A 54,189-nucleotide genomic window follows, 5' to 3' on the forward strand; every position below is an offset into this window, starting at 1 on the left:
AATTTTCTTTACTATTGTATATACATGTCAATTAAAATAGCGTCTTTACCCATTTGTTCTTGGGCCAATATAGAAAAAGTAAATTACGAATGACTACTGATCTTTAGAATGATGACTAATGTATAAGGAAGATATTTATCTCGACTTCATCTAGATTCAAATCTTATATTTAAAGTTGATAAACACCATATACACTAACCACTAGATCGTCTCGAAAAAACTACTCTTACATATACCCACACTATGCTCGGTTGTCTTTCTCTATTGCTATTGGTCTTTTACTCTATGTCAGAAATGTTTTAGATTCGGATTCTACTATATCAGAATGTTACGGAGGGTTTTTTCTATCGTGATGATATATACTTCTGAGATGTGAAAAAAATATTTTTTAACTAATCAAATTCATCAAAATTTTTAATAAATTAAATATCGAACAAATCAAATCGATAGAGTAAGATTAATTTGATTTTCTATCAAATTAACTGAATTTTAAAGAGAAACAAATAAAATTAAGAAAGAAAAAAACAAAAGGTCCAAAAGGGAATATGAACTCATCGTGCCACTTAGGCCGTGGTGTGGTTTAGTCCGATTTGGTTGCATAATCGATTTATTTGATTTAATTGAATTATTTAAAATAATTTTAAAATTTTAGTCCCACACTATGCTCGATTGTCTTTCTCTATTGCTATTGGTCTTTTACTCTATGTCAGAAATGTTTTAGATTCGGATTCTATTATATTAGAATGTTACGGAGGGTTTTTTCTATCATGATGATATATACTTCTGAGATGTGAGAAAAATATTTTTTAACTAATCAAATCCATCAAAATTTTTAATAAATTAAATATCGAACAAATCAAATCGATAGAGTAAGATTAATTTGATTTTCTATCAAATTAACTGAATTTTAAAGAGAAACAAATAAAATTAAGAAAGAAAAAAACAAAAGGTCCAAAAGGGAATATGAACTCATCGTGCCACTTAGGCCGTGGTGTGGTTTAGTCCGATTTGGTTGCATAATCAATTTATTTGATTTAATTGAATTATTTAAAATAATTTTAAAATTTTAAAATAATAAAATCAAAATTTTAAATTCGGTCGCCTCCCAGGGTTAATTTAATTTAATCCAACCTCACTGACCCTAATGAATTCAAAATAGTTTTATCATAAGTTGTCCATATACTAAAAATATTCTTCCTCGGTTTCATTGCTACCGCGGGTCTTACGCAATCAATCGGATCATATGGATATTCCTTCAACACAACATAGGTCATCAAAAGGATCTTGAACGACTCACCAAAGCACGAAAGTCAGGCTCTTTCAAAAAATGAATTTCTATTTGAAGAGTGTATAACCGTATGGATAAGCTTACACTAATCCGTCAATTTTGGATCCAATTCAGGATTTTCCTTGGGAGGTATCGGGAAGGAATTGAAATGCAAGTAAAGTGAATAATCCAAATGCAAAATAAAGAGTTAAAATATATTTTTTATGTTAATAAAAATACAGAAAGTAAAGTGAAATAAAGAAAAACAAAGTCTAATCCAATATGATTTTCACTAATGTTATAGACGCAGTCCCCGGTAACGGCGCCAAAAACTAGTTACGCTTCCGCAAGTGCACGGATACGTTGTCAGTAATAAAAGATTATCGATCCCACGATGACTGGTTATAAGCACTAGCAATTGTTCATGTAGAATTAGCTAAACTACCGATGGTTGTAAGTTAACTATTTCCTAAGAGGAAAGGGAATGGGGAAGTAGACGTGAGAACTAGCAAAAGAGAGAAAGGTTAACTTGGCTTGGGAAGAGTTCTAGGAGTTTGGTTTCGTTATGGTGGAACCTGATGTATCATGTTCTATCTTTTCCTCATTGTCAATCAACATGCATTCGCCGGAAGTTAAAGACGTTATCCTTAAGCACTAAACAGAGAAGATTTCTGTGAAATCCTGTTACGGTTAACCCTTGTCACTAGGGCGCCTCGGTAGATCACAAGAATACAAATCTAATCGATAACATTAAGGATAGAGATAGGGGTTTGGTTCGGTCTCTTACTTCCTTGTAGAGAAGTTGCCTCTCCTTTTAAGGGAGTATCCTAGATGTCTGTGAACGAGTTACTCCTGTCACTAGGGCCTCTTGGGTATACGATCTAAGATCCTCTCTTTACGAAATTAGCAATTCCTACACAATCGACTAATATGACAAGATAATCTCAGCGAGTCTCATGCATATCAAATAGAAACAAAGCAAGCGAAATCATCCAATAAGTAAAGGCATAAACATGAGTCTTACATCAAACCCTATCCACAACTACTCTCTGATCCTAGAACAAGGGATCTACTCCATAGACGCCGAAGAAAAATCCAAAGACATAATAAAAATAAGCATACAATCCTCAAATGAGAAGAGAGAAAGAGAAAAGATGCTTATCCAATAACGTCAAGTGATCTTCGGGTCCAATCCTTTGCTTCTAGAGTTGATGCAATGATGACAGTGATCTCGGAAGTTCGGGATAGCGTGGAACGACACCAAGGTAAATCCTCTCTGACGGCTCACCTCCTCTCCCTGAGAAAAAGAGCTAAAAGCCTTTATATAGGCTAGGACACGGACGCCAGACGACCCGTGCCACGACCGTGCGAAATCCGCACGGCCAAGCTCTTCTTGTCTTCGAGTAAAGTTGCACGATCGTGCCATGTCTGCACGGTCGTGTCTTGCTTTGGCTCGGGCTGCACTGCACGGTCGTGTGAGGTTCACACGGCCGTGTGGTTCTTGGCTGCTGGTAGTGAGACACGAATGTGCAAGGTTGCACGACCATGCTCTGCTCTCTGTCTGGAATCGCCACACGGCCGTGCAGGGGTGCACGACCGTACTCTGCTTTGCTCGGGTGTATCGACAATCGTCGTTTTCGCTCCAAAAGTTGTCTCTGTCAACACAAAACCAAACAAAGAGCATATCTCCCACAAAAGAGTAATAAATGCTGAATAAACGATAAGAGAGATGATCTTACAAAGAATATATACAAATAAAGCAAGTGAATGTGCGTTAAAGCATGCATAAACGATCATAATATCTACGATATCAAGCAGCTATGGACCTTTAACTTCTACAACATAGAGTCTGTGTTGTAGCAGTTACAAACTCATAGCTGCTGCAATGTGGTCATGATTTGATAAATCATGTTGTAGTAGCATGGACCAGTGGCTGCTACAACACAGTCTTAATTAATTAAATTTCAACAACCCTTCCGGTTGCATTTATTGAGATATAACTCTGGAAATGATGTTTCAACTCTATGAATTAAATTCACTAACTTCTCTCTTGCATTCAATAGGCTATATCTCGGGAATTGATGAAATCACACAATTATAAAGATGATATGATAAACCTTTTACCCTTCATTTATCCTAAACCCTAAACCCTTCAATTTTATATAATGACTTCTTCTCAAATCATGGTGTGTTTGGAAGTCAAGAAAACAACACATTCTCCTGGTCCTGTGATATTAGTTGATGATTTGACATCGTCCTCTTATTTGAGATCTTGGGAGGACTCTTCACCCTCCCTACCTTCTAAACTAGCGAAAATCTTACAACAAAAGTGGGATCAAACGGTGAGCTAGTTGAAGGGAGTCCTTCAGACATTAGAGGTTACCCAGGCAGCTCTGAAAGAAGCCATTAATCTATTGGAAACAAACGATTGCCCATGTTCATTTTATTTTGTTGATCTTCCTTTTGTTTTGTTGATGTTCCTTACATTTTGTTGATGTTCCTTTTGTCTTGTTGATGTCTTATAACGACTATCTTCCTTATTTTGTCTGTCTTTCTGAATTTGTAACTTTTACTTTTAATGTTGAACAGTGAGTTGATCTATCTCAGTTTTGTACAATAATATTATAGCAGCTACGATTCTATAACTGTTACAACACAAGTTTAATGTTGTAGTTGTTGGATCGTGAAACGTCGATAGAGGGGGGGGTGAATATCGATTCGAAAAACAACGAGTATAAACGCAGCGGAATAAGAAAATTGAACACAGTGGATTTACTTCGTTCGGAGCCTGTGACGACTCCTACTCGAAGGCCCGTACTCCGTGAGTACTTTCGTTGGGCAATTCACTAGCAATTCGAAATATAGATTACAAGTTAAGTACAATATTGCTAATAAGGAAAAATTACCGACAATAAAAAGACTTAGAACAGAAAGGAAAAGCTTGTCAGAGATCGTAGCGTAGCAGGAGCACAAGGAAGCAGATTCTTCGTTCTGAGAGTTGTGTCCTTGAAGCTTGCTCACCCCCTCCTTTTATAGCCCTTTGGAGGGGTCTCCAGAGCTTATCAGATCCCAAAAATTTGGATCAGATGAGGAGAGTTCGAATCTGGCTGATCCGAGTTGTCTCCAACTACTTGTTTGACACAGTCATCTTCCGAAGGTCATAACTTTTGACTCCGAACTCAGAATCAAGCTCTGTCAGTTGTTATGCGTGCAGAATTTGAAGCTCTACATTTGTATCTATAAAATAGAGTTAGAAAAATATATGTATAGACATTTTATATAGATTTATGAGTTAGGTCCTGTCTTCCCGAGACCAGAACCTAGTCAGGGGCTCAATTTAGGGATCCAAAATAGACCTAAACTAGACCGACGCCTACTGTCCCTTAACTGTGATGCGTCCTCACAGTCACTCTCCTCCAGTGACTTACCTTTACTTACCTGCCAGACGTTCGGTCAGCCCTTCGACCCGTCTGGACTTTGTGCCAGCTATCCGGTCAGCCCGTCGACCTAGCTGGACTTCGTGCTAAGCGTCCGGTTAGCCCGTCGGCCCGCTTGGACTTCGTGCCAACTATATGGTCAGCCCGTCGACCTAGCTGGACTTTTCACCAAGCGTCCGGTCAGCCCGTCGACCCGCTTGGACTTCGTGCCAGACATCCGGTCAGCCCGTCGACTTGTCTGGACTTAGCCTGCATACTCGATCAAAGCATTAGATAACGACAAGCCTAACTTAACCTATTTGTCATTCATCAAAATGTGGGTTAAATCGTTAGTGCTAACCGCACCAACAATAGTAACTACAGAACCGTAGCTACTACAACGGGTTCGCAGCTTGTGTAAACACGTTGTAGCAGCTACAGTTCTGTAGTTGTTACAACATAAATTTGATGTTGTAGTAGCTATAGAATCATATCTGTTGCAATGTTGTTCGAAGCTTGTCCAAACACATTGTAGCAGCTATGATTCCGTAGCTGCTACAACACAAGTTTGATGTTATAGCAGCTACAGTTCTTGATGTTGTAGTAGCTACGGAAACGTATCTACTACAACGTGTTTGTACAAGCTTTGAATCATGTTGTAGCAGCAAGCTTTGAATCATCATTCTCTATAGTTAGCTCGATGCCTGATGGTGTTTTCGTCTATCAACCTCACCGTGACGCCTGGTTGTCTCCTCTGAAGTTTCGCCTCTATCGTAAGTATTTCGTTAGGATTTGATGTTTTCATTCTTCTCCTCTTGTATAGGATTTTGTTTTTTTTTAAGGATTTTTTAAAGTTTTGATTATTCTCCTAGCTGTTACAACGTGTAGCAACTATTTAGACAGTAGCTTCTACATGTTATAGTCGTTTCTTGGACAGTTAGTTGCTATACATTGTAAAATCTAGTAACCTTAAAAATATTTTTGATATTTTAACCAACTTGGTAAAAAAAATTAAAATCATTTTAAATTAATCAAAATTACTTTAAAATTATTGTACACAGTAGCTATTACATGTTATAGCAGCTATTGTCCAAATAACTGCTGCAATATGTAGTAATTACTGTGCAATAGTGGCTAGTAGCTACTCAATATTCCTAGATTGAATGGTCAATAAAATCAAATAATGAATTTATGATGACTCATCAATTAATTAATTAGGATCTAGTTCATTAATTCATCATTTCTATAGAATGATCACTCATATCAATTATAAATCATGACCATAAAATCTGACTTTATCATAAAGGCATAGATAATAGATGTGAGTCAGGTCATACATACCATGGGCTCGCCGCCTCCAAGACTATGATTTCATCGGGAGATTTAGTTATAGAAGTTCCTTTGGAAGGCTATTATTGTACGACGACGTAAATTTAGTTCCGTGCAAGTTTAAGTGGACAAAGAAATAAAGAAAAAAAATGATTTACAGGTGGATTGCAAATATTCTATGGACCATTTCTAAGTGAAATAAAGGAGGAACTTTATGCTGAAAATACACAAGAATCCGGATTGATAAATGTACAACATAAAAATCATGAGCTCACTCTTATTCACAAGATATGTTACAAGAAGAAGAGTATTAAAAGAGAAATGAAATTTCTGTCGGAAAGATTATCCTCTTGTTTAAGAATAAGGAAACGTAGAGGAAAAACAAAAGAAGTTTTACAAGCTTTCTACCGAAACTGGAAGAGAATTTCTTGATTGATTTAAAGAGGGATAAGATTCCCATCTTTTAGGAGGTGAGATGATGAATAACCGTTGATAAATATGTTGATTAGTCTTAGGAAAATCGTATCGGTTCCATTGTACAAAAATTTTGTATAAGTATCAAACATTTCCTTAAATAACCTATTGTGTTCTTTAGAAGTTAAATTAGGAATCGCAGACAGAACTTAACATCATTGATTCCAAATTTAACTTATCTGTTTTTAATGGTTTAGATTTGAATCGCAAGCGGAACTTAACACTATTGATTCAAATCCACCTATGTTATTAATTCCATTAAATATTAATTTCCAAAATTAGCTTCCAGGACTGCATGGTGAGGCACATGACCTTCTTGGATATGGGAGCAACTACCACCGCCTAGACAAAGCCTTTTAAGGAAAGCTAATATTTAATTTTCTTAAATAACTCTAGGTTAACCAAAAAGAACAATCGAATCACAAATTCAAAAAATGAAGAAAACACAAACTCAAAAAACTAATTCGAAAAACTAGATCTAATGCCTCTTGTGTTTGGAATTCATACTAAGAAAAATAACTAGCATGATGCGGAAAACAATTGCTAATTATACCTTCTCTTTATATGCTAATGACCTCGAGATCTTCTGCTGTATTCCTCGCCTCGCCTTGGACGTCGTGTGGGCGACAATCCTCCAAGATGAACACCACCCAAAAGCTTTCTTCCTCTTCCTCTAAAATCTGGCCACCACCACCACCAAGGAGAAGAGAGCAAAGGGAAAAGAAGAAGGGAGAGGGAGGGTCGGCCACCTAGAGAGACTCCACCAAGAGAATAAGAATTGTATCTCATGAGGCCTCCTCACCCCTTCTTTTATATTACTTGTCCAAGGCAAATAAGGAATTTTTTTTAAAAAAATTAAAATCTTCCTCTTGTTTTTCCTTTTCCCTTTTTATTTTCCTTTTCTTTCCTCTTGATTGAATCAATCACCAAATCATTGGATGATGATTTTAATTTTATTTTTATTTAGCCGGCCACCTTGCTTGGGCACCAAGCAAGGGTGGCCGACCCCCTTAAGAGGAAGGAAATATATATATTTTTTTATAAAATTTTACAAGAAGAAATCCTTTTTTAAAATTTTACAAGCTCTCTTTCAATTTCCTAAAGTAGGAGTTAAAAAATGAAAGTTTCAAAAATTAAAACCATGTTTTAAAATTTAAAGCTTCTCTTATAAAATTTCCTTTTTTAACATGGTGATAGAAAATTTAAATTTTAAAACTTCTCTTCCTTTTTTTTCTAAACCATAAGGATGATTAAAAAGGAAAGTTTTAAAATCTTTTAAACTTTCTTTTAAAACATGTGACCTAATTCAAATAAGGAAAGTTTTTAAATTTAAAATATCTCTTTTAAAACTTGTAGTTTTCTACAAAGAGAAGATTTTAAAAATTCAAAACACCCCTACTTGTTTGAATTATTGTGGCCAGCCCCTACATGCTTGGGCACCAAGTAAAGGGGCGACCCTTTAAGAGGAGATGTGGCCGACCATTGCTTGGTACCAAGCAATGGACCGACCCCTTTCTTGGACACCAAGATGGGTCTTTCTTTGGATGGACTTGAGTCTTTAATGAGGCTACGACAGGGACCTAGAGGAGAAATTAGTTTTGGCCTTCCGATGAGCTTGAGTATCCCGTGTTCGCCCCAAACACACAACTCAAGTTCATCGATAATAACTCATTCCACTAGAGAGTTATTATCGAACTACCGCACCAATCCCAAATTACATTATGGGCTCCTTCTTATCATGAGTGTGTTAGTCTCCCTGTGTTTAAGATTACGAATGCCCACTAATTAAGTAAGTTACTAACAACTCACTTAATTAATATCTAGCTCCAAGAGTAGTACCACTCAACTTCATTGTCATGTCGGACTAAGTCCACCGACAGGGTTTAACATGGCAATCCTTATGAGCTCCTCTTGGGGACATTCTCAACCTAGATAAGTAGGACACAGATTCCTTCTATAATCAACAACACACACTATAAGTAATATCATTTCCCAACTTATCGGGCATATTGATTTATCGAGCTAAACCTCACCCTTTGATAAGTCAAAGAAATAAATATTAAATATATGTGCTTGTTATTATATTAGGATTAAGAGCACGCACTTCCATAATAACTAAGGTCTAGTTCTTTTATTAAGTCAGTACAAAAAGAACTTACCTAAAATGATCCTACTCAATACACTTAGAGTATATCAGTGTAATTTATTAATCAAGATAAACTAATACTTAATTACACTACGACTATTCCGATGGTTTGTTCCTTTCCATCTTAGTCGTGAGCAACTATTTATAATTTATAAAGAACCGATAATATGATCTTCTGTGTGTGATACCACACAGCATGTTGTTTACAATATAAATTAATTGAACAATTATATTTAACAAATAAATGTAGATATTGACCAACATGATTCTTTTATTTTAAAAATAAATGTTTATAAAAGCTAGGCTTTTAGTATACACTCTAACAAAATAATGATAGTTGTATTACAGTTAAAGAATGACAAGTGATACGGTGAGGAAGGTGAGGAAGGTATGATATTTGAAGTTGGGCTCGACATCAAGAAAGTCGCACTACAAAAAAAAATAGGATTTTAGGGACGAATTTCCTAAAAGTTTTCTTTGCAAAATTTTTTGCGATAAAATTTGCGACAAAAAAAAATTCGTCCCAAATCAATCGTTGCTAAATTTTGCAACGAAAAAAAAATAATTCGTCCCAAATTTTACGATGAACTATAATTTTCGTCACAAAATTTGTTGCAAATATACACCATATAGTGTCTTTAAATTTGGGACAAAAATAGATTTTCGTCCCAAATTAGAGACAAATTCTGGTTCGTCCCGAATTTAGGACGAATTTTGGTTCGTCCCAAAATCTGGGTTTACCCAATTCTCAAGGTTCGTCCCGAATTAGGGACGAATATGGTTTGTCTCGAATTCGAGACGAAATAGATTTGTCCCAAATTCGGGAAGAATCAAAATTCATCCCTAATTTAGGACGAACTTTGGGAATTGAAGGCAAACCGAATTTTGGGACGAATCCAAATTTGTCCCAAATTGGAGATGAATTTTGGGACGAATCCAAATTCATCCCAAATTGGAGACGAATTTTGGTTTGTCCTAAATTTGGGACGAATCAATTCGTCCCTAATTTGAGATGAACATGGGTAATTCGATGTGGAATTTTGGGACGAATCCAAATTCGTCTCAAAATTCGTTCCAAAATTCATCCCAAGGTTCATTCCAAATTCGGGATGAACTTGAATTCGATACTAATTAGGGACGAATCCAAATTCGTCTCAAATTTGAGATGAACCCTAGTTCGTCCTAAATTTTGTCCCAAAATAAATAATCAACAATTCTCTACATTTTTATTTTCTTTATCCTATTTACATGTCAAATACATTATTACACATCATATTTATACATACATCCAAACAAACAAAACACATCATCCAAAAAGCAACAAAAACTACACATCCCATATCAACATTCAAATATGTCAAATCAACACACATTATATTTCTCCATATTCCGATGACTGACTTGAGCATCGGAAGGTCAATGTCGGGGACTTCTTTCCTGGCTCAGCACTGACGTCATTTATTTTACAGGGCGGAGCGAAATCCATATCCGATTAGTAAAGCCACCACATCTCAATTTTCTACTTGTCCATTTTCAGACAGGATCATAACTCTATAGTACTTTATACAACCTAATTATCACCAAATAAAATCTACTAGCCATACATCTGTGCAATTCTCCTGCTTAATTATTATTTAAACACTAATTTTGCTCCAATTATATTAACTTGACTATGCTGTTACTGATCTTAAAAAAAACTGAAGTATGCTATTAAAAAAAATTCTATAAATCAATCACAAGATATAAGTATGCAGTAATAATTTACGACCGACAAAACATTGAATTGTCAGGATGACTTCAGAATGACAACTTTAGATAACAAACTCCACACAAAAAAAAGTATTGCCAAAAAAAAACAGGGAAAAGAAAAGTCGACACAAAAATCCAACTTTGAATCATTCTTCCAACTATAAATTATTAATGACTTGTGACAGAAGGATCATTTGACTAATTTCCACCATGACCAATGAGCATGCAGTCTCCTTTCAGACTCATTAACAGCGAAGTGACCCTCCTGCTCATCTTCCACGACTGGGCGAGTAGCCTCTCGCCGACTTTTCCTCCCCATTTTAAAGCCTTTCTAATTAATTGCTTTCAGATATATATACAATATTTATTATTATTATTATTATTATTATTATTTTATACAGTTAGAGTAACTCTGTTTTCCTGAACTGCGCCAGAGAATGAATGAATGTTCAGTGTTCAGTCTCTCCCTTTAACCACGCTTGTTGTCTCGGTAGACACAGTTTGTTATACGTTGGAAAGCTTCCCCGAAAGCATCTTCACACTTCTTTTCATGCCGTGTCCTAACAAGAGGTCTCGAAGAAACAAGCTTCAAACGGATTCCTTGACATCAGGTGAGAACGGCGGTGGGGACCCTGCAAAAAAAATCCAAAGATTGCACCAACACCGCCGTTCAAAGTCGCCAGTCAAAGCTTCCAAGTCAAGCCCCGTAGCGCAAGTTTATTCTTTTACAGGTCCAAGTCGTCGGATCAGTCAACGCTCCCTGGCCCACCGACTCCACTGCGTATCCTCGATCCGCGACGCTGCTCCTCGTGCCTACAAACCGTCGTTCTTTGGAGTCCTCTCTCGTCTTCTATCGCTGAATAATCTCTCTTTTTGTAGGTCTTGTGATCGAAGCAGAGCTGGTGGAAATGGAGAGGGGTGAGGGTAGCTTCTCCTTCTTACTCGGCTTCTTCTTCTTCCTTTGCTTCTCCTTGTGTTGTTTCAGTAGCTTTGCGGACACTTCTCCCCAACTCGACCAAACCCAAGTCCTAATCTTGGTCGCTCTGTCGAATTTCCTCCCAAGCTCCTTCCAATGGAACGCCACGAGCCACCCAAATTCTTGCAATTGGAAAGGAGTGAACTGCTCCACATCTCGAGTCACAGGACTAGACCTCGCCGGCGCCAGCTTATCCTCGGCCGCCGGATTCTTCGAAGAACTCTGCCGCCTAGACTCCTTGCTCTGGCTCGATCTGTCCAATAACACCTTTACTAGCATTCCTGAATCCTTCTTCTCCAACTGCAGCGGCCTCTCGGGACTGCAACACCTCAACATGAGCTATAATGGACTGACCCGGCTGCAGAATTTTTCGAGCTTCGGATCCTTGCAGATACTGGACTTGTCCCGCAATAAGCTCAGCGGAGACATCGATTTGCTGTTCGGTGACCTCGCAGAGCTGCAAAGTTTGAATCTTTCTTTCAATTCGTTTGATGGAAGCATACCTTCTCTTCAGAAAGCTAATGGATTGAGGGAACTGGTGCTGTCTTATAACCATCTTGCTGGAGAAATTCCAACGGAGATTAGCCTTCACAAAAACCTCACTATTTTAGATTTAAACTGGAACCAGATATCAGGAAGGATCCCTGATGAGTTGGGTGAGCTTACCAAGTTGGAGATACTTCTCCTTTCTCGCAATCAAATGAATGGCGAGATTCCAAATACTTTGTCCATGATCAGTAACCTTTACCGGTTTGCTGCCAATCAGAACAACTTCAGCGGCGCCATTCCATCAGGACTTACAAGATTTGTCAAGAACTTGGACCTCAGCTATAATCAACTTAACGGCAGCATTCCATCAGACTTCCTCTCATCTCCTACGCTGTTGTCCCTAGATCTCACCAGCAATCGCCTCGAAGGTGCCATACAGGTGGGTTCAGCTCCGAGACTCTTCCGGTTGCGGCTTGGTCAGAATTCGCTTTCTGGGACAATTCCACAGACAATTGGCAATCTCTCTGGTCTGGAGTACCTGGAGCTCGACGGGAATGATTTGAGTTCCCAGATCCCTCTGCAGATTGGCGATATGAAGAACCTGACGCTGCTGAACCTTGCATCAAATCGAATGGAAGGTGAATTGCCGAAGGAATTGGGCGATCTTCGGCAGTTGGTTGTGCTGCAACTCCAATCAAACAGTTTTACAGGTATGATTCCTGAAGAAGTTTTCAGATTGACAAACTTAATCACATTAAATCTGAGCCAGAACTCGCTCTCTGGAGTGGTTTCTCCTGCAATTGCTAATTTGAGTGAGCTCACAAACTTGGACTTGCATGGAAATGAGTTTGAAGGTCCTATACCTGATTCAATTCGCAGCTTGACTTCTCTGATAGAGCTGGAGCTTGGAGATAACCGATTGAGTGGAACAATTCCAAAAATGCCTGACAGTATAAGGATTGCGCTTAACCTTAGTCATAACCTCTTCAGTGGACCTTTACCCTCGAATCTTGGTGGCTTAGAACAGCTAGAGATTCTTGATCTCTCAAACAATGATTTCACTGGTCAAGTGCCAAATTCTTTCACTAATATGAATAGCTTGACGCTGCTGGATTTGTCAAACAATAATCTTTATGGAACCCTTCCAGATCAACTTACCAAATTTGCTACTGTCATTATATCTGGAACAGAGATCAGGAACTCGACTGACCTCCAAAACACGGTTTCGAAGAAGAAAAAGAATAGTGCTTGGATCATTGTCGTGGCTATTGTTGGAGCTGTAATCGGTTTGAGCGCGGTAGCTATAATCCTTGTGTTAATGTTTCCAAGGCGCTTTTATCGGGTGAAAGATGAACAACCTCAATCAGAAGAGAGCACTCCTCAGATTGTCTCTGGCCATTTGATCACTGCAAATGATTTCCATAGATCGGGCATTGACTTCTCGAAGGTAATGGAAGTGGTTTGTGATCCAAGAAACATAGAACTGAAGACTCGGTTTTCTACATACTACAAGGTTGTCATGCCTAATGGGGTTAGCTATGCTGTCAAGAAACTCAACTGGTCTGACAAAGTGTTCCGAGTAGAAAGCCATGAGAAGATTGGCCAGGAATTGGAGGCCCTAGGAATGCTGAGCAGTTCAAATATAATGGTACCATTGGCATATATGTCAATCGAAGACGATGCTTACCTCTTCTACGAACATGTATACAAGGGGACTGTGTTTGATTTTCTTCACAAGAACTCGGACAATGTATTGGATTGGCCCTCGCGTCACACAATAATGCTAAAGGTAGCTCAAGGTCTGACCTTCCTCCATGGATGCGCACAGCCAATTATTCTGCTTGATCTGACAACAAAGAGCATCAAATTGAAATCACACAAGGAGCCTCAAATAGGGGATTTTGAACTTCTCCGAGTTATCGATGCTACAAAAAGCGCAGGCAGCCTTTCCGCTGTTGCTGGATCAGTTGGATATGTTCCTCCTGGTGAGTGAGAATTCTTATGATCTAATTCTAAATATCTAATCGTATTTAGATTTAATTATCTCTTGTGATATAATTTGCTTGCACTATTTCTTGAAAATGTTTATGAACCTCTTTTTTATTCACTCATGAAATATCATGCTGCATCTACAGTTTTGTGTAGTACAAATAAGTCTGTTGGTAAATTAGAGAATTATTAGAAACAAAATTCTACTATAAAATGTCAGAGAGGAACAAATGTTAAATGTTAAGGTGTATGCTACTTCAACCTCTTCTTTTCTACACAAACAAAGCAGAACATTTCATGAATTCAGAAGTAAAGCATAAGTTTCTGGTAAGTAAAAAGGATAGCAATCAATGTTTTCATAAACTCAAGTCTCTTCCTTTTACAAAAACAAGGAGTCAAAAAAGTATTCTGCTTTGCTTAAGTTTTCTAATACCTTTTGTATTTGTTATGATTTCAGAGTATGCATACACAATGAAAGTTACGATGGCTGGAAATGTGTACAGTTTTGGGGTTATTTTACTTGAGTTGCTGACTGGAAAACCACCAGTAAGCAATGGACTCGAGTTAGCTAGGTGGGCATTGAATTTTTCTACTAAGCCTGCCGAAAGAGAACTGATACTGGATTCTAGGATTTCAAAATCTTCCTTGGTGGTTCGAAGTCAGATGCTTTCAGTTCTGAAGGTTGCACTTGCATGTGTTAGTGTGGCTCCAGAGGGAAGGCCAAAGATGCGACAGGCGTTAAGGATGGTCTGTAATGCAAAGTGATTATGATTGTGAAACAGCAATATGAGATGGAAGGTAGTGTTCATTTTGAAGGAAATAGGTACTGCGGCAGTTATACGTATAGTTGTGGTGTTTTTTTCAAGTCAGCAGACATTCATCTACATTGTTAATATCCACTATTATGATATTATAGCAGTTGTTTTTTTTGAATTGTTTTTTGTTATCTGGAATCTTGATCCTTCCCTCAACAGTCAAATGAAGTCGAGAGGTTATCACATTTCTGTAGTCATAGTAGTTTGCATGCCATTGACGATCAATTTATCAGTCCCTAAACTTGATTCTATTTAGAATTTGGTTCTTCACTACTGTGTTTTCACCTAATGCCTGAGTAGTTCAATATTTGAGATCTCGAATTCCTTTGAGGTGCATCTTCAATTGGTCTTCCTATTTAGCAAATGATTTCCAGGTTATAACTGCATGACGTCACAAGATTATGGACCTATTGAGCTCAAGCTCACAGCTCTCATTTTAGAAATGTGATCAATGTACAACCACGTTTTTAGGATGATGAGAAATATAAATATCATCCACAAAGCCAAATCGACAAAAAACAAAACAATGACGATGAACTTGAACCAGTACACTGAGTCATCGTGAGATTATTGCCAAGAACAAGAAAATTTTATTGTGTCCTGTCAAATGTTTGAATGCACCAACGCAAAAAAATCAAGAACAGGGATCACTGATATTTCAAAATCAGAGCAATTGATGGCCTTTTTAAGACGTAAAAACAATGACAAACCAGCTACTAAATGGTTCTCTCTTTTCCGTGTATCATCCAGGAATTTCCTTGCGTAAAGTTACATGGTGAGGTCTTTGGGGTTCTCTATAATCTGTGATAGAGTTTGCAAGAAAGCAGCGAGATCAGCACCATAAATGACACGGTGATCTGCTGTAACATTCACCTGCAAGTATTTCGTTGAAATTAGCCAAGCTATATAACTTGAAAAAGAACTGATATAATAATTGCTGTCATGAAGTAAGATTTACCTGCATCTGATTCTTTAATCCAATTCTGCCATCCTTGGAAGCAACAACAGTTGGTTGAGATGCACCAACGGCCATGATTGCTCCCTGTGGAATGTTCCAATAGAATTCGTTGGAATACAGAAACAAAAAATCCTTCCAAACAATGAATTAAGACAAGCATTTACAGTTCCAGGAGGCAGAATTGCATCAAAGCGGTCGACCCCAAACATTCCAAGATTTGAAAGAGTAAATGTACCTGTAGAAAGCAACAAATTCCACATGTTGATCCCAAGAGCCATTTTTCTTATGTCAAAAGAAAACTAATTATTGCCATAAAAAACTTAAGCCGTTAGTCTTATTTTGACTTGCCTGTGATCTCATTCTTTTGTGTTTAATTATCTTTATCTAGGACAAAAGCAACCAGCTATTTTAACAATACATAGCTGGAAGCAAATTTCAGATGTAGAAAATCATATTATAGTGAATACATAAAGATGTCACCCAAAAACTGATATAATTGAAAATAAAAAAAATATATATCCATATTGCCTTCAAAGGGAGTGATGGGATCACATTTCAAAATAATTTATGAAGAGAAAAAGCATAGATTAATATGGCCTTTAACTGAGATATACAGTAGTTTGTAAAAGTGATAAGTAATACAGGCTAGTGATAAGTAAAAGTGTAAAACACACAGTAGTTTGTGTCAATACACAAACACACACATTGGTTCACTGCATAGCCCGTGGACAAATATGAAATGCATATATGGTCATCATTAGGAACTAAACATTTATTCTATACTAAAAATATAAGTTCCACTGTACCATAAAAGCAATAGAAATTACCGATAACTAAAGAACACAGTAGTTCTTCTGCCAACACACATATTGGTTCCATGCGTAATGTGCCCTTTGATAAATATGAAATGCATATCTAATCATTATTCGTCTTTGAAATCCCGATTATCATATTCACCCTCATTCTCTTCTTTCATTGGGTTATGATTCATTAGTTTGTGTCACTAGGTATGAGTAAACTTGGAGTTCATCCTTGGTAGAAACAGGACCAGATTGTACACACCTCCATTATATCAACTGTTTAAAGAAATACAATAAGCATAGGCTACAAGTGAATTTGTGTATCACCTGCAAATGATTGGAATTAAAGCAGTGTTCTACATGTTCCAAGTTGCATTTATCAGACAAAAGATCACACATAGTTACATTATAGATAAATACAATCACTAATTTTGATGATTTGCACATCCTCATCACACGAACTACCAATCATACCAAATAGAATTCTGATCCAATCTGGCAATCTACAGTTGTAATGGACTTTACTATGTGATTATATATGAAACAATAAGACCATATGCATCTTTTATTTTAAAAAGAATAACCTACACGGACACTTCTCTGCTCATTCGTTTCCAATGATTTTAGAATTGTTGTAGCAGAGTTTCTTGCCCTTAGAGATCCTGAACACATGGAATATTGAAATTGTCCAAATAAAACTAATGGTTAAGCAATGTTTGTCTCAACTATCTGGAACCAGCCACATGGATCTTAGCTGTGCATAGAGTTAGTTTCTTGCCCTTAGAGATCCTTAACACATGGAGTATTGAAATTGTCCAGATAATAACTAATGGTTAAGCAATGTTTGTCTCAACTATCTGGAACCAGCAACATGGATCTTAGCCATGCATTAAACTCTATGCAAGTCTATATCAATAGAAATATTGAAATCAACTAAATAATCTCGTTACATTAACTAAAATTTTATTTGACTATTTTCTACCCTTATACGTTCTGCTCTAATTAATTCAAATTGTTTGAGAAAGGAATCTATTCATACTTTTAAATCATGTTGATACCATCTTAACATATTTTCTCGACCATGTAGATACCATCTTAACCTATTTTCTCTCATCTTAGAGTTTTATCTATTAGAGCTAGAGTGCTAGACCTAATTGCTCTCATATGTGTTTTTAATTTTATCCTTTCTAGTAACGTCACATATCCATTTTGGCAGTCTCATCTTTCTTATCATAACTTTTTTAATGTGTTGCTTCCTAATAGCCCAACATTCCCATCCATAAAGCATGGTGGATCATATCACAATCTTATAGAATTTTCATTCAAGGTTAAGCGACACTTAACAGTCATACAAGATTACAAAAGCTTCTCTCTGTTTCAACCATCTACACTTTATCTCAATGATATCTTCATTAATATTCCTTTCTACTAAATAATAGGTCTAATATATCTAAACTATTACTTGCAGAAATTCATGTTCATCCATCTAACAACTCCCTTTCTATTACTAAAACTACAATTCAGTTTTAGCTCTTAGTTTCTACGCGCCTTTTTTCCCAAAAATTGAAGTTTCAGAGTTAAACTATTTATATTATCAACAAAAAGCACTATATATTCTGAAAAGAACGTCCGCCATCTTCAATATTATTGTTGAGTTCATCTAATCCATGCCATAATGACAATCATATATTAACTGAATAAGTCGAGAACCTCCAATTCTGAATGTCACCTAGGTTTTAAAACTGAGTTCTCTCATGATTCTTTGGTATTGAATTTCCTGATTATAAAATCCTGGGTTTAAGTTTACCAAATATTAAAATTTGAAAAAGCAGATAATTGTGGTACTATAGTGTCTTATCTCATAATCATAATATACAACTCAAGTTGCTAAGAAGCATAACATAACTAGCAACTTCAACGTAACTCCCGTATGCTCATGAGAATCACATTATCTTGAAGTTGTGATCCTCAATCATCCCGTTCCAATTCTTGAATCAATTGCACAAAATGTAATCACACGCTCCAAGTTTTTATTATATATATATATATAAATTTGATATGTTGCGGACTTAACTCGGAGCGTCTGGAATTGATCCAGACGCCCGTGCATGACCTGGTCCAGGCGCAGTAACTTTTTTTTTATTTTTTTCTTTTGTTTTCGGATATATTATATGTATTTAGGGTTTAAGATTTTAGGATTTAAGAGTTGGATTATAATGAATTTGAGCCAATAAGATTTTCCCTCTAGGGTCAGGCTTCCCTATTGAGTTATAGTGTTTAGGATTAAAAATTTTGTAGATACTCACGGGATATATTATATGTATTTAAGGTTTATTATTTTAGGATTTAGGGGTTGATTTATAATGAGTTTAAGCTAATAAGATTTTTCCTCTGGAGTTCAAGCTTCCCTCTTGGATTATAGTGTTCAAGATAAAAAATTTTAAATGCTCACGGGGTATAGTGTTCATCTTTGAGGAGATGTTGATTTAGCAAAACAAAACAAAAAAAGTTACTGAATGAATCCAGGGATTCATTCCAGGCGCCTGGACCAAGTCGTGCACAGGCACCTGTATCAATTCCTTTAAGATATTTTTCCAGAAATGAGCACACAAACACAGACCGTTTAAGATGAGTAGATTGTGCATAACATTACTGCACATGACTAGTAACAGTTACAGGAATAAAATCTAAAATTCACATTTTGCAAAATATATTCTCTACATAATAAAAGATATTTCTTCAAATAAAACCATAAATAGTTCATGTACATATTTGTGGAAAATAGTTTAACTATGCCTAAAAATACTATTTCAAGTTTTGGTTTACAAAAGCAGTGGCGACATTTTAAACTACTAAGCAGTTGGTACCTGTATTGTATTCATGAGGCTGCAGCTGCTTGGCTCTTGCCTTATCAACCAACTCCTTCCATTTTCTTGACAACGAATAGATATCAACCTACAAAATCAATCATTCAAATGATAAATAATGTCTCCGGGACAGAAAACATAATATCAGAAGCCAAGGAGTACCTTGTCCGCATCCTGAAGGACTGGTGTAATCAATCCTCCATCAATAGCCACAGCAACAGCAATATTGATACTGCTGTTGTATGTAAAGCTCTTCCCATCTCTGCAACTGGAATTGACAACTGGATGTTTAATTAATGCCATAGCAGTCGCCTTGGCAAGCAATGCAGTCATGGTGACACCCTTTGATTTAATCTACACACAAATTAACGAAGAACAGCTTGAATGACTCAGGCCACCAGAATAAAGTTCCACTAAAAGCACTCACTTTCTTGTAGAGCTCGTCAAGTGCATTTGTGGTGATCGTATAGCCCACACGGAATGTTGGAACTGAGAGGCTTTCTACCATGTTTTTGCTAACGGCACCCTGCATCGTGGTGAATGGAACCACAGTGCCCAATTGGATGATCGGAGAAGTAGGATCCTTCGCCGCTCCAGTTTCTGCGACTGTTTTTGGTTCCCTCGGCACAGTCGACCCAGAAGCTGCCGCAGCTTCCACATCCTTGGCCACAATTCGCCCCTGAGGTCCGGTCCCGGTAACTGCAGCCAATTCTACCTTCAACTCCTTAGCAAGTTTCTTCGCAAAGGGTGTGGCGACAATCCGTTGCCCGCCCTCGGATGCAGGGTGGGCCGATAAAGAAGCGGATGCCGAAGAGGCCCTTGGAGGAGGTACGGTTTGCGATGGGGGAGGAGTAGGCGCTTCAGAGGGAGCAGGTGAGTCAGCAACAGGGGCAATGGCAGGGGAAGAAGGCGACGAGGAAGCTTGGGACTTAGCAAGGGGGATCTCATCCTCGGACTCCGCGAGTAGGGCGATGGCGGAGCCGACAGGGGCGACGCCTCCCTCCTCGACCATGATGGCGGCGAGGAATCCGTCGTAGAATGTCTCGACGTCCATGTCGGCCTTGTCGGACTCGACGACGACGACGCTCTCACCCTTGGCGAGCCGGTCTCCCTCCGACTTAACCCAGGACACAATCTTCCCCTCCGTCATGGTGGAGCTAAGCGCCGGCATGAAGATCTCGCGGATCTTGGCGTAGATCCTCGTCGGGGTAGCGGCGGGGCGGCAGGAGGACCGGCGGAGAACGGGAGAAGGGAGGGAGGGAGAAGTGAAGCGAACATGGAGAAGTGAAGCAGCCATGGATGATGGATGCCCAAGAGAATGCGAGCTCGAGATCGGAGGAGACGAGAGGGGAAGGGCGATGAAATGAAGTGACCCGGCTGTGATTGTATCGAAAGGAGGGCGGAGCCTCCGAGGAGGGCAAATTGGCCGAAGTTGATTGACATCAAGATTCGACATATTCTCGTGACGGCTTGATGAACGGTCAAGATCTTTCCTAGTGAGTGACGCAATAATGACAAATTTTCTTTTTTTTTATGGGAATCTTTCATTTCACCTCAGAATCTCTCATTTTTTTCTAAACTACTGCCAGAGTTTCAAAAATCGTCAGAACACCCCTGATGTATTGAAATTGTTATTATTTCTCATTCTAATTTGTTTCTCTGCATTCGCATAACAAAATAATGATACAGTTGAGTATTCAGTCTTCACTCACTTTTCCATCAAGGTTAAGTAATGTTGTTCATTGTTTTGGTAGGATAATTAATCAAGTCAAAGTAGAGAAGATGGATAGTTGAGAATATGATTTTATCATTGACTTGATGAAAACTCCTTGTTATCTTGCATGTTACAAAGAACGTTAGTTGTTGGTCCAGGGAAGGGATTCCTGGTATTAGCCTTCGACATTCAACTAAATGCTTGGTTGAAGGAGAAGAATAGTGAAAATAACTGTAGCGATGATCGTGTTAAATTGTGTAGCGTCGCATATCTGTACTTATAGATAGAGACCCCTTTTTATAGGGAGCAAATCTCCTAGTCCAAGAAAAGTAGACCAGGGGATGAACCATTGGTAATTGCGGTTGAATCATGGCCGCGATCCGACCGTAATTGGTTGTGATCCCTCTCTGTGTTCATTGTCCCCATCAGGTTATAGCTTGGGTCAGAGCGGACAGCCGGAGGCCGTTCGGAGGGCGGGCCCCGCTCAGCGTCTGACAACCTAGACACTTGCCCACTTTCGGCGACCTTCGAGTAGCATTCGGTCGTTAGCTCTAACCTAAACTATAACCTAGTGGAGACGGTGAACCCAGGGAAGAATCGTAACCAATTGCACTCGGATCCCGACCATGATCCAGCCGTAATTGTGAGTGGTTCATCCCCTGGTCCATTTTTTTTAGACCAGGAGATCTAATCTCCTTTTTATAGTGTCACTATTGTGTCTGTGCACGAATCTCAAAGTATTTTCAAAAAGGATAGACCATAAAAGTGACTTTGACATCTACCTAAAATAAGCCCGTAAATCTCTGTGATTTAATAGGTTGGAAACTTCGAAAGTGCGATTTGCCTGCAGAATATCTTCTATCCTTCGTAGCATAAAATGTCAAAAAGGAATATGAGGCCTTTAGACCATGTGACCCACCATAGGGCCCCTTGGCACAGTGATCGAGGCCCTATATTAAGCACCCAAGATGTTCAGCCGGATCATAAGTCCGATCGGCTGGAGCAATTGATGGAGCTACTTGTTTCCTATCTTCAAGCCTTGTGTATGTGACGGAAGTTGGAACATAAAGCCTGATCAACCTAAAGGTTTAGTTGAGTGAGTTCTCGATCTGCTTCAAGCTCCAATTGTAAGGAGATCGAAGGTTGGGACTTAAGGTCCGACTAGCCATAGGGTCCTGTCGGATGAGATCGTCAGGTCAAGTGAGCTCTAGGTTCTATTGATTACTCAGAAGACTGATTGATTTTTTACTTTGACTGCCTCACCCACCAGCCTCCTGGACTTTGACCTACGTTCTGGGAGGAGGGTCCACCTTAACTACAGTATCACAAGTCTTTCCTTCGAGTCTAGTCGAAGAAGACTATAAGTCCAACTGACTGGACCTTTAGTTTTGTTTGTTGAACAAGCATTCTCTTTCTTCATTGTCGTTCGGCTTGAACGAATATTGTACTCAACAATCGCTATTTCTTAAATCCTTTGTTCCCCGACCAAGGAATACACTATATGACGCCGCTCAGCTCGAATGTAGGATGTACTTAGTTGTTGCCGCTTTCTGCCTCCTCTTTCTCCAGTGGGACTCCAATCCTCAACAGTGTCACTTGGTTATGATTGACGTCATGCTAATTTCTTCAAAACTGCGGGAAACACCTATCATAAATGCGAAGTATGCCAAGCCTGCCTTTTCATCATGAGCATGCTGATTACTCCCATCCCTCATAAATGCGCCCTATGATTTATCACTATGTGTCGCACACACTCATAATAGAATATTCAATGTGACATGCGACTATTGGGATTTGATGTGACAACTACCTTTTCAAATTGATGACCCAAATTAAATTTCACTTTTCTATGTTCTTGATCGGATGGCTTCAAATAACCCTCACTAGGGTTTTTAAAGTCTTTCTTTTCCGATGCACTGTATCGCTTCCAATGTCATATTCATCTTCATCTTCTTCCTCTTCGTTTTCTACTTGTTGCCAGCGATTAGCGTCCAATAAGTTTTACTTCTCTGCTTTTCTTTCGATCTTTGCCATTCTTCCTCAATGGCTTCTTTGTCTGCTCCTTCCTTTATCCCCGAACTTTAGTACACTTCTAGTTTATCCTTCTTCAATGGTGACGAGATAGACCAAATGCGGCTAACTTACTGTACTCCTCGTGATCACCAAATTGTTATTCCTTCTGCTTATGATCTTACCCACACCCCTCTGGTCGGTTTCATTACTTTTTCTCTTAAGTCTATGTCGACCTTCGCCAAGCCCCTGATTCAGCAACAATATCACAAAAGGCACTGTTCAACCACACCTATCTGATCGGTGACTTTCGGTCCACCACATCCATCGCGGCATCCACTGTGTGACCATAATCTGAGTGGGGAGAAAGATCTGCTTCCGTAGTTCCAAAATTAGCAGCCGATATGCCCACTCCCCTTTCCTTCGAGCGTACTCTCTCACTCTCCAAGATACCATCCGGTACTATCGTGGCCCAATCGATATCTTTCTTGATGCCACCCCGACCAAGACAATCCAACCCTTTCTATGATCTGTTCAACTCCTCTTTCCAAATCCAAAAGTAATTCTAAGCCCACCTCCACCGAACCTTGCGAGTCGAGCAAGCAGAAGAAAGTTCGAGAAATCCTTAGACTGCCCACTCATGATTTATTATCCATACACTGTTGATTCTTTAGCTCCTGAACACAAAATAATGATACAAGGACCCTTAGCTTAGATTTGGACTGTTGCAAGGACCTAAGCAAATGCTAGTTCCCCCGAGGAGCTAGTTGACCACTTTAGTCAAGGAACCACTAGGATAAGTTTCTTAAAACCTTTACTCTTCTTATTTATTTCTTTTAACGTCTTTTTCACTTTCACAGTTTTAGGTGGACGACCTGGCACTTGGCTAAAAATTGGCTAAGATGAGCCATGAGTGCAAGAAGTTTCAAGACTTGGCTGGCATAGTGGGCACTTCCCATGATCTATCTGACCTACTCTCCTAAGAGGTGACCCAATTAAAGAAGGAGCCAGAGATCCAGTCTGAGCAATTTTTGGGGTCTGAGCGGGTGCTTACTATGGAGAAGGATAAGAACCATGGCTAAGTCATCTAACTCGAAAAGCTAATGAAGCAGACCCAAAATTATGAGTCATACATCAACTCGGCCAACACTAGAAAACTTAGGGACATCAAGGACTAAGATATTAAAAATAAGAAAGTCCATGCTTTGGCCAAGAAGCTTGAAGAAACATAAGTTGTTCTGCTCACCAAGCAAGTTAGCCGAACGGTCGAACAAGTGACACGAGCTTCAACTTGGGGAGCACCAACAAGCCCTCACTGAGAGAGATGCCGAGCTAAAAGATGTGAGAACCGAGCTGGAGGCCTCTAAGGCAGAGTTTACTAAATACAAAGAAGAATACCCTGATCGTCTGTAAGCATTTAGGGTGGAGTATTTGCACTCACGGAGCTTTAATTAGATGTTAACCGATCAGACCAATAAAATATTTAGCTATGGCTCTTAGGGAACAACCAAGCAATTGAAGGATGGCGGTTATCTAACTACGGAGATCCCTAAAAATTTTATCAAGCATTAAAAGATCCTGGAAATCATTCCTAAGGACACCTTCACTGGCCTTGCTTAATTCTTCTTTTGAAGTGTAATGATCTTGTAAAAATTTCTAATAGTTTATCTTCTTGTAAAAACTAAATATTCTACCTTGTTTGTATATATATCCTTTTTTAAGCCTTCAACATTTTTCTGCCTTAGCATTTTGTAATGTTGTTTGCTTTCCGTGACTTGCCCAAATTTACGCTATAATCTATGACTTAGGCATGAGAGCAAACTCACTTATAACTCGACTGATCGAGGCGAGAGTTTGAGACTTGGTTGTGAGAGCAAGCTCACTTATAACTCGGCCAAACGACACGAGAGTCTAGGACTTGGTCAGAGAGCGAGCTCACTTATAACTCAGTCGAGCGGCTCGAGAGTCTAGGACTTAGGCGTGAGAGTAAGCTCACTTATAACTCGACTGAATGGCACGAGAGTTTGAGCTCAGCTGAATGATACGAGAGTATGAGACTTGGTTGTGAAAACAAGCTCACTCATAACTCATACCATCGGCTCGAGAGTCTAGGATTTAGGCATAAGAGCAAGCTCACTTATAATTCGGCTGAACAACGCGAGTATCTGGTGTTAGAGCAATCTGTGTGACCCTAGATTTTGATATTTGGGCAAAGCTTTAAACTAGGATTATTGTTATATTTGACATGGGCTTGTGAGTGTGTAGGATGTAGGTACAACAAGGAAAGTCCAACTTGTTAAACCCTGTGGTAGTTTTGATGTGATCAACCAAGTTTAGGTTAGGTCATGCTTTGTGTTTGATCCCTGTGTCTAAGTGTGCAGGAGCTTAGGAGCGCAGGAAGTCGAGCGGAAGACGTAGCTAGCGAGAAGGACGGCACGGGAAGGGAGCCGACGAGCTCGGTGTGTCCGAAGGACGAGAGAGCTGCGGAAGAGTACACCCGGTGGGCGTGAAGAACATGCGCGGTGTTCGAGGGACGTAAAGCCGGGACGGAAGACTGTCGAGGAGAAGGCCGGGAACTGGGTTCGGGTGAGCCCTATGTTAGGGTGTATACTAAAAGCCTAGCTTTTGGTATAAACATTTATCTAGTAATAAGAATCACATTGGTCAAATGTCTACATTTATGATAAATGTAGTTGTTCAATTAATTTATATTGTAGATAACATGGTGTGTGGTGTCACACACAGAGGATCATGTTATCAGTACCTTATAAATTATAAACAGTAGCTCACGACCAAAATGGAAAGGAACAAACCATTAGAAGGTTGTAGTGTAATTAGGTATCAGTTTATCTTGACTGTATAATTACACTAGTACACTTAGAGTGTATTGAGTAGGACCATTTGAGGTCGTTTCCTTTATACTGATTTTATAAAGAAACAAAGACCTCGGTTATTATGGAAGTGTGTGCTCTTAATCCTAATATAATAACAAGCACATATATTTGATATTTATTTCTTTAATTTATCAATGGGTGAGATTTAGTTCGATGAATCAATAAGCCCGATAAGTTGGGAAATGGTATCACTTATAGTGTGTGTTGTTGATTATAGAAGGAAACGTGTCCTAGAGATACTAGGTTGATAATGTCCTCAAGAGGAGCTCATAAGAATTGTCATGTTAAACCTTGCAGTGGACCTAGTCCGACATGATGATAAGGTTGAGTGGTACTACTCTTGGACTAAGATATTAATTAAATGAGTCAAGAACTCACTTAATTAGTGGACATTCGATATCTTAAACACAGGAGACTAACACACTCATGATAAGAAGGAGCCCAAAATATAATTTGGGATTGGTACGGTAGTTCAATAATAGTTCTCTAGTGGAATGAATTATTATTGATAAAATTAAGTTGTGTGTTCGAGGCGAACATGGGATGCTTAATTTTATCGTGAGACCAAAACCAATTCCTCCTCTCGGTCCCTATCGTAGCCTCTTGTATATAGAGATTTATACCCACCACATACCCACCTTCTTACCCAACCAATAGGGGCCGGCCAAGCTAAGCTTGAAGCTCAAGCTTAGGGCCGGCAAGCCTAAAGGTTGAGCCTTAAGGTGGTCGGCCAATAGCTTGGAGCCCAAGCTTAGGTGGCCGGCCACATCATATTAAAAAGGGATTTTTATTAAAATTATTTCTTATGTGGATATCATAGTTTTAAAAGAGAGTTTGAAAATTAAATCTTTCCTTTTAAAGCTTTCTACAAAAGATTAAGAAAAGATTTGAAATCTTTCCTTATTTGTAGATTGAAAGGAGATTTTATTTTAAGAAAACTTTCCTTTTTAACCATGATAATAATTTAAAAGAGAAGTTTAAAAATTAAATATTCTCTTTTATTAGTTTCTACAAAAGATTAAGAAAAGATTTGATATCTTTCCTTATTTGTAGATTGAAAAGAGATTTTAATTTTTAAGAAATAACTTTCCTTTTGGTTTTTATCCACATGTTTAAAAGAAAGATTTTAATTTATTAAATTTCCTTTTTATAAACCAATCATGAAGGGATTAAATTATTGAAGAAATTTTATAAATTTCTGGAGACAAATTAGGAAGTTTTAATTAATTAAAACTCTCCTTGTTTGTAGCTTTGGGGTGGCCGGCCATGTAAATTGAGAAAAGGAAAATTGTTTTAATTAAATAAAATTTTCCTTTTCATGGCAAAAGAATTAAGGAAGTTTTTAATTAAATTTCCTTATTTGCCAAGACCAAGGATTATAAAAGAGGGGGTAGAGGTGCCTTCATGGGTGATCAACTCTATTATTCTTCTCCTCTCTTTTCCTCCTTGGTGGCCGGCCCTAGCTTCTTCCTCTTCTCTTCTTCTTATGGCCGGCGGCAACCTCTCTTGGAGCTCTTGATGGTGGCCGGTTCTAGCTAGGAGAAGAAGGAGAGAAAGGTGGTTTTGTTTCTTGCATCCCTTGGAGCTTGGTGGTGGTGGCCGGACCTCTACTTCTCTTGGAGAAGTGGTGGCCGAAACTTGTAAGGAAGAAGAAGGTGCTTGGTGGTTCTCATCTCGGAAGATCGTTGCCCACACAACGTCCGAGGTTAGAAGAGGAATACGGTAGAAGATCAAGAGGTCTTTTAGAAGGTATAACTAGTAATTTTTCCTTTCCGCATCATGCTAGTTATTTATGGATATAATACTAAATACAAGAGGCATACGATTCTAGAGTTTCGAATTCGTTTTCGATATAGTGTTCTTTTGTTTTTCTTTTTCTTGTGATTTGATTGTTCTTTTCGGTTAACCTAAAGTTATTTTAGGAAATTAAATATTAGCTTTCTATAAAAGGTTTTGTCTAGTCGGTGGTGGTTGCTCCCATATCCAAGAAGGCCATGTGCCTCGCCACGTCAGTACTGGGAATCGATTATGGAAATTAATATTTAATGGAATTAATAATTTAATGTGACTTGGGTCGAACGTGTTAAGTTCTGCAGGAGACCCAAGTCAAAACCTAAAAGAATGAATAGATTAAGTTTTGGATCAAACGTGTTAAGTTCCGCAGGCGATCCAAAATTTAATTTAAAAGAACACATGGTAGCTAGGAAAAGGTTCAGACCTTTGTACAAAATTTTTGTACAGTGGAACCTCTAGGTTTTCCGAGTAGCAACCAACACCCTATTCCGGATGGCCGAAATCACCCAAAGAAGCCGAACCAGAGCAAGTCAATTGGAAGTTGACTTGTCAATGGTTCGGTCGACTGAAGCTCCTGATCGGTTGATCGAACCCCTCTCAATCAGCAGCCAACCGCCAATGCCACATCAGAAGCTGACCATTGGTAAAGCTGATCGGTCGACCGAACCGAAGTTAATCCAGAGACTTAGTCGAGCAAGTTTATCGAGCCAACTCAGCTGGAGACCGTTGGCCGATCGGTCGACCGAACATAAGGATTGGTCGACCGAACCTAAGCTCGATCCTCAGAGACTGCACCAGGACGGAATACTGGGCAGGTACAGCAGGTTCGGTCGACCGAACCTGGGGATCGGTCGACCGATCCCTCTCGAGTCAAACCTGATCATGAAGGTTCAGGTTTTTTTGATAATCTCTAGAACCCCTATATAAAGGGGGTCTTGGGCAACTATTGAGATACAACGAATACGAACGAAAAAGCAACTCTTGTACTCTCATTCTCTTAGCAACTACTGTGCTATAAAAGTGTAAAAGGCTTCTCCGCCTTCAAAAAAGGAGACTCTTTTAGTGCGCCCTTCTACCGCCTTGGATTAACAACCGTCTCGGTTGTAACCAAGTCAAATAGTTGAGTTTCATTTCTTTTCTGTTATTTTGTTTTGTTATTAAGTGTTGCTTTATTTTAGAGTTGAAAAGCTTTGAGGAGAGTAACTTTTAGTTTCAGGCAATTCACCCCCCTCTTGCTGGTCCCCGCTGCACCTACAAGTGGTATCAGAGCCCAAAAGCCTCAGAAGGACTAACCGCCGTCTGAAACACAAAGATCATAACAATGGCCGGCGCGAACATTCATCCCCTGAAGTTCGACGGAGATTTCGCTATATGGAAGCGGAAAATGGAGGTATTCTTTAAAACGGATTTTGACATTCTTATTACAATGAAATATGGTTTTACAGTGCCGAAAGATAAAGAAGAAAACACGTGGAGCAAGAAGGAGCAAGCCGATTTTGTCGCCAATGGAAAGGCAGAATTCCACCTGCTTAGCGTGCTGCCACCACAAGAGGTAAGTCGAATCGGAAGCTACGACTCCGCGAAAGACCTCTAGGAAAAATTCCTGGAGCTTCACGAAGGTACCTTGGAAGTTAAGCTAGCAAGGCGCGACATCCTCCGGAACCAGTTAACGAACCTCCGGATGAACAACGGCGAGAAGGTAGCACAACTCCAAGCAAGGATCAAAGAGCTGATCACGCAAATAACCAATCTTGGAGAAGAAGTAACGAACCGAGACTCGATCCGGTACGCGCTCAACGTCTTCCCCAGAACTCCAGAATAGGCGTACCTAGTAGATGCATATTACATCTCTAAGGACTTCGAGGTAATTACTTTAAAAAATTTATTTTCTACTTTTGAACTTCACGAATCTCGAGTTGCAGAGCCCAATGAAGTAGAAAAGATTAGTCAGAACATCGCTTTGAAGGCAAGAACAAACGGTTCTGACTCCGAAGCCTCGATCGACGAATCGGAAGCGACACTATTGGTAAGACGCTTCAATAAATTTTTTAATTCTAATAAATTTAGATCGCAGTCGAAAAAGTTTCAGCAAAAGAAAAGGGTGGTTCGTTGCTACAATTGCAACGAAGAAGAACATATAAAAGATGACTGACCAAAGCTGAAGAGCAAAAGTAAAGAAAAGAGTAAGAAGCCAGCTCGACCCAAACTCAACCTAAAGGCCACGTGGGATGATTCATCGTCCTCCGAATCCGAAGTCGAAGAATTCTCGGGACTAGCACTGATGGCCAACCATCAGCTAGAAGAAACGTCTAGCTCAGAAAATGAGCATAGATAAAGGGGGAGGAACAACAGAAGAAGAAGAAAGCTGTGATGAAGGGGGAGCATCGCAAGACGAGGTAAGTAAGGTACGTGCCCTAAATCCTAAACAGTCCTTTCGTTTTATTAAATCTCTTTCTAAATAATTAGATAAAGTAGAAAAAGAAAATGAATATTTGAAATCAGAAAATGAAGTTTTAAAATTAGAAATTAAAAAATTGAAAACTGATGCATGTGTTAAAAATATTTTCCCACATTCAAAAATAAAGTTATATGGAAAATTAAATTGGTATATAAGGAAGCATCAGGGTCAACTTAGGAAAATACCAAGAAACTATGTACCCCCTATGTTTTTGACCAACCTTATAGGTAGGAACCTTTATTGGGTTCCAAAATCTTTACTAGTTTAAATTTCTCTTTTAGTTAAAAGCTTACAGTAAGAAAAATAAACATTGAGGTTCTTTATGGAAGGTTTGTCTAAGGAAGTGGTTGTTGCTCCAATAACCAAGAAAGCCTAGTGCCTCGCCACGATATGGAAGCCGAAATATCAAAATAAAAATGTTTAATTAACTTTATGATAAAAGCATTAAAATAAGAATTAAATAATGCTTTGAAAAGTTTTTAAACATTTCCTTAGAAATTCTTTAAATTTTTTAATTCTCTAGAAAAATGTTTCTTGAAATTTTTACTTAGAAATTTTTGGAAAATTCTGAAAATTCATAACTCAATTTACTTAGAAAATTTTTCAAAACTTAGAAATTTTTTAAAATTATACCTAACTCAAATTTTTTTTTCAAAGTTCAAATTTGTTTGCACCCCGTTTTTGTTGTGATCAAAGGGGGAGAATAAAGATAAGTTCAGTTAGGGGGACTTAGTTAAAATTTTTATTTGTATAAATTTTCATGTTGCAATTTATTTTAAAGTTGCAAATTTATGCCTGAATTGTTAGTTTAGTAATTTCTTTAAAATTACTATCTGTTTGTTTTACCCTAACCTGAATTTGGGTTGATACACATCAAAAAGGGGGAGATTGTTAAACCCCGTGGTAGTTTTGATGCGATCAACCAAGTTTAGGTTAGGTTCTGCTTTGTGTTTGATCCCTGTGTCTAAGTGTGCAGGAGCTTAGGAGCGCAGAAAGTCGAGCGGAAGACGCAGCTAGCGAGAAGGACGGCACGGGAAGGGAGCCGACGGGCTCGGTGCGTCCGAAGGACGAGAGAGCTGCGAAGAGTACACCCGGTGGGCATGAAGAACATGTGCGGTGTTCGAGGGACGTAAAGCCGGGATGGAAGACTGCTCGAGGAGAATGCCGGGAACTGGGTTCGAGTGAGCCCTATTCCGGATGGCCGAAATCACCCAAAGAAGCCGAACCAGAGCAAGTCAACTGGAAGTTGACTTGTCAATGGTTCGGTCAACCGAACCTCCTGATCGGTCGACCGAACCCCTCTCAATCAGCAGCCAACCGCCAATGCCACGTCAGAAGCTGACCGTTGGTAAAGCTGATCGGTCGACCGAACCTCCTGATCGATCGACCGAACCGAAGTTAATCAGAGACTTAGTAGAGCAAGTTGATCGAGCCAACTCAGCTGGAGACCGTTGGCCGATCGGTCGACCAAACATAAGGATTGGTCGACCGAACCTAAGCTCAATCCTCATAGACTGCACCTGGATGGAATACTGGGCAGGTACAGCAGGTTCGGTCGACCGAACCTGGGGATCGGTCGACCGATCCCTCTCGAGTCAAACCTGATCCCGAAGGTTCAGGTTATCTGATAAGCTCTAGAACCCCTATATAAAGGGGGTCTCAGGCAGCTATTGAGATACAACGAATACGAACGAAAAAGTAACTCTTGTACTCTCATTCTCTTAGCAACTACTGTGCTGTAAAAGTGTAAAAGTCTTCTCCACCTTCAAAGTAGGAGACTCTTTTAGTGCGTCTTTCCACCGCTTTGGATTAACAATCGTCTCGGTTGTAACCAAGTCAAATAGCTAAGTTTCATTTCTTTTCTGTTATTTTGTTTTGTTATTAAGTGTTGCTTTATTTTAGAGTTGAAAATCTTTGAGGAGGGTAACTTTTAGTTTCAGGCAATTCACCTCCTCTCTTGCCGGTCCCCGCTGCACCCACACAAATGTAATCTTGACAAAGGCATAGTCCAAGTGGAGTCTTAGCGGTGTAAGTCCAAGATATAGTCTTGTCAACGTAAGTCCAAGTGTGACTTGGCAAGGATGAAGTCCTAGAGCGAGGAGCTCTTGGCAAGGTTGAAGTCCCGGAGGTGAGGAACCTCATGGAAATGGAAGATCTGACAACAAGGATAAGGTCGAAGGAAGCCCTTGAAGGCAAAGCGTGAAGATGGGGAAACATCTAAGAAACGCAAGGCTGATGGAGGAGGCTAGAAGGTAAGGTCAAGTTGTGTGAGCGAGGACGAGTGCATGAGTGATTATACTCGGGGTAAACTCCTATGTTAAGGATTTACCAGTCGACTGGTATATATCTCAGTCGACTGGCGATTGAGAACCAGCAACTTAGAAGGATGCAAAATTTATGGTTGTAGAGTTACCAGTTGATTACTAAAGCTACTAGTCGACTGGTGCAGTTAACTGATAAAGTTAACAGTCAACTGGAAACAAACAGAATGCTTCTATTCACTTAGTCCATGAAGACTAGTCGACTGATATATATCTCAGTCGATTGGTGGTTGAGAACCAGCAACTTAGAAGGATGTAGAATTTGTGGTTGCAGAGTTACCAGTCGACTGCTAAAGTTACTAGTCGACTGGTGCAGCTGACTGATAAAGTTAACAGTCGACTGGTAACAAACAGAATACTTCTATTCTCTTAGCCCATGAAGACCAATCGACTGGTATTAAGTCGTTGGAGTGTAACAGTCAATTTTTTTTCACAGAGACCAGTCGACTGGTGGTGGAAAAATACCAGTCGAAAAATAGTTTGGTGTTTTCCTTCCAAGCTCTATTTAATAAAGCTCAGGGTGCCTAGCTGAGGTGACGACAATAGAGGTGGTTAACCCCTATTAGAGTCTCCAAAGCTCTCCTTGTGATCCAAGTACTTGTGGTCAAGAATTGTGGTAAGGTTTCTCTACCGACAAGGAGGTTGTTCTAGCCAAAGTTTGACGGGGGTTGATCCACCTATAGATTGAGATTTCATCCACCTTACAGACACACTGTAGAGGAGCAAATTATCTCCAAATCACTTAAATGAACGCATCATTTGGTTTGTTGTATCTTTGTCTTTATTGTTTATAGGTTAGCTTTCATCTTATTAGTTTATTTTTGTATTCTACTATGTAGTAACAAGTGTAGAAAGTGATCGAAATAGGTGATCGGTTATTCAATCCCCTCTAGTTGAGCATAAAGGTTTCAACAAGTGGTATCAGAGCAAAGAGCGCTCTTAAAAAGACTAATCGCTGGAAGGAGCACGTGTTAGAGGAAGAAGATGACGAAATGGAGTCAGAAGGTCTGCTAGGATGGCACATCCGGATCCGACCTTCATACAATCGAGAAGACTTCGATTATTGAAGGAAGTAGTTGGAGACATGGTTCCAAATGGATTAGAACCATTGGACTGCATTGGAGGTTCCTTTTGAAGCTCCAACAAACAAAAAGGGGAAGTGTCTCCAACCTCGGTATTGGACCAAGGGACAAAGGGAGTAATCGGAAATGGACAAGGAGGTAACTAGAATTGTATTGAATTTATTACCTTCTAATATTATGTTATGTATAGATAAATATAAGTGTGCTCATGAGTTATGGAGCAAAGTAATAGCATTTCATGAGAACCCTACATAAGCACAAGGAGTGAAGGAGCCCAATGAGAAGGGGTCGTTGGTCCAAGAGAAGGAGAAGGATCAATTGAATGTTGATACGTGTTCAACATCCAATGAGGAGGAAGAAGTGGAATCGACCACATCTTTGGAGGAGGAAGAAGTGGAACCGTCCACATCTTCGAAGGAAGAAGAAGAAGAGCAATCCAAGATAGAAGAGATCTTGCAAGCTCAACCCTCAACCTCAACTACTGAGAAAAGCGGGAAATCACACATCAAGTACTTTGAATGTAGTGAGATGAGACACTACAAAGGTAGGTGTCAATTGCTCAAGAATGTAAAGGAGGTAAACTCTAAACCCAGTAAAGTTCTTTTGAAGACTAACGTGAGTTATAGGGATGGTGCCAAGGAAAAGAGGCACATTCGATACTTTACTTGTGGTGAGTGGGGGAACTACTACACAAAGTGCCCAAGGAAGGGAGAGCTCATGAAGATGGAGCGATTGAAGCAATGGAGGAGAATGAAGTCATGTGGATGCTCATGTCAAGGGAGAGCTTCAATGGTAGGCAGGAAGGTATACCCTAACTTGAACCATAATTTGGATATTAATTTAAGTTATAGGGATATGCATACTAGAAATAATGTCAATTATTTACCCATGCATAATTATGGATTTAAATATAATGATAGGAATAGGGTTAACATTGTTTATAACCCTAAAAAATCATATGCTAATAGTTGACCTAATAAGAAACAATCCACTTTGTCTAAGGAGAGGAAAGTGGTGAAAAACCTAGGCATCAATCCCAAGAAGGAGAGACACATGCATAGGAAGGGCAGGTCTAGGAGTGTTCACTTTGTTGTTCATTGCCGTCCTTCCGCACCAATGATGATCCGATAGCTCGTTTAGTGAAGGACAAGTATATCTACAATGGCTCGTCGATGATGGACTTCGCGAGTACAGGTAAATAAGATAAATAACTTTTAAGCTCTTCTAATGTCTTGTCGACTCAGTGTCTCATTGAAATTTGGTGGCTCAGCGAAGTATCTTGAAGAATGGCAGGCTCTGATCGAACGACTTTGAGTTGAATAGGGAGAGGGTCGTGATGCGCCTTGTCAGACGTCGTGCCTCTTTCAGGTTGTGTGGCAGAGACATATCTTGGAGTGCCTTAACCTTGTTGGGTTTAGCTTTGATTCCTCACTCAATCATGATGTATCCGAGGAAGTACCACTTTTAGCCCCAAACAAGTATTTTGTTGGGTTTAAGCTTGCCTCCATACCTACTTAGGGTATGACACGTCTCCTCGATGTCTACACATAAATCAACAACTCGGAAGGATTTTATTAATATATCATCAACGTATATCTTCATGTTTCTGCCGATATGCTTTCGGAACACCTTGTTCATGAGCCGCTGGTATATTGCTCTAGCGTTCTTTAGTCCGAACGATATGACGTTATTGTTGGTGCGGTTAGCACTAACGGTCTAACTCAGGTTTTGATGAATGACAAATCAGGTTAAGTTAGGTTTGTCGTAATCTAACACTCTGATCGAGTGTGCAGGCTAAGTCCAGACAGGTCGACGTGCTGACCGGATGTCTGGCACGAAGTCTAAGCGGGTCGACGGGCTGACCGGACGCATGGCGAGAAGTCCAGCTAGGTCGACGGGCTGACCGGATAGCTAGCGAGAAGTCCAAGCGGGTCGACGGGCTGACCGGACGCTTGGCGAGAAGTCCAGCTAGGTCGACGGGCTGACCGGATAGCTGGCGAGAAGTCCAGACGGATCGAAGGGCTGACCGGACGTCTGGCAGATAAGTAAAGGTAAGTCACTGGAAGGGAGTGACTGTGAGGACGCGTTCCCGGGAAGGGAACATTAGGTGTCAATCCGGCTTAGATCCATTTCGGATATTTAAGTCGAGATCGTGACTAGATTTCGATCTCGGAAAGACGAAATCTAAGTCATACTCTTTACGTTGAACTAATAAACTATGCTAACACTTTGTTTTGCAGGAAATTCATTATATATGTCTTGGACTAACCTTGTCTTGCAGAAGAAGGATTTTCTCTGGAGAAAGGTGGTCCGGGCGCCCAGAGGGGATCCGAGCGCTCGGAGGTCCGGGCACCCGGAGGTAAATATTATCCAAGACTCGGCGTTGACACGTGGAGGTCACTGATTGGGCCTGCCATGTCTCACCAGGGCGCCTGAAAGGGATCCGGGGTGCCCCGAGCATCATATAAAAGAAGGGACAAGGCTGAAGCTCAATACACAACTTAGAATCTGCTTTCCTACGCTCCTGCAATGCTGTGAAGTTCCAACAACACTATTCTTTTAATTTCTTCTTCTGTCGGTATAGCTTTACAGTGTTTTTCATTAGCATTCTTGTATTAGTTTGTAATAATTATCGAATTGCTAGTGAATTGTCCATCGACAACACCCTCGTGTGCGGGTTTTGGAGTAGGAGTCGACACAGGCTCCGAACCAAGTAAAATTGGTTTGTGTTAGCATTGCTTGATTTTTCCGCTGCGTTTAACTCTGATCGAAAAGATTTTTCGTAATCGATATTCACCCCCCCTCCTCTATCGAAACATCACGATCCAACAGTTATAGTAGTAGGTTCCCTCCATGGTGATGAAGCTGACTTTCTCTTGATCTTTCTGGGTAAGCGAGATTTAGTAGTATCCTTGGTATGCGTCTAGTATGCATATTAATTCACAACCAATAGTAGAGTCCACCACTTGATCTATGCTTAGTAGATTATAGTAATCTTTTGGGCATACCTTATTCAGATCTCTTAAATTCACGCAGACTCGCCACTTATTTCTTGGCTTGGACACTAATACTACATTTGTAAGCCAGCTCGAGAATTGCACTTCCCAGATATGTCCATCTTAAAGTAGCTTATCCACTTCTGCTCAGATGATTTGATTTTGCTCTACTCCAAAGTCTCTTTTCTCTTACATGACCGACAGAGCGTCCGATCAGATGTGTAATTCATGTTGCATTATGGTTGGTGGGATACCCGGGAGCTCATGGGTCATCCAAGCGAATACATCATGATTGTGTTTCAGGCAGACAATTAACTCTACCTTCTTCTCAGGGCTCATATCAGTGGCAATAAAGGTAGTGGCCTTTGATTGACTGAGATGAATTTGTACTTTTTCTTTTTTTCATAGATTAAAGTTTGAGGAGCTTCTTGGATTTCATTAACCTCAAGCCGCTAGGCTTTTCGAGTGGCTTGAGACTCAATTTTCACATTCCACATAGCATTTGCGCGCCACGAGCTGATCTCCCCTAACTTCGTCGACCAAGTCGTCTACTAGAAATTTGATTTTTTGGCAAAATGTAGAGATGACAACCAGGAACTTGTTCAATGTTGGTCGATCAAGTATCATATTGTAAGCTGATGGGGTGTCCACCACAATAAAATTCGTCTGGCGAGTCCTCATGAATGGCTCTTCTTCAAGGGCGATAGCCAGCTTAACTTGCTTTATCGACTGTACTTCATTCCCGGTAAACCCATACAGGGGTTTGTCATCGGTTGGAGCTCATTCTTGTCCATCTAAAGTTGATCGAATGCCTTTTTGAAAATGATGCTAACCAAGCTGTTTGTGTCAATAAAAGTTTGATGAATAGTATAGTTAGCGATCATAACTTTAATAATGATAGCATCATTGTGGGGTATCTCTACCCCTTCCAAATCTTTAGGACCGAAATTAATCTCGAGTTCTTGTACTTTCTCCTTACTGCACCCAACCACATGGATCTCCAGTCATCATGCATGTGATTTTCTAGCCCTGTTAGAATCACTATCGGTCGGGTCATCCGCTATCATACCAATGTCATCTCAGGCTGCATTGTCATGATTTTCTTCCTCCCGAGTCGATGGGCGTGGTGACCACTCGATAGATGCTCGTATAAGTCTTTGGTTGTTCCATTGTTAGGATGGATGTTGGGTCTGATCGGTTGGCACGTTGTTTCGACCTGCAGGTCCATCTGGTCAGCGATAAAGTTGGCAATTGGGAGAAGGAGATCCCTAGTGGAATTCTAGATGCTCCGGTCAGTGCAGGCCTGGGTTAAAGTGGTAACAATCTTTTATGTCGTGAGTCCCTGAGCGATGATAGGTGCAAAATATTGGAGTCCACGGTTGAAACTCAAGGACTCGTGGTCGATCGACTTTCACATACTAGACCGCGTACGACCTTGACTCGTGTTGCTGCGGTGGAGGGCCCGATCGGGGTGCTTTTAAGGCAAATTATTGTTGGCCAATCGGTGCTTAGGAGCGGCTCCATGCTCAGGAGAGGCTTCCACATGTTGGATTGCGTACGACGACTCATGTTGCTGTGGTGGAAGGCCCGATCGGGGTCACTTTGGAGGCAAATTATTGTTGGCCGATCGGCGCTTAGGAGCGACACCATGCTCAGGAACTATCTCTTTTTTCTGAGCGGACTGAGCTTCTTTAATATTGATGTATTTGGTGGCTTGTCCAAGAAGATGATTGAAATCTCTCGGAGGCTTCCTAATGAGGGATCGGGAAAAGTCATTATCTATAAATCCCTGGTAGAAGGCACTCACCAAAATCTCTAGAGTGGCCGAGGGGACATCCATGGCAATTTGATTAAATCGCTTAATGTAGGCCCTCAACATCTCATTGGGCGCCTGCTTGAGTAAGAATAGATTCACCGTCGTCTTGTGATAAGGACAACTACTGGCAAAGTGATGAAAGAAGGAAGTTTGGAAGTCCTTGAAACTACAGATAGACTAGGCAGATAGTCGTTTGAACCATCTTTGTGTTGAATTCGCCAAAATAGTGAGAAACATTCGACACTTGACTCCGTTTGGGTACTGGAGTATGACCACATTTTCAAATTTTAGTAAATGGTCCTCAAATCAATCATCCTTGCGTACTCCCCGATCGGCAAGGATTGATAATGTTTCGGGAGTTTATCCTCCAATATCTCTTTGGAGAATGACGTGCTATCTCGCTTGGGGGAATCACTCATCACGGGAGCCTTTCTCTTACGAATATCCTGAGCAGGGGCATTCTTGGAATACGATCTCTGTGTCTTCTCTGCTCGGCCCATGTCCTCTAGGAGCGTTCAAAATAACGCTCTGTGATAGGCAATCAGTGAATGCGGCATCGGTGGCAGGTGGGTCGGTGGAACGAGTATTTGAGGGAAGGCGCCCAACATAGTGTGGTTTGGCTAGTGTCCAGTCGAACCCTCCACTCGAGTCTCACGTTCAACGTGTTGGCCAGTTGCAGATATAGCAAGGTTGTTCATCATATGGCACTCGGCTGCTTGTTGTTGTTGTTCCACCATCCTTGCAGCCTGGGCATTTGCCAACATCTTCAGTTCTTCTTGCGTCAAGGTCACTGTAGTAAATCATCCAGCGTCTTCCATCTTCACGTTTTAGATGCAAGTGAAATTCCCACAGACGACGTCAAATATGATTTTGTCTAAAAGCGGAGAAGGTGGATGGTTGGGAACGTGGCTCTTTCGTTGACTTGATAAAGACTCCTCGCTGTCCTATGTGTCACAAAGAGCATTAGTTGTCGGGCCAGGGAAGAGGTCCTTGATATTGACCCTTCGATGCTCAAGTCAGTACTCGGTTGAAGTAGAAGAATAGTGAAAACAACTATAGCGATGAGCGTGTTAAATTATATAGTGTAGCATACCTGCGCTTGTAGATGAAGACCCTTTTTTATAGTGTCACTGTTGTGCCCGTGAACAAATCTCAAAGCACTTCTGAAAAATGGCAGGTCATAAAGTGACTCTGACATCCTTTCTAAAATAAGCTTGTAAATATATGTGATTTGAGAAGTTTCGAAAGTATGATTTGCCTACAAAATATCTTGTTTCTTCCGTGGCACAAAATGCTAAAAATGAATACAAGACTTTTAGACCATGGGACCCACCATAGGTCCCCTTGGCATAGTGCTCGAGACCCTTTATTAAGCGCCCAAGGTGTCCGGTTGACCTATAGGTCCAATTGGCTGGAGCAATTGATGGAGCTACTTGATACATTTCTTCAGACCTCGTGCATATAACGGAAGTCGAAACATAAAGCCCGATCAATCGAGAGGTCCAGTCAAGTGAGTTCTCGATCTACCTCAAGCTCCACCTATAAGGCGATCGAAGGTCGGGACTTGAGGTCCAACCGGCCATAAGGTCCGATGGGATGAGATCTCCGGTCAGATGAGCACTAGGTTATGTTGATTACTCAAAAGATACTGATTTTTTTACTTTGATTGTTTTGTCCACCGACCTTCTAGACTTTCATTTAGTTCCGAGGTTGGGGGTGGGATCCATGCACCTTAACCACCATATTAGTAATGATTTATATATAGATATATATTATATATAAAAGTAGAAAAAAAATATTATAGTTAAGATTTTATAAACACTAAGGCTATATTTAGTTAGGCATCAAGTAATGTAATTGAGTTTGAAATATAATTAAATTATATATTGTTGATCTTATAATTAGATTGCAAAAATATATTAAAATTTAACTATTTTTATAATTCAGATTATATTATAATTTGAAAATTATAGTAAATAAAATAATTAATCTCTTAATGTAATGGAAGATCACATTAGAGTACTATTATCCCTCGCAGCCTAAATTTATTCATGTGTGGTCCATTTACCGGCTTGCCGGATATAGAATGCTTCATTATCTTCCCTTATCTTGCGCGAGGCTCTGTTTGAACGCATCAACTATCTAAACAACCCACAATCCGTGTAGTTCGCTTAATTGCCTTCTCCGCGGCTCTGCCCAACGAGAAGGCTGTCTTCCCTCAATAGGTCATGTAGAAAGCAGATCGATCGATCGACGACGGAGAACGAGCTCCGATGCTAATCTGATACATCATCGATCAAATTGCAATTCGCCGCGGGAATCAAATCCCGGCGGCCGCCGCAGCTCCGATGGCGCCCAGCGAGGGGAGGCGCAGCAACGTCTGCATCTGGCTCATCTCCTGCCTCTTCTTCCTCGTCCTCCTCGCCGGCGGAGGCTTCCTCGTCCTGTACATCACCTTGCCGGAAACAGAGGACGCGATTTGGCTCCCCATCGCAGGGATCATCCTGGTGGCCATTCCATGGGTCTTTTGGACCATAACGTGCATTTACCAATCCATCAAGGTGAGAAACGGAGGAGAGAAGCAGCCGGCGGCTAAAGCTTCAGCGCTTAATTCCCCGGTGGCGGCCGCCGCCCATGACTCGCCGGTCAATTCCCCAGGCGGCGAGAGAAAAGTGCGGTTCGGCAATGCGACCGTCACAGGCGAGACCGGGAAGACATCGGAGGGCGAGAAGGCCGATAACGGAGGCTCGACGAATGCCAGGAGCGACGGTGAATCGTCGCTCAACTCGCACGAAAGCGAAGCGCCGCTGGCTTTCTCGACGTCATCAGCCGCGTGAAGTGCTGACAGATTTTAAAAATTACAGCTTTTTTACCGAACCGCTATGTAATTTTGTCAATTATTCAAATCACGTACGTAATTTTAAAAATTACAAAATCACATATTTGATATATATTTTTTTTCCCCTCTGCATTATCCCGTCCTCGTCCAAGTTTGTTCTCGTTCTAAGCAATGGAGAGAATTGAATCCTTCCCATTCCGAATCCAACGACTTTTTCGTTTTCCCATAAAAAAGAACTCCCAACGAAATTGCAAAGTCTCTTCCTCGTAAAAATCGTAAAACCCTAACTGCCCCCTGTGTTTCTATTGTGTCGTCTTCCGGCCGAAGCTCTTGCATCACCGACTTCTTCGCTTCTACCGGCGTCTTTGTTCTCCGATAGTTTTGAAGTCCAGTTCTTATCCTTCATTGGATGTTGTGTTCCTAGAAATTTTGAGGTTCGACTTCGGCTTCATCACCTTCACTACGTTAGCTCCTTCTTGTCTCACCGCATAAGCTTGTCCTTCCCGTCGTGTGACCTCGGGTAAAAAGCTTTCATCCCGTTACAAACTCTGTTTTTTGATTCGTAATCCAACTGTAAAATAAGGGGGTATTTGATTCATCCCGTTTGATAGTAGGGTGGAATCAGAATAAGGATGGAAATGAAACCCATCAAGTTATATGAGTTTGGTTGATTCCCATAAATTTAGTAATTATTCCCAAAATGTTATTCCCAATCCCACAATCCAAACACTATCTTTTACTATCATTCCATTCCCTCATTCCCAAACCCATCAACCAAACACCCCCTAAGTCATATAGGACAATACCGAAAGCATTCATCATCATCTCCAAAGATAATTTTTATATTATAAAGTTGTTTTCTTGTGTTTTTAAAAATTTTATTTATTTTAATACCCTTATTATAATTGAATTTAACTTAGTTTTAGTTATATTATGAACTTAGTTTTCCGAAAGTTATGTGATCGAATTGTTTAAGTAATATTATCTAGCTATTTCATTGAGCTTTATTTAAGAAAACACATTATTTTAGTTGTTTAATATTGGTTGGATTATTTGTACACAATTATCTAACATATACATATTTAGTTGTGATGTATTATATTTAACTATGTTAATACTATTTAGATGAATTATGTAAAATATACTTAATCTAAATAGCGGATTTTGTTTTTTTTCTATATCATACTTTCTACCTACAATGTGATAAGGATCTCCTAATCTAAATAGGTTATATCATCTCTAACCTACCCTTTATGTGCATACAGATCTCATCGTGTTGTTTTACTTAGTTGATCAAACTTAGTTTAATTTATCTCCAAATTTAATATTTTTTTTAACTTAATTTTACAAAAGATATTTGATTGAATTTTAATTGATTGTTTTTATTATACAATAAGAAATTTAAAAAAAAATCATATCTAGTTCTGTAACTGAGATCTTACATTGGATTAGTAAGTTAGGATATTTTATAGAATTTTATTCTGAAACTTCTACAAAGGGAAAGGCAAAGGGAGGAAAGGGTCATTCAGGAGTTATTCTTCATGGAAAACATAGTGTTATAAGGAGTAGCCAATTTGCGTCATTCCTCTCCATAGCAAAAATTTGACATCTTGGGGGATTACTAGTAAACATATCTAAGAATTGGGATGTGGAAGGAAATATATTCAAATTCTCCAATGTGACTGTGTCCTCCACAACCAAAAATATAACATTATTGCTTAGAATCCCAGATAGAGGCAGACATGTCTAGATGGATTACAATATTGCTTTTGGTGTATTATTCGAAATATTTTTTATAAGGAAAGAATTAAATTAATCCAGATGTGGAAGCAAAGATATTCAAATTCTCCAACATGATTGTGTCCTTCACAACCAACGATATAACATTATTGCTTAGAATCTCAAATAGAAGTAGACATGTCTAGATGTATTACAATGTTGCTTCTAGTGCATTATTTGAAACATTTTTTTGCAAGGAAAGAATTAAATTGATCCATATTGGAAAATCTATTAAGGAAATATTCTCTTTGAGTTGATTTAGATATGGATGTTTTGCTATTTTTGTAAATTTAATATTTTATATCTTTTTTCGTTTGTTTTGTTTGCTTCTATTGTCGATGATTTCGACAACCTACAAAGTTATAGTTGGGTTGAGGTAATATGTAATTATATAGCTCTTCAATTCTCAATATTTAGGGATGATTTTGCATCAAACTCCTAGCCCTATCCTCTATCATATACAAAGGGATTTGTTGGTCTACTTATTGTAAGTTTTGATTAGTTAGTTAATTTATTTCATAAATATATAATACTATCTAATTGTTAAATTATGACACAGGCTTGATTTCTTGAGCATGTTTCTATTCAACTGGCAAGCAACATGGTAACATCGAGGATAAGTAAGTGAATGTCTACTTATTCTCGTAGAAATGAAGTAAAGACTAAGTTAGCAAGAGTCTTATCTACCAGCTAACCATTATGTGTATTTCTACCATTGCTAAATACATGTTATATAATTAAATGTTTTTAATTAATTATGTAATATTATTATTGATATTCTCCCTAATCCTGAGGAAGTTCATTTACTTGGGACCCCCCCCCCCCCTTCATTTAATATGAGTCTACACTATAACGGGGTCAAACATCGGCTATATGATTTCATGGACTTAGAGGAAAAATCTGAATATTCACATTGCATTAAAATGCAAAAAAAAAACAAAAAAACAAAACAAAAGCTTACCCTCATGAATGAAAGTTTAATTCACATTAATTAAGAATTAGTTGTCATATTGGAAAGGGAAGATTTTTCTTATCCAACTAGCTACCCTATAGAAGATCCCCATCTTGACCTTGTTTCAACTAATATGACTAGGAGAGAACGTGACAGAAGTCGTTATAACCTCACAACTCATAAAGATACACCTAATTGGCTAACATTGGTCCTAACTAGGAAGATGACCATGAGAGAAATAAAGGAGGGTGAAGGGGGTAATTTGGAGATAAAGTCTAGAATGGATGATTTTTATATGCAAGAAGAGGATAAAACTATATTAGTGGCCAATGAGACTGATGAAGAAGAAAAAGAGGCCCATAGAATAAAAGGAAGGAAGAAGGAAATAATATTATAAGATTGAATGCTATTAAAGTAAGTTAACATTTATATAGTAATATTTAGATTTGTTATTAATTACATTTTCTTTAATTTGACTTTTTCTTTGGTTAAATATATTGAGTTGGATTTATTTGAATTACCTCAAAGGAAAATTCAAAGAAACAAAAAAGAAAAAAAATGATAAGAAGATATAGTCTACCTCATAAATGTAGGATCGAAAAGAATTTAGATATCTCCACAATGATATGATATTGTCCACTTTGGGCCTAAACCCTTATGATTTTACTCTTGGACTCTACCCAAAAGGCCTCATCCCATGTGTTTCAATGTGGGACTGTGTTTGCAACCTTTCAACACCAACAATCCCCCCCTCGGTCCACCCGACCTACTAGGACTTCCTTGCCTAGCCGCAACTAGGACTTCCTGTCCGGTGTCTGGTTCTCTTGATCTGAACATAAGAGCCCTCACTTTTTTTTGTTTAAGGTCAATATTGTACCCACATGGCTCAATCAGACCATTTTTTGTTTAAGGTCAATATTGTACCCACATGGCTCAATCAGACCATTTTTTTGTTTAAGGTCAATATTGTACCCACATGGCTCAATTAGACCATAGCTCTTGTGCACAGTCGGCGGTTAAACCTTTTGACAGTCCAGACTCTGATACCAATTGTAGGATCGAAAAGAATTTAGATATCTCCACAATGATATGATATTGTCTACTTTGAGCCTAAACCCTCATGGTTTTACTCTTGGGCTCTACCCAAAAGGCCTCATACCAATGGAGATATCTTTCTCTTTATAAATTCATGATCTTTCTCATGTGTTTTCAATGTGAGACTATATTTGCAACCTTGCAACACCAACAATAAATTCATTTAAAATTTGATATGACTTACTTCTGAGTTTCTGTAGGAGGAAGACTACTATTTATTGATAATAAATGCATTCCTCACATGTGTATTAGGCCATACATTTACCAGCGAGGAAGTAATTGATGCTTATATTTTATTACTCTTCAAGGAAGTGCCCTTTTATGGTAAGTCTATAATAAATCCATATATTGCTCAACTAGATTCACGGTAAAATTTTGATTTTGTATTATAGTTTTTTATTATGTTTGTGATATTATTATCCAAATTTACAATGACATATTGAATCTTGCAAACATCATACAAACATTTATAGAAAATAATTTTATATCAAATTATCAAACTAGTCTGACTAATCAAGAAGTTAGGTATTTTTTTATACCTATAAATACTGATCTGTACATTATCATTTAATGGTCATAGACATCAACGTAAAAATATTCTATCATTATAATTTGTTGTCCTATAACTATAAATATGATCAATATTTTACTGAACTGGTTGTATTAATTTTTTTAAATGTATATTCTAGCACTATGCATTTATTATATATTTTTATGATTTTTTTCAGTAAAAATGGCTTTTGAATTTTATTTTATTTTTATAATTATATGGAATTTGAAAAGCTTAAAACAAAATTATAAATATTTTTTTAGATGGTAAAATTTGTTTGAGTTCAGTGATGAAAATTTTAAGGTTCTCAATTAAAATGATTGCAAGAAATAGAACCAACTTCAGTAGTTAACGTTTGCTCCTAGGGTGGCCTATAGTTGGTACTTATATGTAATGTTGTAATAGATATATGTGATGTTGTAATAGATAATGGAAGTAGAAGAGGTCCTGCCCATTTATTGGTTGGATGAACTAGACTCCATTTGTTAAACAGGTATGATCCCATTCATCCTACCAATGAATGAACAGGAGACTAGGGATGGTCCAGGGATTCTGGACCAGAAGATCCCTGTCCTGATGTTTAACGTGTGTGAAGTGTATCGCGTAATCCATGCTTTCTTAATATAAATACATGAATATCAGATACAAGCCACGCATTATTTTCCTATCAACTTGATTGCAGCAGTTAGCTACTAATTACTTAAAAAACTCTTCATATTGTATTAAAATTGGATTGTGTAAAATTGTTGTTGAAATCACATGTAATTTTTATCTTGTAAATTGTCATTTGGTATGTCTTAAAATGATTTTAAGACAATCATTTTATATTAATTTATGTTGCTATTGAATTCTCGTTGGAATGACGAGTACTTTTGTAAAATGATCTTCTTATTTGATTAAAATGATATATTTATCAAACGATTATAAAAAGTGTCTAAATCATGTTACAAAATTGTTGCTCTCGATTCGTGTATTACAATAATATTTGAGAAGTGGATACATTTAGGCTGTGTTTGGTAAGGGTGATAGGATTAGAAATGGGTTGATTAGGATAGGATTGGAAGTGAGATTAATAATCACTCCCCATGCCTAGGGATTGTGAATCCCACTCCCACTCCACCCTAATCCTACCCCTAACTCACCCTACCAAACAACATATTATTTACTTTTTGAAAACATAATATTAATCCTATCACTCCTACCAAACGGGGCCTTAGGACATCTCACATAAGACTTGGTCATATATCAATCCGATATCATTTAGTTCATCAATCGATTTTAGCGAGTTTTGATTAAAATTGACTGATGGACCTTAGCAATTCTAAAAATAAAAAATTTTGTATAGTAAAGAGAGAATATAAGGATATCAAATATGATGTGGATGAGTAATCATTATCATCATATCATTTATATTGAACTTCTGACATCATTTTTTGTACCCGAATCGTGTTCAAAAAATTGTTGTTCTTGATATGATGTATCTCAAGCTATGTTTGAGCACATAGCTTGAGATCATTTGGTCTATCAATTAATTTTGATCAAAATCGGCTGATGGACCTTAGCAATTTTAAAAATTAAAAATTTTATATCATAAGAAAAAAGGAAGATCAAGCATCTCAAATATGATGTGGATGAGTGATCCTCATCATTGTATTATTTATATTAAGCTTCCAATATCATTTTTCGTGCCTGAATCATGGTAAAAAAAATCACTTCTCTCGATATGATGTATCACAATGATGTTTAAGGACATGGATACATTCAGGACACCAACCCAAGCATAAAGAATCTGGTTCCATGTTAATCTGAAGTTGTTTGGTCCATCAATCGATTTTGGTCAAAATCGGCTGATTGACCTTAGCAATTCTAAAAATTAAAACTTTCATATCTTAAGAAAGCGGGAAGCTCAAGGATATCAAATATGGTGTGTTTGAGCGATCATAGTCACCTTATCATTTATATTGAACTTTCAACATCATTAATTTCTCATGCCCGAATCATGTTCAAAATTTTGTTGCTCGAAATATGGTGTACCACAATAATGTTTGAGGACATAGATACATTCAGGATACTAGCTCAAGCACAAAGAAAATGGTCTCATATCGATCAGATGTCGTTTGGTCCATAAGCCGGGTTAGTCAAAATTGGTTGATAGACTTTAACAATTTTAAAAATCAAAAGTTTATATATTTAGAAAGAGAGAAGATCAAGGATCTCAAATATGGTGTGAACGAGAAATCATCATCGCCGTATCATTTATTGAGTTTTTGACATCATTTCTCGTGCCCAAATCATCTTCAAAAAATCGTTGTTCTCGATATGGTGTATCACAATGATGTTTGAAGACATGGATACATTCCTGACACCTTCTCGAGTACATAGGACCTCGTTCTATGTCAATCGGAGGTCATTTGATCCATCGACAGATTTTTTCCAAAACTAACTAATATGCACAATATCATATCAATAGATTTAAAAATATATTCATGGTCACAAAAGGTATTTTAATTAATTGCTATGCTGTAGCAATCGATTAAATTAACTGTTCATGTTCACATAAAGTATTTTAATCTATGGTTACACTATAACAATAGATTAAATAAATTAACTGTTCTTGTTCACAGAAGATATTTTAATCGATACTGATCAAGAGAACAAAATGAATTTAATCTATTATTGCACTATAGTAATCGATTAAAATTATTGTTTATGTTCACAGAAGGTATTTTAATTGATTACTACACTGCAACAATCGATTAAATTAACTGTTCATGTTCACAGATGATATTCTAATCGATTGCTACAATAACAATTGATATTCACAGAAGGTATTTTATCAGTTGTTACTATAGCAATCAATTATGAATTACTGTTCATATGTCCATAACTATGGTGTTTCAGTCAATTGGAAAAACATTCTCATGTTCAATTCGTCCAAAACAGACATCATTTCTCAAGAGGACTCAAGTGTAATCAATATATGATTAAACATATAACAGTCGATAAATTATCGTGTAACATCCATGCCAACAAAACAATATGCATAAAAATTTATAATTATAACAGCAGAACAAGTTAAACACACTAAACAATAAGATCTAATCGTTGCCGGGGCATAGCTATATAAGGCTCAGGGGTGCAATCGCACTCCTGAAATTCAAGGAAAATATTAATACAATGGGAATAAAAAATATATATATAGTCATAAATTTTAAAATTTTCTCATCTTTTTAGCAAAAAATTTCAATTAAAACCCTTTCAACCTAACACATTTTCCTCTTTTCCCAAATCAAATTTTTTTTCTTTATCTGTTTTTCTTGTTCCTCCTCTTCCCGAACTTTTATTTTCCTCTTTTCATTTTTTTCTTCCTATAATTTCTTTCATATTCTTTTATCTAACTCTAATTTTATCCACAAAATCTTTCGTGACATGTCGCTGTCGTTATAGCCCAAGTCGCTATCGCCGGACACCGATTGCTACCATCATCACTGTCATTTGTTGCATGGTCGTTGTCTTCACTTGGCTAACGTCGTCGCTTCGCCGATGCTCCATAAAAAAATATCTTTTAATTGAGGTGAAATTTACTTAATTGATTTCTTTCGCTTAGTCGACACCGTTGTTTACTGTCAGCATCACTGTCATCATTCGCCGACTCTGTCGCTTTGCCCCGCCTGAGTGAAAATCCTAGCTACGCCATTGATCGTCGTCATCTCCATCATCGGGGGTGGCGGAAGGAGCATGCTCCCTTGGAAGGCAAGAACTCAAGAACTCGAACATCTCAAGTTGTTGTTGTCGAATGGCGTCGATACTTTCTTTTAAATGTAAAAACTCTTGAGCAACCCAGTGCATGCCTCACTATAGGTAGAATGCAATTGACAATAACTTATATAGTACATTATCAGGGGGCGGCTATTTCTTTACTTGGAAACTAATTGAAAAAAATATTGATATATGTAAGACAATGATATCTACTCAAAGGATGTAGCTAGAGGCTCATTCAACGAGGGGCAGAATACAAAATCATTAGTAGAAGCTCGATGCCCTAGGAAGTCTTGGAGAATGGCAGGAGTAAAGCCCAAGTTGCAACAAGCAACAAGGTCTAATATTTAAGACCATCACCTAATGGACGTAGGTTGTTGTAAAATTCAGAAATTAACTCAACGTTGATATCTTATTCACAATGGATAATATTTGCTAACTGATAATGTTGAATGATTTTGACAACATCAAAGCAATTGTTATGAAATAATTGTGCATCCAGCGATCGGGTTGCAACAAACTTAAACTTAGGAATTGGATAAGTTTTTTGATCGGATGCATTGAGACTTAATTTTTGTGTACCCGATATATGAGCCTTCACTGGACTCAATATTTTTACATTTTGGCCTATTTATGCATAAATGATACATGCGATCATATAAATGCCAAATTGATGCATGAATGCAAACCAAATGACAATCAATTAGTGACTAAATGAAAAGTAACAGAGATAACAACAAAAGTTGGTATTAGGGTTTACTATATAGTCCCATATAAGGAGCAATCAGTGTAGGTTCCAAAAGATCCCTAAAAATTGTAGGAATCCAAAGTCGTCAGAATAGCACGAAGAGGAAACGAAGATACCTAAAAAAGACAAAATCTGAGGTAGTTTAAATCGATTGCTATAGTTTAAGAATTGATTAAAATACCTTATATGCTCCTAATCAACCGTAATTGATTGCTACACTAATAATTGATTTAAAAAGTTTCTATGATGATGAACAGTAATTTTAATGTAGTAATCGATTAAAACTCATTTTGTGTTCCTCATCAGTATCTTTAATCAATTGCTATAATAGTAATCGATTAAAATGCCTTTTGTGAACATGAACAATTATCTTTTATGATTTCTCTTTTTGCCTTCTCCTCAATTCCGTCTTCTTGTCAGCTCACAAAATAATCATTATCCTATCCAACATCATTTCATATCCTAAATTCTTCTTTCTCCAAAAAGTATTTTTCCGCAAGAATCATCGATCTACATCATCCTGTACTGTAGCTCTTCAACCTTTGATTTGTATTTTTGCCTTATATACTCTGCATCAATGCTATAATAATCTACTTGAATTGCTTTGTTCATTGCTTAAGCAATACAAAAGTAGCTTAAATAATCATTCGAATATACAAAAGTAATTGTAGTGGTTGTTTATTTTTCAATGTTTTTCTATTGCCGTACCAGGTTAGAAGCTTATTTTCCTTGCATTCTACAATTATGTATGGTCATGGCCTATTAAACTTATCCCTGCATCTTGTATAATGTTTTTTTAAGAATGATTACCCGCGAAACTTAATCAATGTATTGGATTTTATTTTTTCCTTCATGTCTTGCATATGAACAGATCATTAATCTTGACTTTCCAAATGCTAATGAAAGTTACAAGTTGTACTCATGGCAATCTTAACTTTGTTACTTTTTTCCTTCATTGGACTTAATCTTCTTGTTGGTGGATATTCTTACTAATTTTTGCTATTTAGCAGCGAGTTATTGCTAGTGATATTAAGGAATCTATCTGCCGAGTTCCTGATACTACTTTTGATGGTAAACTCAGTTCACATATGATTGATAAAAACTTCTCACAATAAATTTCAAGGACATTAGCTGTGGACCTACTAATGTGTGATACACATTATTATCATTTCCTTGTATTAGGACCGGAAGAAACCTAAATGCTACAGCCTTATAGGTACATCTAGTTGATCATAAAACCTAAAGAAAAAAAAAACAAATAGTTGTGTCCTCTTTGAAAAGAAAGCATCAGTTGAATAAAGAGAAGTTGATTAAGTTCAGTGCCACAAAAAGTTACTGTAAATAACAACTCAAATTCTCTTTTGAGACAAGGGAAAAGTTGATGTAGTTAATGGTATCTAATTACAATAAGTTATCTTTGCTAACTATGTATACTTTATGCTTTTCTTACATGCCTTTAATTCTATGGATTTGCTTCTGAGTTAACTAGTCTTAACAATACAGTTTGTATTATGCCTATAGGATGGTTATTTTTGTAATTATATTTATTTCAACTTGAAATTTATTATTTCATAAATGATTATTCTTGTTTAGATTGCCCAGTTTTATTTACATCAGAAGGTGCATATTTATCAAGTTGTGATTCTGCAAGAGCACTGAAGGACCGTCTTTATCTCTTTTTTAGGTTGTTGAATCTTTATAGTCATTTAAACCATTGATAGTATATATTGTGACTATATATTTATGCATTCATTGATAGTTCTTATTATTTGGTTTATGTATTCATTGATAATTCTTATTATTTGGATTATGACTAATTGTATTATCTTTTCAATTTTATTAGAGTAATTTAAATTAAAGTGGTAGTGTGGAATATGGATATTGTGTAATGTTGTCAATGAAAGAGACAGTCTTGGATGATTTGAATTTCTTCTCTATGAATTTTTTTAATGAAATATTAAATCATTTTACATTGATCCTCAAACTTTTGTTAATATTTTAATTTGCAGGATCAATCGAGAATAAGTATTACAATCAATCTCACTATCATAAAGTAAGAACTGAATGGATCGAATTCATCTACTCTTATATAGGTGCCTAAGAGTCGTGTATGTTGTAATATAAATTTTTGAGTTATACTTAGAGATTTATGGATACACTTTTGGGTGAAGCTGGTCAAATATATTTTTTGTGAATACACTTTTAGATATTTATGGTATATTTGTTTAATTATGATGGTGAAAAATATTTTATTCAATTAAAATTGTGTTGTAGTAAAATATGGTCAATTACTTATACACTACAAATAAATGATAAAGTAATACAATATAAAAGATTTTGACAAATTTGAATAGTGTCGCAGTTAAAGAAAATATTTACTTTGTTACAATACAAAAATTGTAAAATCATATAAATAATTTACTTCGTCAACCAATTTAACATGTAAAGTCATGTATGATCAACTACTTTAGTACTTTTACAAAACCATTGAAGTAAAAGAGCTTTTTACTTCGAAGTCGGTCCAATTTTAAATTAGTTATGCAATTTTTAGACTATCGAAAGACTTTAGTACTTTATGGTGAAGTAATAAATTGACATTTACTTCACGTACGTCTACTTCAGTAAATATCTACTTAATCAAATTTATTGAATCTCAGAAGTCTATTAACCAAATTCGCATAGTGCAAGAACAACACAACACACAAATTTTACATAATCCAATACAAAAATAATTTAGAATCACACAACACAACAATTTTACACAACACAATAATAATCCATTACATTATCTCAATGGTGAATATCTATCATCCATTTTTCAAACATTCTAGTTGCATCCAAAACATTCTAATTGCATATATTAGCACACACAATTTATATCTCTATATAAAAGAACATATAAATATAGGCACATAACATAGACAATAATACATTGAGATATTTAAATGTAAATAAACTATTTTAAAGTTAATTCTATGTTAATCAAAATATACATTTGAATATATTTAGTAAAATACACTTATATATTCATTCATCATAATGATAGACTTGTGTGTCACATACATATAAAATTTAAGCACTATCACAAAAGAATATCAATACATGAATCAACTTGCTAGAGACATTCTACACAAACTTTGATTGACCTAATTGTTTGCACCTACTACACTTGTTTTCAATATTTCCCGTGTTCTTGGATAGGATCTTCGCTTTCTTCCTTTTTCCAAGTTGCACAAGGCTACTAGATGGTAAAACAATATATTCGTGTCCACCTATTGGCAAATATTGTTTACTTCTACATGAATAAATACAACCTATGTAAGTACTACATACTTTTCTAAGTTTTAAATAAGAAATAATGTTCACAATTCTTATACAGGTCCATTCTCCTGTATAAACACACTACAGTAGCATGTGAGCAAGGAAACCTTGAAATCTGGAATTCACCACAATTATATTTACAAAACTCCATGTCAACTATATAGAATGATGATAAAATTTGTACCTTCATTTCTGTTCTACTATGTGGATGAATTGTCAATACTCAATTTTTTTCTCCTAGTGTCAATCTACTTCATAGCTAATGGCGTCAATACTTCTGTAGAATTAGACACTTGCTCCCTGCGATTATAAAACCATTATGCAACAGTTTTTAAGTCATCTTAAACAATCCATTCATGCTTTCTGAACAATTCATGGTCAACATTGAGTACATTCTACCAGGGAAATGTGCATTTTCCCATTTTATAAGCTCTATATTTTGAAACAATTTATAAGCATCAACATGTGTCTCTGACATAGTCTGCATGATTCAATCATATTGTGGAATTGTGTTTGCTCTTGCTGCAGTCCAAAACAATCTTAATGTGAGTCTATCATGAGTATATGTAATCATATTACAAGACAAGTGATGATAACATAATCCATGACAAATAGTAGGGTAAACTTTACTTTACAGATAATATTCCACGATGTCTGTTAGATATAATTGTCATATTTGATGGATCAACTACAAGAAATATCTTTAGATGATTTAAAAATCACTCTCATGCAAAGTCACACTCAACCTTAACAATTGCAAAGCCAACCGGAAGAATATTTCCATTA

General features: G+C 38.0%; 3 protein-coding genes across 3 annotated transcripts; 2 read left to right on the forward strand and 1 right to left on the reverse strand.

Annotated features, from left to right (window-relative positions):
• The first annotated feature begins 11,150 nt into the window (after positions 1 to 11,150).
• LOC122017707 (LRR receptor-like serine/threonine-protein kinase GSO1) lies at positions 11,151 to 14,768 on the forward strand. Its single transcript, XM_042575385.1, has 2 exons — positions 11,151 to 13,831; positions 14,293 to 14,768. Exons 1-2 carry the CDS (start codon positions 11,290 to 11,292, stop codon positions 14,598 to 14,600), a joined length of 2,850 nt encoding a protein of 949 aa, XP_042431319.1. The 5' UTR covers positions 11,151 to 11,289; the 3' UTR covers positions 14,601 to 14,768.
• Positions 14,769 to 15,217: 449 nt separating this feature from the next.
• On the reverse strand, positions 15,218 to 20,746 carry LOC122017715 (dihydrolipoyllysine-residue acetyltransferase component 5 of pyruvate dehydrogenase complex, chloroplastic-like). The gene is made up of 6 exons (XM_042575397.1): positions 19,703 to 20,746; positions 19,438 to 19,629; positions 19,276 to 19,363; positions 15,773 to 15,843; positions 15,609 to 15,692; positions 15,218 to 15,523 (listed from the first exon to the last, which is right to left on the reverse strand). Exons 1-6 carry the CDS (start codon positions 20,729 to 20,731, stop codon positions 15,419 to 15,421), a joined length of 1,569 nt encoding a protein of 522 aa, XP_042431331.1. The 5' UTR covers positions 20,732 to 20,746; the 3' UTR covers positions 15,218 to 15,418.
• A 19,755-nt stretch (positions 20,747 to 40,501) lies between these two features.
• Positions 40,502 to 41,261, forward strand: LOC121999719. Its single transcript, XM_042554364.1, has one exon. It carries the CDS (start codon positions 40,709 to 40,711, stop codon positions 41,195 to 41,197), a length of 489 nt encoding a protein of 162 aa, XP_042410298.1. The 5' UTR covers positions 40,502 to 40,708; the 3' UTR covers positions 41,198 to 41,261.
• The last annotated feature ends 12,928 nt before the right edge of the window (positions 41,262 to 54,189 follow it).

Source organism: Zingiber officinale, chromosome 1A (assembly GCF_018446385.1).
Source record: "Zingiber officinale cultivar Zhangliang chromosome 1A, Zo_v1.1, whole genome shotgun sequence".
NCBI lineage: Eukaryota > Viridiplantae > Streptophyta > Magnoliopsida > Zingiberales > Zingiberaceae > Zingiber > Zingiber officinale.

Excerpts from the sequence above, each read along its gene's own strand:
- LOC122017707 (XM_042575385.1), top strand. The coding sequence starts at position 11,290 with ATGGAGAGGGGTGAGGGTAGCTTCTCCTTCTTACTCGGCTTCTTCTTC. Across the intron at positions 13,832-14,292 it reads AGTTGGATATGTTCCTCCTG|AGTATGCATACACAATGAAA; the intron begins GTGAGTGAGAAT and ends TTATGATTTCAG.
- LOC122017715 (XM_042575397.1), bottom strand. The coding sequence starts at position 20,731 with ATGTCGAATCTTGATGTCAATCAACTTCGGCCAATTTGCCCTCCTCGG. Across the intron at positions 15,844-19,275 it reads GCCTCATGAATACAATACAG|GTACATTTACTCTTTCAAAT; the intron begins GTACCAACTGCT and ends TGCTTTCTACAG. Across the intron at positions 15,524-15,608 it reads GATTAAAGAATCAGATGCAG|GTGAATGTTACAGCAGATCA; the intron begins GTAAATCTTACT and ends AAATACTTGCAG.
- LOC121999719 (XM_042554364.1), top strand. The coding sequence starts at position 40,709 with ATGGCGCCCAGCGAGGGGAGGCGCAGCAACGTCTGCATCTGGCTCATC.